The 63484-nt window shown below is 25.9% G+C and overlaps 3 protein-coding genes and 1 long non-coding RNA gene across 6 annotated transcripts; 2 read left to right on the forward strand and 2 right to left on the reverse strand.

Moving 5' to 3' along the window:
• The first annotated feature begins 11021 nt into the window (after positions 1–11021).
• LOC132918088 (carboxypeptidase D) lies at positions 11022–38326 on the forward strand. Of its 2 annotated transcripts, none has more exons than XM_060979177.1 (21): positions 11022–11809; positions 11893–12116; positions 17592–17752; positions 19131–19292; positions 19375–19522; positions 20928–21025; positions 29370–29597; positions 31332–31523; positions 31709–31800; positions 32804–33007; positions 33159–33568; positions 34217–34505; positions 34592–34959; positions 35063–35144; positions 35230–35316; positions 35816–36067; positions 36129–36261; positions 36344–36460; positions 36534–36686; positions 36758–36928; positions 37698–38326. In XM_060979177.1, exons 1-21 carry the CDS (start codon positions 11360–11362, stop codon positions 37781–37783), a joined length of 4107 nt encoding a protein of 1368 aa, XP_060835160.1. In that variant the 5' UTR covers positions 11022–11359; the 3' UTR covers positions 37784–38326. The 2 variants fall into 2 exon arrangements, with proteins under 2 accessions (XP_060835160.1, XP_060835168.1); XM_060979185.1 differs by lacking the exon at positions 11022–11809 and adding an exon at positions 16196–16221 and having other exon boundaries at positions 11976–12116.
• Positions 36953–40802, reverse strand: LOC132918101 (zinc finger protein 286A-like). Its single transcript, XM_060979197.1, has 6 exons — positions 40571–40802; positions 40220–40512; positions 39217–40151; positions 38928–39159; positions 38618–38866; positions 36953–38552 (listed from the first exon to the last, which is right to left on the reverse strand). The coding sequence occupies exons 1-6, from the start codon at positions 40800–40802 to the stop codon at positions 38316–38318; spliced, it is 2178 nt and encodes a 725-aa protein (XP_060835180.1). The 3' UTR covers positions 36953–38315.
• Positions 40803–41215: 413 nt separating this feature from the next.
• LOC132918109 (uncharacterized) lies at positions 41216–48174 on the forward strand. The gene is made up of 3 exons (XR_009660379.1): positions 41216–41352; positions 41430–41688; positions 47821–48174. It is a non-coding gene; the product is annotated as an uncharacterized LOC132918109 (long non-coding RNA).
• On the reverse strand, positions 44513–59140 carry LOC132918076 (brefeldin A-inhibited guanine nucleotide-exchange protein 3). 2 transcript variants are annotated; one of them, XM_060979166.1, is made up of 27 exons: positions 58736–59140; positions 58475–58608; positions 58274–58408; positions 58046–58211; positions 57629–57746; positions 57286–57558; positions 57040–57172; positions 55205–55302; positions 54769–55132; positions 53938–54045; positions 53446–53593; positions 52867–53018; positions 52246–52408; positions 50994–51101; positions 50642–50857; positions 50331–50532; positions 50104–50262; positions 49676–49840; positions 49370–49613; positions 49108–49287; positions 48821–49037; positions 48621–48753; positions 47809–48071; positions 47226–47743; positions 46112–46344; positions 45249–46041; positions 44513–45167 (listed from the first exon to the last, which is right to left on the reverse strand). In XM_060979166.1, the coding sequence occupies exons 1-27, from the start codon at positions 58818–58820 to the stop codon at positions 44955–44957; spliced, it is 5721 nt and encodes a 1906-aa protein (XP_060835149.1). In that variant the 5' UTR covers positions 58821–59140; the 3' UTR covers positions 44513–44954. The 2 variants fall into 2 exon arrangements, with proteins under 2 accessions (XP_060835149.1, XP_060835140.1); XM_060979157.1 differs by having other exon boundaries at positions 58037–58211.
• Between the last annotated feature and the right edge of the window lie 4344 nt (positions 59141–63484).

Genomic DNA, 63484 nt, shown 5'->3' on the forward strand with positions numbered 1-63484 from the left:
TTTACTTGTTCCATATTAAAAACTTGCAGCATTAGGCATCAAAATGAAAAAAAATGTGTTCCTTTTGTTATGGATTATATCAGCCAGTTGCGGATCTAAAATTTTTTTGGGTGGGGGAAGGCTAAATTGTTCATATTATTATATATCATATCATATAATTTTGTAAGGACAATATATTTTAGAATTTGATGCTAGGCCTTACAAATATAATATAACTGTTATGAAGAGTGTCAGGTCCCTTGCCCCTCTCCCTCTTGAATCAGCCATATAGAAATATAATATACTATAATAGTATAATAGACTAGTCAGGATTAAGGAAGGGTGATCCCAGGAGAGGCACAAGACTTTATGGACATCAGATTTTACACAATACATTTATAGTATTTTAATAATTATTATTTATTAGAAAGATACCTAAAATACATTTTTTTGCCTAATCCTTTATAAAAAAAAAATTCATTTTGAAAATAAAATACTTTACATACTTCTTAATTTCTTTCTTGAAATTTAATATTATTATCAGGGTTATGAAAAATGTATACAACATTATACATGCCTATACATAAAATCTAGAAAAAATTTTTGAATTGAATACTTGCATATATTATTAGTTATTATATATTTAAAAATACAATTGTAGACAAAAAAATTTTATTTCATATTATTGAGACCTCGACAATTTTAATCTGGGCTTGATAATAAATACTTATAATATTTATGATATTTCAAATACGTGAAAAATGTGTTACGTAAAATTTTTATAATCTATATTTTTTAATATTATTATATAGCTGTAGAGTTTGTATGTCTAAATTCGCTGATCTCGGGAACTATCTTCGTCCGATTTAAAAATATTCTTTTTGCGTTTGATTGCTAACGAAAATCGAACAATTTTTTTCTTTGGAAGTGGTTGTCATTGGTTTCTGAAAATAAAATAGTTATTATGATTAGACATATTTATTTTTCTTGAAAACTTAATATTCTATATGGCGTGGGTTCATTTGGAAAAATTTTGATTTTTTCATGGTTAATTGTTTATTTGTTTGTCAAATGTTTTTCTAAGCAAGTTTATACCAGGGGGCTCTAGATACCGCCCCCCCTCAAGCACGTATTTCTAAAAAAATTTATTGTTAAAAAAAATTACAATCAAAAACCATATACCTACTATGGATTATCACAGACACGTACAACCGTACAAGTATGTAGATTGTAGATAGTGATAAAATGGCATGTATCTGATATCTATATTCTATATACCTATATTATTTATTATATGAAGAAACTATAAATAAATTAATATACCATAATAATATATATATTATTATAAAATATACTATACACTATGGTATTTTTTTTAATAGTATGGTATATGATATTATTTTATTATGTTTAAAAGATTAATTGCGTAGCACACATTTCTATGTGGATTATGAAAATAGTAAATACCAAAAATTAAAACTAGTCCCTCCCTGGTTTGTACTTAGTACGTACATTTTAGTAACAACGAGACAAAAAAACAAAACTTTGGAACATTGTTTATTTAGCAATAATTATTAACAATCTTATTAGTATTCAAATTTTTTACGTTGCGAATACTGAATTTTAAACATATATTAAGTATACCCTGTATACCTAATTGTGGCTAATACAGAATTAACCACTCAGATACATTTGGCTGTTTGTAATGGAAAAGCTTCGAAACGGATGAACCTATCTTGATGGGATTTTTACAGGTGCTAAGTTATCGTGTTATATATTTATATAGATAATGAAATATGGAAAAACGGATAGACAGATTAAGTATAAGATTTTCCATCCCAGCCGGAATAGTCCACATAAAGTGTTAAGTGAGTTACACCACTTACACCAACGCCTGCAGTAGTGTAGTGTGCCCGTAAAAGGCATGAACTGAGATAGATGGGTACTCTATTGAACACTGCAGTCTGCAGGTAGATTATATATCGTATTTTGTAATTGATCCACTTTTCCTAACCCCACCCCCTTCCCCAGGTATAGTCGGATTATATTTGAACAGCTAGTAATCAGTACAATATTATATTAATTATAAAAAAATATTTGGAAATTACAGATAGATTTCAGATTCTTAACTGATTATTCTCTATATTTCTGTAATATCGCACTTTATCGCTTTTCACTCATAATTATCATAGTAATGAATCGCGTTTTATACAGCCACACATACTTAAAGTACAGTACATCACGATTTTTGATTTAAATTGTTTTAGTTCGAGCGCAACACGACATAACACGCTTACGGCTTTTTACTATTTTACGGCAATTAATTCATGTTTATAATCGATAAATAATTCCCAACTTTTATAACTGACATAAACATTTTTTTCTAGTACTAAATGTTCAAAAAATGAATGCATGAAAAAAATTAAAATAAAACGACTAACTAAATACGTAAACTCAGAGCTTGTGCTAAAGAGATATTAGAGCTGCACATCTGTTTATTTTACAGAAATTAAAAAATTTGATGCTCGCTTCGATTGAATATGATAAATAACACATACTATCATTAATTCATAAATATAAAGTATTATATAATATATTATACATCAAAAATATTGACAGTTTAAATAACAAAATTCTTTCAAATTATATTATATTATATTTTTTTTCTTTTTTATGACAACTTTTTTGTCAATATCACTATTTTCCATTTGGTGATGGTTCAAAAAAAAAAAATGTTAATGTAAAAAATATAAATCGTTAAATTATAGTTGTTAAATGTATAATTTATAATATGTACAAATAATACATAATATATTTTTGGAGAGTAATAAAAGCCGCCTCTTCGTGGTACCATTGATTATAAATATGTTGTATTTATAATCAATGGTGATTGGTGGTACTCTCTGGCCTCTGGGTAATGTTAAATGCATTGACATAATATTATGTCAATGGTTAAATGGCTTTGTAAAACTAATCTACACAAATAAATAATAAAGTGATTCCCATAGTGTATATTATAAAAATGTTTGTCAAAAAGTGCTATAATATTCTTGGGCGAAAAGGGAAAGTAGTTTTAAAATATTTGTGCGAAATGCGAAGGGTCATTTTTGAGCAAAAAAGTCCCGCCGTCAAATAAAACCTATTTTATATGCTCATAGACTTATAAAATTGATTATTAAAAATTCAAAACATATTATTTTTTATGAACTGCACATATTATGGACAACTGCATGTTAGTACAAGTTCTGCATAAATTAATACCTAACTATTTGTAATTTTATTTTTATATTAAAAAAATATGAAAACTACTTTTTATTAAAATATATTTTTCCTTCGACTATTTTTAATTGGGTTTTTTATTACCATAAAAACTTACATATTTATTTATTATTGACTATTATATACAGTATCAAACGTGATGTATCAGAAAAAAATTAGTAGGTACCCAAACGTGTTATAGCTTATTTATTATTATAAATCATTGAATTTAAATTTAACACATCCATTACAATATGACTTATTATAGTTAATATTATCTTGAATCGTATGCTACATTGTTACACTGATTTAACCATAGAATATAGATAGGCATAAAATAATATAATATAATTACATATCATTTCATGTAAATAATATAAATGATTGTGCATTTGTTAGGGTACGTATACCTTACTCAAACTCAATAAATAATTTTAATATATTTTTTTAATTTCTATAGTATAGCTTGTTATACAGTTCTCATCACTTATTTCGAGCATTGTAAAATCAAAAAAAAAAAAATAGAAACGTCGATACCACGACTCTTCTGTACATTATAGGTGTCGAGTGGGTCATTATATTATGGATGTGTTAAATTTTAATTCAATGATGTATCAATATCACTGTATACGAAAAACGATTCTGAGCGGAGACGATTTTTCAGCCTATAAATCATATTAAATTTGCCTAACCTATTTCGTGATATATTTTTTAAAATAATTTTTATTAGTCATTTATTTTACTATTGATATTACAGTAATAGGTTGATATAATTTTTTTGTATTATATTGCAGTTATTATGCAGTTATATTAATCATATATATAATAATATTTATACCATATTATATCAATTTACATAACTCTAAATATAATAACATCTTTCTGTAAATACCGTAAAATAGATTCATAATATAAATAGATAATATATCTCAAAAGAAATTAAAAAGGTCTGCAAGTACAGTATCCCACGAATAAAGTTTTTAAATTATAACAATAATTAATATCGTTATTTATCATTTAAATAAGTAATTTCGTCCAAATTTAAACTTAAAATGTCTATATTTATTAGTTTCTATAGTAGTGCAGACAGTGCAGTTGTGCACATTTGTACAGTACTACAGTGTAAAAATTAAAGCTAGTCGAAACACGCAACCCGCGTTATAATGAAATTGGTGTACACATAACCAATACCTATTGGCTATTAAATTGTTTTCAGCGAATTATTTTCGACGTCGCCGCGTCGTTGTGCGTTGGCATCGGCATTATATTATTATATTATTTTTACTCTCATTCGTTTATTATATTCTGATTATCAGCTGATAATATTAGCTAGTCGATCATCAAGGTTAATATAAATATCATATAATAAATATAATAATATAATATATTTATATTAACCTTGGTCGATCATTATCAGAAATTCAAAACATTAATCGTGTTTCTGTTTTTTATCGACGACCTACATTAACGTATATTAATATATTATTATTCGTGTATTTGTTTTCAACTTTTAAAATGAATTCAGTTCAGCAAATACTGCAATGCAATTTTTCGACAATCTCGTTGGAAAAAAAGATGGAAATAAAAAATAAAAAGGTAGGCCTACTCCAGACTTAAATATTAAACAAATTACTAAATGTAAAACGAGAGATTATGTAAGAGAATTTAGAAATGATATATACAAAACCCATGACTGGATTTGTAGTGGTAGTTCAGAAACTAATCGTTTGTACTGTTTTCCCTGTCTACTTTTTGGTCAAAAATCTAATGATGCCGCTTGGGTAAAGAATGGAATAAACGATTTAATTCATTTAACTTCTAAAATCAAAACACACGAAAAATCAATGACACACATAAATTCTCAATTAAATTTTAAACTATTATAGGAAAACAAGACATAAGATAACAACTTTCTAGTGCGTATCGATTGAAATGGTTGAATATCAAACAATACAATGAAAATATAAGTCATAATCGTTCTATATTGAATAAAATAATAAATTGTATTACATTTTGTGGAGCATTTGAGCTTGCACTCCGAGGTCACGATGAAAAATCAAATTCAGAAAATCCCGGCGTATTTCGAGGTCTTATAAACTTTAGTTCAGAGTTAGATTCGGTACTAAAATGTCATATTGAGAACTCTTCGGTATTTAAAGATTTGTCCAAATCAATCCAAAATGATTTACTAGAATGTTGTTTTGCTGTTTGTCAACAAAGAATAAAAATGAAATAAAACAAGCAGAATATATTTTTGTAATTGCTGACGAAATAACTGACGTATCTGCTCAGTTTCCATTGTCAATAATATTTAGATATTTGTTATTGGATGGAACACCAGTAGAAAGGTTTTGGGGATTTTTCAATCCTACTGGACACGATGCGAAATCGTTGTCTGAATGCATAATATTCAACTTGTCCAAAAAGTCCTAGAATCGCCAGATATGTTGATTTGTTAGAGTTACGACGGTGCAACCGTGATGAATGGACGTCTCAATGGTGTACAAAACATAGTAAACAATAGCTATAAAAATGCTATGCATTGCTATGCTCATCAGCTTAATTTAATTTTAACTCAAGCAACTTCACAAAATCGTGAGATAAGGATTTTTTTTCAAACCTAACTGATATAACAAATATTTTTTCCAACAGTCCACAGCGGGTTACGGTTTTAGATAAAATTGTTAAACACAGAATCCCTCGATCATCTAATACTAGATGGAATTTTAAAAGTCGAATAGTAAATACTGTGTATGAGAATCTTGAGCCGTTAATTGAATGTATCAAAGTAATTGAATCAACATTTAATCAAACCATAGCAATTAATCAAGCCGGAGCACATGTACCTGAAATATAATAATATTTGTACCTACTTTGTCATAGTATTTTTACTTGAAAATGTATTATTATTATTATTATTATTATGTATTTATTATTATTACTTGTAAAAATATAAACAGAAGAAAAGGTAATTGGTAAATAACTAAAATTTGTAAACAATTATTTAATACAATTTATAATATATATATATGTATATTATATTGGTTAATATATTTTTTTTTTGGATGTGCACAACTTCATTAAAAACCCACTCGAGATTTATTTATTTATTTATTATTCACTGGCACTCTTAGTATGAAATACTTGTGAAGAATCTTAACAATCTTGTATTACATTTTTAAATACTTTTGATATAAAAAGAAAAGTGTACCTATATATACTAGCTGTATATCTACAGCTAGGTATATACATGATGCACCGTGCACTTTATCCTTTACCATACAAAATAGGTACATCCATGTTAAATTTGGTTGCATAAGCATAATAATGCTAAATACTAATATTTAGCATAGGTACCTAACGAGTGTGGATAAATAATATTTTTGTTTTTCTGATTTTGTGTATAGATGATATTTCCAAAATATTGGAAAAAATAAAGAACTATATATATCTAACACTATTTGAATCATCGGTAGGTATAATTGGGTAGGGTGGAGCCTATACATTATGTATATATGTATATAATATATAAACACATAAATTACTATAGGTAGTGTTATATAAATTACGAAAATATGAAGAAAAAAAGCTATGGTTGGGGCAATTGCCTGTCTTCCTCATTTGCCCCTCCCTGAGGACACCCCTGTTCTATAATATGAATCGCGGACGAAAAGTCCGTTTTAAAAAAAGTTGGACAAAAAGTCTGAAAATATAAAATATTTTATAGAATTAATATTTATTTTAAAAATTTAAAAATGTTTGTACGCATATTATATTATTATATTTTCGTATAAGTATAACTAACAAAAATATAATGAAAATCCACTATAGTTAGGTACTTATATAATATATATATATTATATAATATGTTATATGTATAAAGAATAAACAATAATACTTGATAGTTAAAATTAAATTAGTAAGTATTATAAATTTAGACAATTTAGTTACAAATAAATTTTGATAAAGTTGTTCTTAAGAATTTAAGATATTGTGTGATTGTATGTTAATATTTGTAAATACGTGTATCTATGTACTACGTAACTATTGGCTATTAAAATTAATAATAAATTATATAATTATAAATGAAAATAAGAAAATATTTGATCCTGATTTTTAATATTTTTTCTAGTTTTGAGAAAGACTGTGAATTACACTGAAAGCGTTCGGCGGCTGTACGAACATGCAAGCCACATGTTTGATACTAACTATCGTATTAAATAATTCGTAGTTTATTTCGAAATTAGAAAAAATATTAAAAATCAGGAGATTAATAAAATTAAAATGTTGACACGTCAATATTTTCAAAAAAAATAACTACAAGTTGCTATCTTCATTTTTTTTAGAAATAATTAAATAAAAAATATATTTTTTAACTATTTTACCAAAACATTAAAATAAATTAAAACATCAAATATTTTTAGTTCTTGTCCCTGTGAAACTTATTAAAAAATCAAAATTATGATATCTCCATTATTTCAGGAGATATTGCAATGAGTAAATCCTCACGGGACACTCTGTCTAAAATGTTTATATTATCATTTTCTATACACGATAGTCGCAAATCGCAATAAGTACAGAGTACAGTTTTGACTCTTTTTGAGCTATTTATAGGAATGAGCAGTTTTTGATATTTTTTTTTTAGTTTTTCTTTTATGTCGATAAAAAAATGTTGTCGTCAATACTCAATTGCTTGAAACTTTAATAAATATATCCCACATATTATATTGTTTTTTTTTTGTATAAAAATATTAAAACATTAAAATATGTACAATTTTCTTACAATAATTTGAATTTCTAATTTTTCCAAAATTAGATACCTACGAGTAACAAGTAAATTATATAATATTTTAACGAATAATAACATAACAATGCAAGTTATTTTGTTGCCATTCTAAATCATTATTCGCGAGGACTTATTGGACTTAAATTGTTTTATATACTTATTATATATTTATTACTATATGAAATAACATTTTTAAAATATTTAGATTTATTTTAATCTATTATTGCCTTATTCATATCATGAATCTATTCAGTATTAAATCCATTTTACGGTGTTGTAAGCAGAAATTAATGTTTATTAGGTACAACAATTATAAGATAGTTAAATTAATCCTAATCTTCAAAAAATTATTCAGTCATATTTAATCTATTTTATCTATACTATGGTTGTATACACTATACTGGTATATCGCCTATGCACAAGAATAATGACACAACTCAAAAATTATGTATTTCTAGTTAGCATCAAAAATCAACTCTATGGAATGTATACTTTCATACAGAATAAAGAGGCAAGTCAAATAATTTATAGTTTTGTCAGAACGCAGTAGTGTCACTTTTCCACTATTAATTAATTAGTACACTGTTTTGTAGAACAATGACATCTTATGAGTAATATGAGTTATGACTTATGAGTGTTATGACCCTGTTGTTATTGATATCACAAATCGTTTATGAAGAAAAGTGACGTTTTTTGAGTTGCTACATACAACATACGCCATTGCTAATATTTTTTTATTTTGTGTATTTTTAAATATAAAAATTATGAATAAAAGAGAAACAAAACAAAATTGTAATTATATGTACAACATTAAAATATAAATAATCTATTTTGCTTATGGCCATAACAATAAATGCAAATTAAGTAAACCTTTTCTAAATTATAAATAATAAAAATAAATCTCTCAGCCAAAGTGATGCCTATGTCTTGATAATAGTCAGAAATTATAATGTTTATATGATAAAACCTCCGATTTTAGATATAACGGTTATGTAATATTATTATGGGAGTCAGTTCTAAACTTGAAGTGGAGTATTTTACTGGAGAGGGAGGGTGCTGGGGATTTTAGGAACTAGCACCTAATATTAGGTATCAAGAAACCTTTACCACATGAAACGTATTGTGATTGATAATTTGGATTTTTATAACCTAATGAGATGTATCTAGTATCTACCTTACGTAGTATTTTTTTTTTTACTTACAGTAGCCAATAGATATTTAAATACGATGGACTTAGTGGTAATATAGCCAACAACTAACTTAAATCTAATATCGTTATATATTTATTTATGTTATTAATAATATAAATATGTACCTAAGTAATAAATACCTATCCTAATACTATAAAGTAAATACTATTTTATTTTTATTTTATTTATATGTGTTCGTGGAGTACAATTTGAGAACTTCTGTGTTAGAAAATCGATTGCTTGAATATTTAATAGATAATTATGTTTGTAGTTCTCTTAAATTAAAATGTTATAGGATAATGTGCATATAATTACCACACTAAAAGGAGAAAATTCAAATTCAAAAAATGATCACTATGACATGTCATTAAAAATATCTCAAAACATCAAAACGTTATTGTTTGTGTAAGAAAAGCGTCGAAAGCGTTAATAAAAAATATGCAAAATATAAAAAGCATCTATTACATCCTATATGAGATACAAAAGTAGCCACTATGGGTACAGGTTGATGTAATATTATATAACTGAGTTAAAAATAATAAAACTATTATTTTTTTCGTAAAAAATAAAGTCAGTATGTAGTAAAATTACGTGTAAAATTTGGCATGTAAATATGTAATAGGTATATGAATTTTAATATACCTACTAACAATACTATACTAATAGTATTATAATAACTTTTAGTATTGTACTCGCTGTGTTATGGTAACACGACCTACATGTTATCTTCTATTATTAAAATTTGTACTAATAAATGTTATTTTTTATTAATTACTCAAGTTATTAAGTTAAGTGTAGATACTTGTACCCGTTTATTATTGTGTAATTTCATTTTTAATATAATTAACAATTGTTATATGCTTGCATGTTTTTGTTTATCTCGCATCTTGGTTTTAATTATGGTAATGAATCCACAACTTACTATAAAAATTATTCAATGTGTATTGCCATTGGTATAATTTCATGAAAAGTGGCATAAGTCAAAATATTTTTTTATTTTGTTTATTTTTAAATATAAAAATTATGAATAAAAGAGAAACAAAACAAAATTGTTATTATATTATGTACAACATAACAACAATTTCTTAAAAATCCATACATTATTTTCTAAAAATAAGACGAATAAATTAAAACAAAGTTTTTTCAAATTTTCAATCGGCTCTACTGAAAAATGCATGATTTTGAGTTGTGTTACTATTCTTGTGCATAGGCGAATTATACTGTTTAAGTGTTAAATTATATTTTAATGTGTGATTGTTGCACCTAATTACATACCTACAATTCAGATTTATGAATTCAAAAAACAATAATAATAACATGTTTTAAATAATAAAAATAAAACTAATTTTATATCTCCCTGACAAAGGTCAAAAATATTTTTGATTTTTTTTTTTATGAAATAGATTCAAATAAACCCCAATATTGCAATATATTCAAACATATTATTTTGCACAAAATATTCTTTAACCTTGAAGGCTTGAAATATGTTATTTGCTAAAAATTGTGTATATATCAGTTGATAGGAAAATAAATCGTTGAAAAAGTCTATCTAATTTTAGCTGCATATTTTCAGTAATAAAAATATATAAAAACTAAAAAAACATCAAAATCTGTTTCGATTTATGACTATTATTATAATTATAATAATATTATATTATATATTTCAGTCTTTGTCCTTAGTCAATGTAGAAAGTAGATACCATGGTTGGAAATAAAAATATGGGTTGGTAACAAAGTACAAATAATTGTTGTGAATTGTGATAACTGATATTACTTATCACGTGGATACGTAGCAACTATAGCAAGAAAACAACGTCTCGGTAATAGTAGTTGGTGCGGTTTTATATTATGTTCCGCTCCAACGTTACTCCTACCATACTCCTACTCACTATATTACTCATTAGTCCTTATATATAGTGTCGTTACTCGTTAGGAGTTGCTATTATATAGTATTACAGTGTAGTTACTGGCTAATATTTTAATAACGAATAACTAATTGATCGTTGAGCCATACACATTACACACTACGTATTATTTTGATATAAGTAACTTTAAACCTCTCATTATAATGAATCTCGTGCAGCTTTAATATTATTTTTATTTGACGAATCTCATCTAGTTTCTAGTTTTTAATATTAAAATTAAAATGTATTCATTTGTATTAAAATTGAGTGTGATTACTTGCATATTCATCACTGTCTGTGCAAAGTCTATTCGTGAAGTTGGTTTGCATGAAGAATTTCTCGATGAACGATACTACAATACTACTGAAATAGCTGATCTACTCTATAAAATTGAAAAACAAAATCCAACAATAGCTAGAGTACATGAAATTGGTGTATCATCATTAGGCCAGAGTATTTTAGCTATTGAAATAACTTCTAATGTTGGACAAAATAGAAGAATCCTGAAGCCAATGTTTAAGTACATAGCAAACATGCACGGAGATGAAACTGTTGGCTTGCAACTGTTATTGTATTTAGCTCAATATTTGACATCGCTTTATGGTACAGATCATCGTATATCTAGAATTGTGGATTCGACTGATATATTCCTGATGCCTACACTTAACCCAGATGGTTATTCTGCTTCACAGGTAAGATAATATTACTTTTATTCATGTGGCTAAACTAATCATTTATAAAGTTAGTATAACTAGGTTGTATATTTCTATCTTAGGAAGGTGATTGCAATTCTCAAAAAGGCTATGCAGGTCGAAATAATGCAAAGGGTGTAGATCTGAACAGAAATTTTCCGCAAATAGATAAAAAGTCTTTTAACATGCAACAACCAGAAACTAGAGCAGTTATAGACTGGATTCTTAATAATCCATTTGTGTTGTCAGCAAATTTTCATGGTGGTGCTGTTGTAGCCAGCTATCCTTTTGACAAGTATTATTATAGGTATGTTTAAATTTAATTAGTAACTATCTACAGACTTTATTAAATTAAATAATTTATCAATACATATTATAATAGAGGTAGTATGTAAAAAAGTTGAAAAATACTAGATAATTTGGATAAAAATTATCCTAAGACAAATTTTGTAGCTTATCATCTTAAAGTTTTAATCTTTATTTTATAATTACCTTTTGATTTGTTAATTATTTATCTAACTTTAATACTCAATACTCATTATAAATTAATAACTAAGTATATACTTTTTTATTTAAAAAAAAAAAAATACAAAAATAATGATAGTATTATAATGTTTGTTTATTAAACAATATCTGTTTAATATTTAAATAAATTATATTTGAATGATGCATGATAACAACTATTTAGTATTATTATTTCAGCGTGAGTTATACTATTAATTTCTATATTTTATTAGCTTCTAGCATATTATACTATTTTAGCTTTACAATTATGTTATTAATAAAAGATTATAACCTGAAGGTTGAAAGATAACATATAATATTAGAAAAAAAATGTTTAATTATTATGAATGTGTACAATACATATATTATTTTGTATAAATATTCATATTAATTAACTTAATGGTGCCAAAACTATATTTAAAGTATCTTTGTAATTTCTTAACCAAAAGCTTCATTTTATCATAAGTAAAGAAGATAATGGTGATTAGAAATCACTGTAAATCAATATATTATATAAGTCTATATTTTCTTCAGTTATTTAGAAAAAATCTATTAAATGGGCTCCATTTAAAAATCATTTATATAATCAATTCTATTTTTAAACTAAATATCAATTCTTTAATTTTTTTTTTTTTAAAAAGAAACTAATTAAAAATTGTGTAACTTAAAGCAGATTAAATTTTTAATATTAGTGAAAATATTATTTTTGTTAACAAAAATACTATTTTATTACTTTGAGGATTTAGAAAATTAATCATGTAAAAAGAGAATACCAGTTTTCATATAATAAACTAATTTTAAAATGTATTAAAAGAAGAGAGGGATTATCTTACTATATTTTCAGAATATAATATTTTCTCGGAATTATTATTTATTTGGAAAAAATTGTTTATTGAAATGTATATTCTCGGAATGTTATTTCTCTGATCCATATTTATAAAGTATTTTTTAGAACTGCATGTACAATGTACTTGAAAAAAATGTTTTCTTGAAAAGCATTCTGTATGATAAAATTTAGTTTAAGTATTTAAAATATTTTTCTAGAAAAGGTTGTTAGCATTAGTGGTGGGCATATTCGGATTTCGAGTATTATCCGAATAATTCGGATTATTTAACTCAATTTTGCTGATCAATGACTCTTTTGATATTCTAATAAATTTAATTTTATAATATATTTTCGAACATAGGGGTTCCATATTTATTTATTTTACCATACATTATAAATAATTGTTGTATAAAAAGCAAATCCATAAGACACATTTAAGACACATTATCCATTTAGACACATTTCAACTGTTTATCTTTTACTAACATGACTATTTTTCTCACGTTTATTTAACTTTGTAATTTTTAATTATTTGAATATATTTTAAATTGATTAAATAAAAATGGTTATTTCATAAAATTCAAAATATAGATTTCTGTTGTAAGTATAAAATTTAAATATGCCTATCAATTTTTCATGGAATTAATTGTTAAATAAATAAAGTTAAATAATTCTTATACCTACCTATATTTTATAAAATTTATAGAAAAAAAATATTTTTGACCTCACATTCAGAAAAGTTTAAAATACTTACATAACTAGCTAAAGCAACATATAAAAACATAAAAATTAACAGACATTAACCAGTTAATGATCTGTGAAAAGTAATTATCATTTTTGGTTGTAATAAACAAATAATTACATTATACTTGTTTTAGATTTAGTTCATTTTTAATGAAGTACCTACCTATAATTAAACAGAAACTTATGTTTATTTATTTTAGTACATTTTTCTAATATAGCTCAATAAGAATAATGCAATGATTTTTTAAAAATGTATTTACAATTAGATACTTCAGGCTAATTATAAATATATTGTATAATCATTTTATTTATAATTATTAATGCTCATTATGCATTTTAATTGCTATTTGATAACAAATAATAATAATGTTGTAATAATAATTATGTTTAAAATATATCTAATCAGTGTTAATTTATAATGTTTATTTTATTTAGTACAAGATAACCTAGATAACTGACTTGACTACTTACATATTTTTTATGAGTATTTAATATAAGTGGATTAATCATAAAGTATTATTAAATATTATTATTGTTAAGCTTCTGTACTTAAAAATGTATGGAATAGTAAAAGCTATATTCTACATTTAAATTGTATTTTGAAAGGTATAGATATTAGAAGAACAAGTCGTCTAGACAATATTGAGGACTTTTTTATGACAAAAAGCAATGATAATATTAATAATATTAATATTTGTTCAAACAAATTTATTAAGAAAATATACAATCTGTAAAAAAAAGGTTTATAATAAGCATAAAATAGAGAATAAAAAAAAAATGGTAAATAGTAAAAATAAGTAATTTAATAGTGCATTTTTTATAAAAAAATAATTAAAAAAAATAAATATGAAAATAATTGTTGCAACAGATAATTTATTTTTGTCATTAATTGACTTGGACAAAAGTGGTAAATTACTAAATTTTAATTATTATGGTATTTTTAACGATAACATTTGTAATTTCAAAATCATAATAAAAAACCAATATTACTAACTTTTATAAATTGGATATAAATTGAATTTTAATTATTTCTAAGACTCGAATTTTACATTTATATTTAAAAAAACTAAATATATAACTACAATTGTATAATATGTAAGTAATATATAAACTAATGATTATTTGTAAATATTTCATAGTCATCAAAAAAATACAATATAATATACTATTATGTTATTATAGGTAATATTTAATTAATACTTTAATCTTTTTTTTTAATTGCATTAAGCTACTTTATTCTTTGTCATGATTGCAATGTTTTATAACATATTATTACAAACTCTTATTATGATATCTTCATTTTTATCTAAATTAATTATTTGTGTTTTTAGTTGCTTTTTTGTATTCTCTCAAAATCCATGGTTACTAGAAAAATGAATGTTTTTTTTAAATTTTTGTTTTATAGTTCGTTAGATTTTTGAATCAAATTGCTAAATATCTAGGATCAACTTTGTAGTATTGACAAAATCCCTTTTAAAATACCTTATAAAAGTGTTCACAGTAATATTTCAATACACTTGAATATATCCCTTATCTGGTAATTATTAGTTGGTTTCAGTGTCGGATCTAGGTTTTTTTGGGGACGGGGAGAATTTTCATATCATATCATTTTGTAAACACAGTATTTAGGATTTGATTTTAGGTCTTACATATTATATAATATAACTGTCAAGAGGAGCCACGCCCCTCGGGTCCCTATTGAATCCGCCACGGGTTGGTTTAATTGTTTTAATTTTTTAATGCAATTGCATGGTAGCTGACATTTTCTTATTAAAATAATATTGTTCTTATAGTTTCTTTAATGTGATGAAGTGCATTGCAAGGCATAATATCAAGTGTATTATTTTTAAATTAAATACATCAATGTCTTTAATACAAATTTCACCATTTAGTATTTAGAGATGAATACATATAATATGAGAATATATTAATTTAATTTAAAATTATTGGTGAAAATAACAAAAGATGTGTTCATCACAAATTATTTTTAAGAATATGATTAAAAATATATATATATATTATATATGTATATTGTACTCATAATAATAAACCCCTAGAACTAGTAATATGAAACTTAATGATTATAAAGTGGTTTATTTAAACTAGCTTAATTAGTCAATTCAATTTAATATCATTAATATAGGCCATAGTTATTAAACTGCTATTTTGTCTGACTATGTTTTGGTACTTGAAATAATGACACATAACATATACGATTATTATTCAAAAATAATGTGAATAAAACCTATCTTTTATTATTATACCTTACATAGCTTAAAAAAATAATTTTTGTTTTATATTTTTATCTATAGCATTCAGGAGATTGGTGTATTTTTTTGTAAGTACCAATGGGAATAAACATAAATTTATTTGAAGGTTTTTACAAAACTATTGTATTTATTTTTTTGCTATAAATACTATTTGGAATGCTATTTTGGAATGTTTTGATTTTAAATATTAATGATTTATATGTAGCAATAAAAATAACTATCATTCACTCTAAAATATTGTAAATCTGTATGTTTTAATGTGCATTGTTGTGTTGACTAACTGTAACTCACAAAAATAAAAGTACCTTCAATTGAAATGTATGAATATAATTTGTTAACTAAAGTTTAAATTTGAGTAAATAAGAAATTGAAATAAGAGCATTATTTTATTTGAAAATTGATGATCTTAACAGTCATCTGACTACAATTAAAAAAAAATATTATTATAATTTGAATTAATTGGTTTTTTTTTATATCATACATTTATTCATACATTTAAAATCATTCTCATACTATATTATTTTTTTACCAGTACAAAACCAAATAAATTTAATTAATATTATTTTTGCATTCAAATAATTGTTTTGTGGTTAATAGTTATTATTAAACCTCTATTTATTAAAATAGTTACCTATTAGAATATAGTTTTATAATATACAACAATAATTAGGCAACTCTTAAACAAATATAATTTCAAATAACAATCTTCTTTCCAAAAAATTCTTTAAATGTTGTATTCTTGTTATAATGTACTATAAAATAGTTATTAATATTTTCTTATTTTATCTTTTCGTATTTTTAACACCAAATGTCCAATACACTAAAAATATAATTCTATAAAACAACAAATGATGACCAAAATATCAATAATGTGTTTAAAATATAGTTATGTAAAATTTAAAAGTGCAGCCAATTATACAAACAATTCATATTATTCATAATAAAATTTTTGTATTTTAGTTTGTTAAGTAATGTATATAATTCAGTATTTTAACTTTTCAAAATATAGATATAATTTATAATAAATCATGCTAATGCGTGAAATAGTGATTAACATTTTTGTAACCATGCTATTAAAATATTTTTAAATAATATTCAGTAACATGAGAATACAATATTTTATTTGGTTTTGGATCAACAATAAATAAATATCTTAAGAAAAATGATTTTATTTTTAATTGATTTTAGCATATAAAATATTTTTTTGCTATTAGATTTTATCACACTAACTGAATAATAATATTTATATAATTATATGATTAACATATTTTAAGGTATTCTATTTCAGTATTATATTAAAAGTAGTGTGTTTCAATTATATATGTACATCATTTTTATTTGTTATTAGTACTAACCATAATCTTAAGTATTATAATAATATAATAACCTTGTAACTTGATAATATTGTTTATTAATTTTTTTAAACGTTTTATATTAGAAACATTTCTCAGGGAGGCAAAACACCAGATGATGCTTTGTTTAGATATTTATCAATAAAATATGCCTCAAAAAATCCTAAAATGGCTAATGGATCAGCTTGTCAAGAAGAACATTTTAAAAATGGTATTACTAATGGTGCTGAATGGTATGAACTTGAAGGTTAGTAAATATTTAATTCTAAGTATATTTTATTTATTTCTAAATCTTGTTTACTTATTTTAACATTTATTGTGGATTGTTTGTGTTTTGGACATAAGAATTAGAGAAATCAATCCTTAGGGCTAAAATTAAATGAGCGTGCTACAGTTTTATTTCAGTTTTAATTAAATTAAAATATAATGTATAGCAGTTATACATCTAATAACAAAATTAAAATTAAGCATGCTTTGATTTGAATAATAAATAAAATTGCAATAATTTATTTTATATTAGTCGATTGGTTCTAAGCAATCAATTGAAAAGTATTTAGTCTGGTAGCACTAACACTTGAAACAATTAATAGCTCATTAAAATTGAATGAAACAAATCAACCATGAGTTATTTAGCGTTTAAAGAGACTATTAAATGTTTAAAAATGTGTTAGACTGTCAGAGCCTAATGGATTTTTATTTAGTGTATCATTACGATAATTAGAATATCTATCATTTAAAATGTTAATATGAAATATTAGAATTGTTTAAATACTAGGGTTTAAAAGTCAAAATAATTGTATTCAATAATGTTTTTAATAACATAATAAAAAAACTATTTTAATCCGGGGTTGAATAATAGATTTCTTTGTCTATCAAAATATAAAAAATATAAAGCTGGGCAAGTTAACGATTTTTTAACTTTTTAAGTTAAGTTATTTTAAAATAATAAAGTTAATATTCATATTTTTTTGTTAACTAGTTAAAAATTTTACTGAACTTAGTTTAAAGTTAAAATTTTCTAATTTGCAAAAATAAAAAACTCCAGACACATAATATTGTTTATTAAATAGTTTTTCTTTACACTCAATAATATTACTGAGGAAATTTTAAATGATAATCAAAGTACCAACTAGCTTTCAAAAAATCTATTTTTCTATAATAAATTATAAAATTTTGAATTATTCTTGTTTTATTCTTTGGACGAAAATTAACCTAATTTAGATACTTTTGAATGAAATAAATTTAAAGTTAACACATTAATCTTTAAAAAAAAAAGTAACTTTTATAGCTAAAAATTAATTTTAAAAAAAATGACGAGTTAATTAATTTAATTTTAACTTTTAATTTGTTAATGCCCAGTGTTGAAAAAATATTTATTATAATTTCTATTTAAATTTAAACAACTTTTAATTCAGCATATGATTGAGGGAACAGTAAAAGTAATAAGCATAAAAAAATGTTTGTTTCAAAATGAGTATTTAGAAACCTATTCTACTGATAAAATATGTTTTAAAATTATTTATTTAAAATATTCTGTTATCATATTTAAGTTTTAGATTCTTAGAGCTTAACTCGGACAATAAATTGTATCTGTTTATTATTAATTATCATAAATCAATATTTAGGTGGAATGCAAGATTTTAACTACATTTATTCTAACTGTTTTGAAATTACAATCGAACTTACCTGCTGTAAATTCCCATCTTCATCGGTGTTGACTAAAGAATGGGAATATAACCGTGAATCTTTGTTGACTTATATGGAGAGTGTTCATATGGGAATTAAAGGTAAAATTATAGTAAATTTATATTGGTAATATACCATATATTATAAATCATAACTTTCTATAATTTGTATATGCTTTTACAGGGTTGGTCCAAGATGAAAATAATAATCCAATTCCAGGGGCTAATATACATATTTTAGGCATAAATCATACTGTAAAAACTACAAATAGAGGAGAATATTGGAGATTATTACTCCCTGGTACATATACTATTTCAGCCAATGCTCCTGGGTAAGATAAATTATTTAATATTATCATTATGAATTATTTTATTGTTGTTAAAAGTTATACTATAATAATTTACATATTATAGTATTCTATAATAAATTAATTTACATATTTGATTTATTGATATATAATAAGCAAAAACTTACATTTTGTAATTAAACTTTAATTTGAATAATACTTTTTTAACATTGTATTTTAGATTCTGAGCGGAGCAATGGATTTATTGATTTTATAATGATATATATAATTTGTTTGATTAATAGTTGAAAAAATGCTTCGAATTTCTTCTTGAAGGTGGTTTCTTATATTATTTTCATTATTATTGGGAATAAACTAAGAAAAACTGTAATTTTTACACAAAACCAGTTTTTGATAAAATAGATAGTTTATTTTTAGTATAACTAAAAACAAAATACAAATAAACTTAATATATGTATAATCTCTTCACAAATCTCTTCACCAAATGTATAGTAGCTTTTTTAAACATTAATTATTTTTATTACATTATACAATTGAAATTCAAATTTACAAAATTATATATTTTGAAGAAATAATGATAAATTAAAATGTTAGTTATTTTGTTATAATTTAAAAACATAATTTGTGGTGACTTAAAAACTTTTACATATATTATGAATTTTACAATATGCAATGACATATGGAAAATATTACATATTATAAGCTAGATATTACTTATTTATTCTATAAACTTATTCACAATTGTTACAAGGTAAAGTGGTATTAACTCAAAAGTTAATAACGATAATGTAGTATGGAATAAATATGTATAATAAACTATTATAATAATTAAATATTTATAATATAATAAATTAATAAATGCAATATTTTTCACAAAAATTAAATCTAACTACCATAATACCAATAGTAAAATAAATAATTTTAATAAAAATATCATATAAAATACTTAGTAATATAGATTGATTGACTGTCTCCGCTCAGAATTGTTTTTTGTATGTATGTAATGACTAATGATATACCATTGAATTTAAATTTAACGCATCCATTAAAGAGACCTACTGTATACAGTAGAGCGGTACTCACTTGCCCCCTCCTTTTTTTTTACGTTCTTTTAACAAATTCAATTAGCTTTATTTTATTATTTATGATTTATGATTTTAGCCAAATAATATTTTTAACATTGTATAGTATCTAATACAATAACAGAATCTTTTAGCAAATTGTATGACTAATCTGATATATATATTTTCTATAATACACTTTTATAAATCAAATAATATTATAGATGCAGATGTGTTATTATTCTTAGACTAATTCTTAATAAAATATTGTTTTCATAAGTTATAATATAATATTATCTATTGTGACATAAATATTTATGTTATGTGAGTTTATTTTTACCTAAGATATTTTTTTTATTTTGTATTAGTTATAATGCATCAGTATATCGAAATATTATAGTGAAGAACGATACTCTACGTTCTACAACTGTCAACTTTACACTCCATACATTAAAACAATCGTCAGGTAATTTAATGGATAATATATATTTTCCTTCATAAATAAGTTCTATTCAACAAACTATTTCTTTCAATTTTCCCTTTTTATAATTTAAATTTTTTCATATATATAAACTGGTGATTTATATGTTTATAAAGTTTGCATGGGATTACTAATAGGTGGTGGTGTATATCTGTTATAATAATTAAATAGTAGACTATGTTAACAAAAATAATTATGAAAATCAGCGGCGAATGAAAAATTAGGAAAATTTTTACTAGTGGATTTATTATGATGTTCTGGTTTTAATACAAATTATTACTTAATTTTATCAGAACGAGCATTATCCAAATGGTAAATTCTTAGGCAACATGTTTATCTAATTCGCCTCTGATTCAAATGAACACTTTACATAAGCTTATATTGTGTATATTTTCTAGCTGACAGATACAAAATATCAATGGTCTTCTGCATGCTGATATTGGTATTGCATGTGTCATTAATAAATTGTGACTTAATAACATTCTTAACATAATATTACCAATGAACTTAGTCACAATGATTTTAGTCCAAAATAGTTTAAGAACAAATTAATTAATTTTGTGATATAGGTATAATACAGTAGAATCTCTATAACTCAAATTTTAACTAGTCAAAAATAAATTAATTCTTTTACAATTTATATAGTGTTAAATAAAATTAATATCTTCTATTAGAGTTTGTAGTCTTTTAGAGCTCATGTATACCATCACATTCCATCACTTATTTTTATCTTTGCTATTTTCCAATTTCGTTTCTCTGTATACCAATATGATCCATTTCCATCCTTTTTAACTATCTTTACATTGGATGACCTCTAGATATTTATTTTTATTTCCAACTATCAATTGTTGTATTATGTTTTACCGTCTACAGCCTTTTCAATAATCTTATTTCTTAGATAAATAATTTTTTGAATTATATTTCATTTTTTCATTTATTATTCTCCTATAATCTTCATATTTATGCAACACGATCAAGTATTCAGCATAGTATTTATTCATCTTTTATCAGTGTATTTGTATTTTTTTAGTTACTGACCAAGTTTCTTGCCTAGTTGCTTTGATTTAGTATAGAAAACTTGAAAATTAAAATTCTTTCCTGGTTATAAGTTTTGACTTGTAAAATTTTGCAATAACTCTGCTGGCCAAAATCCTTAATTTAATTTTATGATGCATATTGTTATAGCTGTTTATATTAATTTTTATTTATTCAAAATTTGGTAATTGCTGTAAGTAATTTCAATCCATTTTTAAAACATCTTCTTTAGATAATGTCTTGTTTTTACTTAGTTGACTTTTAGTCCAATAGGCTTAACTTGTCTAAAACAAATTAACTTCCTATTAAATAATAACTTTCCTTAAGCTTGAGTTATGGAGTAAGTACTGTGTATAAATAATATAACACTACTACAATGAGTATTATTTAATTTAGATATATTAATTATATTAACATTTATACTTAATTATATATTTTGTATGTGTGTATTTTTATATGCTGTGGAAATCACTTTTAATTATCTTATTATTATTAAACTTTTCAAATGATTATCATAATAATGCACATTTAAAACAAGAGAACAAAAATAATAAATATTTAATTTTCATATTGATATGATAAATTTATATAAATTACATATTGCTTGATATATAAATTGTTTTATAGGGGTTTACACACTTTGAACAACAAAATTAAAACCCATCTAAATTTAAAATTTAATTTTAACATAAGGTTGTTAAGTGTTTTCCACATGTAGTTAATGTCATAGTATTGAAAATTGTATTTGATAATAATATTTAAGATATCTTCAGGGATATTCTAATGATAATTATTTTAGTAAATTTGCTCACAATAATTATAACCATTGCATTATTAAAACTATTTTTTTTTTATTATTTTTATATTTTATTATTTTTTTTTTTTTACTATTTATGTATTTCATTAATTTTTAATATTATACCAATGGTCCTTTTTATCCACTTTTTAAGGTAATTTTTTTTTACAAATATACAATTAACTCTATTGTTTATACTGACCTTTAGAACAAATTATACTACAACTAGATAAATTTGACTTAGTTACTAAGGAGTCATCAGGGATTGTATGTACTTATTATTTCATTTCTAGAAAAGACTGTTAAATCACAAATAAAAATAAATAAATTTAATAACATTATGTTTTAAGACTTCATTTTAAAGGTTATAATCAGTAGTATAATTAGGGAGGAAGCTGCTAGAGGTGTTGTAAGTCCCTACAGTATTTTTGTTACAACTTAAGGTACTTGTTTGTTATCGCTCCGCCAGTATGCCGCATAAAATTTATCGCCCCGCCATATAGTGTGCCGTTATTATACCTACAATTATCGTATTTAGCTCGTGATGGATGATCTATTTTGGGAAATGGAAAAACTATTGTATATTGTATATTAAACCATATTAGTACGCTGCTGGCTTCGTTATTTTATTAAACTTTGACATCGTTTGAAACCAATACGAAAAATTAATTTTTAATTTTTTTTACACAAAATATCGAGAGGTTGTGGGGTTCTGCTAAATGGGGAAATAGAAAGCGTCGTGGAACAAACAGAAATTTTTTGGAATCATATTTAGCAGAATTTATGTGGAGAACACGTCTCGGAAAACAAGACGCATTTAAAACCATTTTAAAAGATATCCGAGTTCTGGCCTCCACTATAATTATAATTATATTATTTATTTACTAATGCATTTATACATATTTTTTTAAATTTATAAACATATATTTATTCATTTATTTTTAAATTTTTTATTATTAATAATACATACATATTTTATATTTATTCATTATTTTGTTTATTTTATTTAATTGGCGGGGCGATAAATTTTATGCGGCATACTGGCGGAGCGATAACAAACAAGTACCCAACTTAACAACAAATTAAAAATGTATTTAAAAAAATGCAGTTTTATTCATTATAATTCTAAATTTTAAATTCTAATTATGTTTAAATATAGCCATAAATATTATATAAATAGAGATAAGGTTGTCAAATTGAATTGATAACAGGAACAGATCATGACTTATACATCAAATTATAATTAAATGTATACTCATTTTAGTAGGTAATTTCTTTTAAAAACTTTATAAACTATTGGGATTTTATATATATTATACTTTGTAAATTATTTTCATCAATATTTTGTTGTTATATTAACTTTAAACAAACAATGCTAAAAATAAATATGCTATTTCTATGAAAAGAAAGATTGTTATGTAAATTTACTGTACCTATTGATTTAAACTAAAGACTGATAAATATTTTGATAACAATAATAAAAACGATTCTATTACATACATTTTTGAATTAAAATTAATTTTTCATATTTTTTATTCATTTAATATTTTAATAACGGATATCTAAATAATATAAAATCTATTTATTTTTGTATTGTCAAAAAACTACACAAGCCAACTATTTACAATAAAAAAATTTTTTTATACATTTCATTATTAATTTCATTCAAAATTTGTTATTCTGAAAACATTCAATTTTATTCTAAATTAAATCAATTCAATACATAAATTTAATTTTCTTAACTTTTTAAGAGTTCTCTTAAAAAGTATATGATTTTGAGAATTCATAAAAGAAATAATTTTTTCCATAACCAAACTATTATTTTATTCTTAAGTAATTTTATGCATGTTATCCATTTTTTATAAATAAAATATGTTGTTTAAAATTGTATTTTATAAATGTTCGGTTTATTTATATTTACTAATATTAAAATATCTAACAAAAATTAATTAATGTTTTTAAAACATGTACAGATGTTGAAGTACTTTAATTTATAGTGCATACAATAGAAAAAAAGTGACTTAAAATATTTTGATGCAATTTTATTTAATTTTTGGTTGTAAATATTTAAGTGTGTCCTTGTCTTCTCAGTATGCAATTTAACACATTTTAAATTTTCATTAGTTTGTTAATTATTTATACAATACTTCTTTAGAGCTCATAGATCATACATCAAACGTGGTAATTGATTTATCTCACTGGAATATTAATGTTGATTTTGGATTGGCTAAAAGTAATGGGACTGTTGCTGTGATTCATAAGGCAACCCAGGGAATTAGATATATCGACTCTCGCTATAAAACCAGACGAATTGCAGCTGAAAAAGAAGGACTACTTTGGGGAGCATATCATTTTGGTACTAAAAGAAATGGTGTCACCCAGGCTAATCACTTTTTAAATCAAGTTGAAAATACATCGACAACTTTACTCGTTCTCAATATTGAGCCTTATAAAAATAAAATAATGACACAAAATCAAGTTGAAGATTTTATAAAAACTGTTCAAAATATAACTAGAAATTTTGTTGTGATATATGCTAGTTATAACACCTTAAAAAGCTACTCTACCCCATTTTTATTAAAAAATCCACTATGGATAGCTCTTTATAACACATCACTTAAATTGCCGCCTGGTTGGGATCAATGGGTCTTATGGCAATACACAGATGGAAATAAGGGTTTATGGCCACATGGAGTAAACGGAGTTGGCTTATGTGATAGAAATAAATTTAATGGTTCAGTTGATAAACTGAGAGCATTTTGGCCGAATGGAAGTTTGCCTCTTTTAGGAGTTTAAAAATATTTGTATATTTTTTATCACAATTTGGAGTTTGACTTAATTTGTTATTGTTTACTCAATTACAATTTCTAACTTATCATTTTAATAATAAATATATAAATAATCAATATTAAAGGGAGATTAAGGATTTTACAACTAACAGGAAATGAGATAAAGTGTTATCTATGAACAAGTATATATATTATGTTTATTGAATATTAATTATAACTGTTATACATATTCTGGTAGCTAAAATTTAGTAAAATCCTCAACATTAATATTCAATTTTTCAATATAATATTTGGGAAATAATAAAATTGGTATAATTTACAACAAAATTTACTCATTAAATATAAGTATAAATAAATTTATTTTAGAAAATATGATAATTAATTAAATTAAATGTATGTTTCACTTATTATAAAATGTATTAAATCCCTAAAGGAAAAAATCATAAGGTTTAATACTACATATAATTTTTTGTTTCCATAAATACTAAAACTATAAAAAGTCAACTAAGCTCTATCAATAATTAGTAGGTTTCTTTTTATTCTATTGCTTAATTTCCTTATTCTTCAATTTTTATGGTGTACTTACAAATGTTTTCTTTAGTAATCTTAGTCGGATTTTTATTTTAAATATAACATACTGGTCAATAATAATAAACCTATTACTTTAACAAAATATCAAAAGAAAGCTACCTTTGTCCAAATTGATTTTATAAGTGTTGATTATCCATCTCATTTTTATAGGCATTTTGTAAATCTTGATAGTCTAGCTAGTTAGTAATTACCTACAAACATTCTATTCACTTCAAACAAGAAAATTAATTTAAACTACCGCTTAAACATACCTACTTTTTTTAAATTTTTATTTTGTAATTATTGACACCTACTTAACCTACCTCACACTAAGTAAAATACAAATATACATTTGACCAAACCATATAAATGCATGAGTTTATTTAGTTGTTTTTAACCTTACAGTACCTATGTCATATGTAAATGAGATATTATAATTTTTATGTAGTATGTTTAACAGATTTTAGCTATTTGTAAACTTATTAACAACAATAAATTAAAATTAAGTTTATCTTTTAATGGCAATCAGTACACTGCACATTTATTTTTAAGTAAGACCTGAAAAAAGTGGTGGAGGGGCTTAGGCCAACTTTAACAATTTATAAATGTATATAACATCTTACTGGTATCTACGATCTACTTACGTATATTATATGTTAATCATCAACATTTTATTTGTTATAAATCTCTATTGATTATATTATATTATAAATTATCTATTAAATAACTTTTAAGTCTTCAGATAATTTGTAGTAATAATATAATTATAAAATTGTCACATATACATACGTGTATATGTGTATTATATAATATATATTATGTGATGTAGACATTTATTATTATTATTATTATTATTATTAAATGTATTATTATTATATACTTTTTAATGAAATTCAAAATTTTTAAAGAAAATGTTATTATTTTACTTATTGCGTGTTATATAATATATAACTACTCGTAACGGTTGTAAGATTTATATATATATTATATACATATATATGATTAATAAACGAGTAATTATTGTTGTAGCAAATAGTTGTTTTTTTTTTCTTTAAGGTAATTTGGTCGTTTCCACACTTGTATATATACATATTGTTAAGCCGCACGTAACTGCTTTAAAATAACTGTTAACTTGGACGAAGTGAAATATTTGGCGATTTGGCCGCAATACAACGAGGTGTGTTGGACGATCACACGACGATACGTAATACAAGTCTTATACTTTTATGCGAAATAGAAATTTGCTTGTACTATATACCTGTCTTATCAGCAAATAACCTTATTTATAATTTTTTTTTCGATAGATTATAATATTAGTGATCGCAAAAAATAACACTAGCCCGAAGTTATATGCTTTGTGTAGGTACCTATAATCTACTAGATAATTAGTAGGTAATCTAATATACATTGATACCACCTGTTTATCAAACCATAATAATATGGTACCTACGGCTGCAGTAAATAATGTATGGCGGTGGTTTAAATTGCTGACAATTTTGAGATTAGTAACTATCAAGCTCTCCAATAAATGTATATTTAAATACTGTAGTAAGTTCCTTTTTCATCACACGTGTAATATTTTTTAGATGTTTTCCGAATTTAAATTACAATATATGTTATCTGTACAGCAGTTAGTAGAGGTCTGTTATGGTTTATTTGGATACGGTCATCGTCGTTAGTGAAACTTTAATACCAAAGTATCATAAAAAACTTGAATTAGTGGCGAAGTGGATTCAGGTTAAATTTAAAAATTTTAAGCATACCTAGTTACAAATCCAAAGTTAAAAAGTAATTTGTTATTTTAAGGTGGTCTATGAAAATTTAAATTTGCTTATTGATGAGAACGAGTTATGTTAATGTTGTCTAATTGCCTTTATTGTTTATAATTTACACATAAATTCGTTTATGTTGCTTGCTACTTGTACAAGTGATTTCCATTCATTATTGAACCAACTTTGTTACTTTATAATACTACTTTTCGTTTGAAAAAAGTAAAGTTTATTAATTCTTTAAACGTATTTTATTATTTAAGATGAACAAAAATTAACTATACTCATCGTGTCAATCGTGAGAATATGCGGTAGTCTGATAAAAATTAGTTCTTTTGTGACACCTTCCCGGCTCCCATAGTGCCATAGTGGATTTGGTTTGGATGGTGATGCGTAAAATTAGCTTGTTATCTGGTTGGATATACCTTGTACTTATTTAAACAAATAATAGCTTTATTTTGTGTATTACATTATGCTTTCTACAACTAAAAAAAATCATTTATAATATTCTAATAGAATTCAATATTTATAAAATTTAAATTAATTTTTTAAATACTTAAACATTAATACTCGTATTACAAAATAAGTTTATTTTAAGATCTTTAAGCTTTTGAAACAATTTAATAACCTATATAAATATAAATACTCAAGTATTTTTATTTGAATTATATGCATCATACACTCCCCTTAAAAAAGATGTGGACTTGTGGGGAAATCGACCCATATGCTGAAATAAATTTCTATACATGCCAACACCACTGAGTCTACATTGTATATATTAAAACCGTAAATATAATTTTGTATAGAAGAAAGCTGTTCACAACAACTATGTCTCGGGGAATAACAAAAATACTAAAGCAAAACCGTAATATAATTTTTAAGGCGTTTACAAATAAATAATAATAACATATACTTATATCGATTAAAATTATAATTCAATAATGAGGTAAATTCTTATCTTTAAACGATGAGATAAGGCAGGGATATTGACACTAAACAAATTACCGTTGGTTTGCAGACGCGTTAACTGTGCTATATGACGCGTATTATTATGCAATTAAGGCACGCACTAAAATAATAAAAAAAAATTCAATAGTACCTCAACGAACAGTTCTTATAAGAAAAATGTATTGTTTAGTTAATATATATTTTACGTACAGATGGACTTCGGGTAAACCAATTTATTTGGTAGTTCGAAAATCGGTAGAACACGCATACACACCAATGAGCTTCAGCTTCCCTCCTAATAATTGTATTTTTATGTTAAAAATATCATGCGAGACTAGAGTCCGTCTAAAAGTCAAATCATACGTCCTCCTAAATAACTATATAAGTTACATAATATATACAGGTAACACTTTTTTTTTCAGCTGTCAATTTGAGTACAATAGAGGTGAATTCCGGAAAGAGAGACAATGATGGTTTCCCGATTCCTGTGACGTTCGAGCACCACAATTACGATCGTCTGGTGTCCAAATTGAACTTAATTAATGTCAACTATCCAAACATCACCAGACTGTACACTGTGGGCAAAAGTGTGCAAGGGAGAGACTTATACGTGCTCGAAATATCCACGAGTCCCGGACGACACGAACCTGGTAATTTTCACTTAAACGCTGGGAGGGTAGTGTATTAGCTTCTCCTCTATATCAAAAAAAAATTTCTGCAGAATATTATTGTATATTATTTGGATTTTAGTTATTAGCCATGAATATTATATTTGGATAGTTTCCAATTTTTTTCTTTCCTCTTCAAACCAGAATATTTTTTGGCAGACTTTTTATTAATATACATATTCCTTGGAATTTTAATCAATATTTTGTTAGTAACAAGTATCAAAACTATTGGAAAAAATATTTAAAGTATAATATTTAAAATTACTTATTTTTATCTAATTGTAATAATACATTAATACTTAACAGAGGAAAATTTACGATTTTGGCACCCTTTCCCCCTAAGAAAACTTAAACACTAACAATTTAATTTCTAACGTGACGAGACTTACAATTTTGTGCCCGGAGTATTGCCTCTCTTCGCACCCCTCCCCACTAAATATGCCTTTGAGACTGAATATTAAGTATAAACCTGCTTAATGTTCCAAATATAATAGACAATATCTGTTCATATAATTTGAATATACTATTTAAAGTGTGTTTCAAATTGTTTCAGAAAAATATTAAGAATAATTAATCTTTTATATCAGATATGTAAGTTACAATATCTAACTTAATTAATTTTAAACTTATTTCAATTATAAATCTCCGAAAACACAATTCTAAAATCCGTATTTTTATATATAAAAATTAATAATGATAAATCCTTAATTTTTTTTTAGAGTACAACATTTATATAGTACTATATATTTTATAATTAAAATATGGTTAAAATCGAGTATAGGAATTATAATTTTTAACTTAAGTAATATTACAAGTATACCGTTCTAATTTCCAAATTTTATTATTTTTTTAAAACTTCTTTAAAAATTTTAATATTTTGAAGTATAATATTTTCTTTGAATATATACCTATTTATATTTAATAAATTTAACTTAGAATTTAAATAAACACGAACTTGTAATATATAATTTGAAAAATGACTATTTTTAAAGAAAAACGTATGAGTAAAATAACATAACATTTTCAAGATTATTGACCCAAAACCAAAAATATTATTTTTAAATAAGTAAAATAAAAAAATTAATTTCATAAGTCATCTAAAAGTTGTCTAAGAAACAAAATATTTTAAAAACGATATCATGTCCAGATAGTATACTTACGAATATGTATAAATATTTTATCACTATATTTCTATTCTGTGCAGTTATTTGTTTTTAAGTTACAATTAATAAAATATTGTTGAAAACTTGTGTTTTTTCTAAATATTTAAATAAAGTATAAATTTCTACTTTTTATTCTTTAAAATACAGACTATATGATTTTTTTTACAAGAGACCCCCTTCAAATTGTCTTTTAACTTCCCACACATAGTTTAACAAAAAAATATAATAATTAACATTTATGTGTTTTAAACATATTTAGGGTAACTAAAATAACTGACGTATTATAGAAGTGTGGTGTATAACAGCGAAAAAGTCTGTGAAACCAATATTTTAAATATGTTTTGTATAAATAAAAAATAAAATGTTTAAACTTTATAATTTTTATTAAAATTATCATAAATACTAATATACAATAAGGGTCCGGAATAATTTACAGTACCGTAGTTGAAAAATTCATACGGGAGGCTGCTTTGTAGACTGTAGTAATACAATATATGTATCTGATATGTATAAATATTAGTAATATTACTAAGACTTAAGCATTATGGTTTAGGCAAACCGGAGTTCAAGTACGTGGCTAACATGCATGGGAACGAAGCAATCGGTCGGGAAATGTTGCTGTTGCTTGCCCAATACTTGTGCCAGAACTACGGTATCGAACAACGCGTCACTCGGTTGATGGACGGCGTGCGGATACACCTGATGCCGACGATGAATCCAGACGGATACGAAATATCCAGACAAGGTATTAAAATGCTGTCGTAATTTTAACGAGTTGCACCTGTAGAGTGCAGTTTGGGTCGCTCTACTTAAAAAATGCGTTTTTCGTACTAATAATAAGTTATTCGATACTTGTTAGGTAGATTAATAAATTAGTATTTTTATTAAAGTATAATATTATATTCGAATATACGATAATGTTTATCGCAGGAATCGAAGACGTGAACGACTTGGTAGGCCGCGACAACGCGAACAGAGTGGACTTGAATCGCAATTTTCCGGATAATCGACATTCCTTGCACGTGAGTATTTACATACAGGTTATAATTATGAATAAATAAAAATCACACACTCATTCATGTATCTGAATCTGGACTTTTAAAAACTATATATTTTTTGTAGGTATGAGTATGGCCAGTATGGGTATTGGTGCTAACCATTGATTATGTATTTATAATAAATACTAATACTTACACTCAATATAGTATAGCTAAGAGAAAATAAGCGTGAATCTCGCTGAATTTTTTATTTTGGGCGGGATTGTGGGAGAGCCATTAATATATTTTACTTTTTGTAGTTATTGTTTATAATTTTATAAATATGTATATATAACAGTTTTTTTTCCTAAAATTCAAATATTGGTGTTTCTTAATCGTTTTGTTATGTATTACTTGAATTACAAATAGTTAAATGACAACAAACCATCAGTAAAGACTAAAGGCATACATTTGGTCAACCCGTTTGGTAATTTACAATAAATTATCTTCCATTTTTGAAAGAATTTTGAAATGCACTCCACTCTGTAGTCCAGCGGTGGCCAAACTTTTTTTACTTCGGGCCATAATAAAAAAAAAACTTTTTTACCGCGGGCCTTTTTTTTACGTAAATATAAAATATTATAATTCTTTCGCGGACCAGATATTAAATGATGGTGGGCTGGAGTTGGCCCGCGGACCGTAGTTTGGCCACCACAATACAGTGTTGGTTAATTTTTCGTATTTTAATATTACTAGTGTTCAGCAAAGAGAAGAAAATTGACTTACACATTTGTTGAAAAATTTTCCAAATATAACAAAAACAAATTATTTTATAATGAATTTTAATATTTAATAATTTATCGTTGTATGCATTTATTTTGTTTTAAAAATGTTTAATGTTAAATCCATTTCACTGAAAGTTAACGACGTTAACGTTAACATTTGCTAAATCTTAAACTTGGGAAGTTTGAATATATATATTGTGTCATATACTCATATTATACGTGTCTGTTTCTCGTTAACTTTTAAATCTCCTCGTAATTTATAGGTACAGAAACAAGAACCGGAAACCAAAGCAATCATCGAATGGATTAAAAGCATTCCGTTCGTTTTAAGCGCCAATCTACATGGCGGAGCCCTCGTAGCCAACTATCCCTTCGACAGCAGCGCGATTGACGGTAATCCCAATCCGCAGGCTTCGTATACCCCCGACAACGACGTATTCGTGCTATTGGCAAAAACATATTCCATGGTTAGTATACAACGTTCACGATTTTGGTGAAAAAATAACCGAAACAGTAGTCGGTGGTATATTTTTTAAAATTATAATATTGTGTTTAATTGTGTCATTTAAGGGTTGAAAAAAAATATGAAACATAAATAAACTTATCGTTTGTTCGCAGAATCATCCAAAAATGCATTTGGATAGCAACAAGTGTGCAAACGACACGACGTCGTTCAAGGACGGGATAGTTAACGGTGCCTCGTGGTATAGCGTGGTTGGCGGCATGCAAGACTTTAACTACTTGAATACGAATTGCTTCGAACTGACGTTTGAACTGGGCTGCACTAAGTTTCCGTTTCAGAAGGAATTAGAAGGTTACTGGTTGGACAATCGCGAGTCCCTGCTCACGTTCATGGAACAAGTCAACAGAGGCGTGAAGGGATTCGTGTTGGATGACAAGGGACACGGTGTGCGTAACGCGGATATTTCGGTCGTGGGCATTGAACACCCCGTGAAATCGGCGAACGATGGCGATTACTGGCGGATATTGGTGCCAGGAGATTACGAAATATCGGTGACGGCATATGGGTAAGACAAAACAATATAGTTTTGCTAGAAACTTAATATATTTTAATTATTTAATACACTTTTGTATTGTTTAAATCGTCTTAAATTCAAACGATTCTTTAGTTACAATTAATCATTATCATTTATTCTGATGATGTTTCGAAGTAACTAAATACGTAACGGTTGTTACCTATATATTGACTAATTTGGTTTATACATATTTGTACATGACTGTTTGCAGTAGCGGATCTATGATTTTTTTTTTTTGGGGGGGGGGGCAAAATTTTTCATATGTACATGATATTTATAATTTTGTTAACACAATATTTAGGATTTGATGTTAGGCTTTACAAATGTAATATAACTGTCAAAGGCAAGCCTGTGCCCCTCACCCTACTCCTTGAATACGCCACTGACTTTGACATCTCGCTTACATTTTTACAGCCATAAATTCGGTATATATAATCATATTTTTATAACATTATTAGTTTTGGAAGCATGGATCTAACAATTTCTTAGCGTGATCAAGATTATTTATTACTACATTTTGGACTAGTACAATAATTATTTTTTAATGCATCTTTGGATTCAATTCTGCCGAACAATATCAATTTCGAGCCTTTGGTTTAATGTCTACAAATTAAAGAATGCGCTTCGTTGTGTTTATAGGTACAAAAAGAAGACTCAGTCCGTCCACGTTTACAACTCTACGACACCCAGTTGGTTGAACTTCACTTTAATCAAGGAAAACCTCGACGAATGGTCTCAAGTCAACGATTTTGGTTTGAGATCGAACATGATTAAAATGAACGATTACAATACGAAAGCAATGTTTCTGAGCAACCTCAAGGAATTGGAAAATAGTTTGTCAAATGTAGCAGAATTAGTTACAACGCCCAATTCCTTAGACTACCATTCAGCGGAAAGTTCAATAATTCAATTTAAAGTCACTGAGAATGTAAGGATGACATTTATGTATTTAATAATAAGTAATAATAATATGATATATAATATAATACGTTTATTCTTTTTATCTCGGTATAGGTGGGATCACCTGACGAATTCAAGTTCAAAATTGCCATTTTAGGTGGATTGTACGTGAATGAACCTGCTACTCGTGAGATATTATTATTTTTGGCTAGACATTACGTCGAGGGTTACAGAAAAAAAGACAAGGATATAGTTTCATTTTTATCAAAAGTTGTGCTACATTTTATACCCTACTTCGAACAAAATGAGAATTCTTACGAAAAAACGTGTTCGACCGACGATCAAGCAGTAGTTACCTCACCACTGTTAATAGCCACTAACCAACAAGATGAGCAGAAGACCACTAATAACTTGTGGAAAATGTTACAACGTGAACAGTTTGATATGATGTTCATTCTGGAAGGTGGATCTATTTCAATAAAGTTAGTATATTATTCATTATTATAAATCATATTATGAAATTTATTATTAATTATAGTGCCTACATTTAGTAACAGCATTTAACATTTTATAATTATTTTGTAGAGGTCCAACAATTCATCCAAGAAACACAATTTCAATAATACTACAGGATTATGAAGAGTTATTTTATAGTAACTTAAAAAACGTGAGTAATCTTATAATATACTAAAGTTATAAAAATGTAATATTTTTATTTATTATTATCATTGTTCTTTGTATTATATTTTTAGACTTGTGGTGAACCATTAGATCGTAAAATCAATGATGTTAAACAAAACGTCTTGGATACATTCAACAATGTTTTAAAAATCAAAACTGTACGTAGAAAAATATATAATTTCATAAAAGTTAAAACTCAATCGGAAACCTAACTTGGGTTCTGTCTAATTACGTACAACACAGTAAATCTGTATTCAGAAGAATACATTTTATGTTGTTCGTTTTACTATAATAGTAAATTAAACCTATTATCACATTTAAGGTAAAAATATTATCTAGGGCATCATCTCATAGGCTTTTATTGATTTTAAAATCATAATATTTTTCCATATAGTTATAAACTTATAACTCACATTAATATTTTGATATAAATAATGTCCTATGCAATGCTCTAGAGTCTAGATATTATTCTTGGAATATTCTTACCTTTAAATTTGATAATAGGTCAATTCACTTTAATATTAAATCAGATAACAGCACTAAATTAGTTTTGTTGAATGCAGATTTTTCATGTTAAAATGTTTGTAAGACAAAATATTGTATAGTTTTTGAGTGCCATTTCATTAAAGAAAAAACTAAGAGTTCAATTATTTACAGATGGCATTGCGTTTAACCTGCTGTAACTACATTAATCCGTTGGAAACAGTGTACGTTTGGATGAAAAGTTACCACATGCTCAAAGTCGTCATAGAAAACATTCAAGGTATTCAAGGATCAGTTGTGGACAAATTAGGCAAACCTATTCGTAACGCAATTGTATCAATAAATATGTTTGCTGACATTTATACAGTCACTCCTAATTCTGCTGTTTTCAAAGCACACTTACCGATAGGTTTATATAATATTCATGTAAGTTAAGTTATTTTAGACAATGAAAAATATGATAAATAGTTCAAATGTGTTCATTTAGGTCAAGGCAACTGGATATTTGATGAAAAGTATTTCAATAAGCGTACACCGTGGAACTGTTACCATTTTCAAAGTTATTATGTCACCTGTAGGCCATGGTTCCGCAATTCTAGAATTAAGCACATTAGTTAAGGGTAAGTAATGTTTTTTGATATTTAACTAATTCTGTCTTAAAAAAGTTAAAACCCTTTATTGTTTTGAACTTTATTTAATTAGGTTCTGTTATGGATATTGAAAATAGACCAATAGAGGGTGCAATCATAACTGACGATTCATCTTCATCGGTTTCATCTAGTTATCATAATGGAACTTATAAATTATATGTTGGAGAAGGTGAATTTATTGTTATTTATATATAAATGTTATTATTTGCTTGTACCTATTTATATTAAATGTTATTTTAAAGGTGTCAGAACTATACGAGTTAGTGCTCATGGATATTACACATCCGTAAAATCGATAAATATTCTAGATAACAGACCTCAGACAGTGATTTTTAAATTAATTAAAGATGAGAGAGTTTTTAATATGCCAAGGTTGATGTTTATAGTCCTTACAGGTAGTTAAAAACAAAAAAATTAAATTTTTCAAATAAAAATTCTATCCTTATTTCTTATGTTTTTTATTTAGTTTTTATAATCTCTATTATTGGAGTAAGTTGGTATCATTTCTACCTTCGATGGAAAACAGGAAGACCGTCATCATTTGCCTATAAAAATGGTTTTGCATTGCTACCACAAAAACCTTATCTTTTTGATGATGATGATGAAGTTGAACTATTTCGCAACCCAGTCATTAAAGGTAAGTTGTAAATAAACATTTAAATATAGTCTGCAAGATAAAAATTTATTTTATTTTAGTTTCTTGAAACATATATCCAGTATTTAATTTATTACATATTGTGCACTATTTATATTTATTATTTTGAAATACCAGGGGTGGCCAACTTTAATAGACTTGCGATTGACCTTTCCAGTTTTTCTAGGTTGTTGCAATTGACCAAAAAAAAAAATATATATATATATAAATATATTTTATTTGTGGGATATACAAAGATGCACAAATTTACAAAAAAAATTTTTTATTTGTTTTTTGAAAAAAATTCAAAAATTCAAGAAAATGCAAAAGGGTGTCGCAATTGGCTTAAATTCATCTTGTGATTGACCGGTTGGCCACCTCTGAACTATACCATGCAATAAAATAGTATATGTATTTATTTTATAGCTTTTAGCTTTACATTATTTTATAAATAAATAGAATACAATTTTTAAAGCATTTAGATTTACATAGATTTTAAACTGGATAGAATTGCCTTTATTTTTCAATGAAATATAAATTTTAAATATACAATTCTGAGATTAGTGCTTCAAGAGTTTACAGCTAATATGTTTTAATTATTTTGATGTAAATTTAATAACTATTTACTAACAATTCTCTTAACTTTAAACTATGAATTTACTAATAGTTATTATTAATTTTATGGTATCTATGTATTTTTATGATATCTCAATTTATTGTATCTATGCAAAATATAATAATTTAATAACGAAAATTGTAAATTAATTTGCAGATTCTGCGACTAGGCCATATCACGATGATTCAGACATAAGTTTCACTGATAGTTCAGATGAGTCAGTATCTTGCTATGTTCGGTAATCATTTTAATCCCACTATAGTTTATTATATATTTAAGAACAATCCTAATGTGCTATACTTCAAGGGGGCCAATTTAAAATTTTTAATTTCCATTATGTACTAGTCAATGAAAGCATGCACTTGATTTATGTTTTAACAGGGAAATCTATATTTTGTTAAGTAACATCTAGTGCAATCCTTAATTGTTTAGTATTTACGGTTTATATTTTTTATTATTATACTGACCTTTTAGTTAACGACATTTTTTATTTTATATCTTATTATTAAAAATATATTTGAAATCTCATCTATCTAATTATACTAAAAAGTGTTGCATTTAAGTAATTTAAGATAAACTATAACTTGCACTACATTTATTATTACTTGTTAATTAGTTAAAACAAATTTATAATTGTACAAATCTTGTAATAATTATTTCATTTTAGTTAATAAATTATTTATATTTTTATACTTGCAAAACTAGCTTGTTGAACAAATTATATTTAGTTATTTTCACTAGAATTTTATAATATTTTTTATATAAAATTAAAAATTATTCAATTATGTTTTCTTCTTTATTTGATTTCATTTCATGTTCCTTACTTAGATGATTATCTAAAAACAGTTGTCTTCCAAATGCCTGACGGCATAGCATACAACTGAATTTGAGCCGTCCCTCTGCATGCATTTTCAAATGTTTCTTATAGTTACAAAATGACACAAAAGAACGATCACAAATGTCACATTTGTGCTGAACCATATGCTCTTGGACATGATTACTTCTTGACACCTTCACATTAAAAAATGTAAAATTAAAAAAGTAAAAATATAAATTATGATTTAAATATGACTTACCCAATTTTTAAAATATCTAGGACAATAAAAACATTTAAACTGCTTGATACCGGAATGGCCTTGTTCATGATTAACTCTACTGCTTGATGCACTGAATGTTTTATCACAACCTTCATGACGGCATTTGTAAGGGCGTTCTTTGGTATGTACACGCATATGTTTTTGTACGAGATCCTTGAGTCTGAAACAACGGCCACATACCGGACAGGCAAAAGGTTTCTCGCCAGTGTGCACTCTTTCATGGTTTACCTAAAATAAGGTGTTATATTGTATAATTCTTAATCCAATTAATGGAAACATGATAAATTACTTTTTCAATAGGTTTAACAAAAGTTTTTCCACAGAAACGACATTCGTGTAATCGGCGTAAACGTTCAGGAGGTTCAATATGTGTGATGGCATGATGTTTCAAAGAGTTTTTATCAATAAAAGTAGCATCGCAAACATCACAAATTAATATTTCACGTGGTTTACGTCGCATTTCATGTGCTCTTTGATGACACCGGAGACGAAATTCCGAATCATAACATTTATTACATGTACTAAAATAATTAAAGATTAATCATTTAATATAAAGCCATAATAAGATTAAATCATACTTGCATAAAAATTTTAGATTAGAAAATTCAGGATTTTGATGAGCAATTAAATGTGTGTCCATCATTTCAGGTGCTACTGGTTGATCACAAAATGGACATTTATTTGAATCATTCACATGTACCATAAGATGTGTTCTTAAATAACCTTCTGAATCAAATTCTCCACCACAATGTGGACAAATATGTTTTGATCGAACATTAGGAACTGTGCGACTATTATTACGAATAGCTGGATTTTTGCTATCAACATTTTTTTTAGATTTAGGTGTTGTTGCATCATCTTCTATGCAGTTATGTTTGTTTAACTTGGACCAATGGTCAGATTTAACATTACATGCTATACACTTCCAAGTTAACAATAAACAATTCTCCAAATTTTCTAATTGAGAGTAATCATTACATTCAGATGATTTTTCTAAAATTGGAATAATGTTGCAATTAGTTGGTTTATTTTGAAATAATATTTGCTCAATATCAAATTGATTAATATCAGATTTTAATCGTATAACACGGATTCGCTTCTTGAAACTTAATTTACGGGCTTCGACTTGGAAATAATCATTAACTTTATCAGCTACAGCTACTTGATGAAGTAAATAAATGGGAATATCAAAATACCGATCACCATATGAATCCGTGATACAATGATTTGAATAAATATTAGAAGAAAACATGCTAGTATGATTTTGATACGCTTCGCTTTTAATTTTTGTATTTTCATCTTTTATTACATCAACAAAATCTTCTGAAATAGTTTTCATAGTTGTTGTTTCTTCTGATTTAATATTAACCAAATGCTTCATTGCCACATCTTTATGGTTTGTAAAAAAGTAGCCATTTCCCCATTTGATCCAAGTTCCCCTCTCAGGATTTTGTTCACAAATGGTACCAGGAATATCTTTTAATGTATTATTAGGGTTATCATTTTCATTTACCTAAAAATGATAATTTTATCACATTATATGTATAATATAATAAACAAATTATTTTTGAAAATACTAACCTGAAATACAACTTCTTGACCTTTGTGACAATTATTTATATGTTCTTCAATTGATGGGAAATTTATATTGCATTCAGAACAGTGATAAAGATTTGATTCTTCGAGAATTTCTGTTTCTACTGTTTCTGATGGACGCAATGTTTTAGCCGGATCATCAATTGTAAATTCTTCAATAAATTTCTTAACTCCAGTTTCTGCATCAGTTTCAGTTTGCCGCTCATCATTCTGATAATCTTCTTCTCCCACAAGGTTATCGTATTCTCCAACTTCGTTATCTGGTTCCGGTTCATCGTCTAATTAAAAAAATAATAATATACTCTCAGTTGCACAATAATAGAACACTTGACTTGCCATCTGGATACACTACGATCATTTCATCATTGTCTTGCATTGATTTCTCAGCTTCATCTTCCTTGTCGGTGCAAATTTTATCCAAATGTGCGACCAATGAGTTGATGTCATCGCACTGTTTTCCACAGAAAGGACACTGAATATTTGTGGTCAAACTTAATAAATGATATTTTAATAGGTCTTGGTTGGAAAACCTGTCCTCGCAGCAAAGTGGGCACGCGACGCTCTCCATGAAAATGCTGAAACAGATTTCATTCAAGTCAAATTTTGAACTAAAACAAATCTAAAAACGTAAATTTCCAAAACTATTGACAAACGCCAACGAACATCATCTTATATTGATTGATACAAACTTACTGTGCGGATAACCTTCGTCGTGTTTAAGAAGTTCGAGAGTATAACTTGCCAACGACCTGGAACTGACGCTAACAAATCAATTCATTTTGTGAGTAAAAACTAAAAAACCAACGTCAATACAATTCGATCCATAGTAAAATAGCGAATGTACCTGAATTTTTAAAATGTACCGCCTAAACGCGTTAGTAACTTCAGAAATGTTATTGAATCTCTGACCGCTACGACGCGGGTAGTAGTAGGACGACAGTCGTGTTGTGTTACGTTAACGACGTCAGACGAATGTACGTACCGCCATGATTGTTTGCCGATTAAAACGTTGTTTCTAACCATTTTGGTTACGTAAGGATAACCGGAGTACGGTATTGTCGGAGCAGGTCGTGTCGTGGTTACTCGCAAAGAACATTATATAGAATTCAATGCATAGAGTAAGTTGTACCACAAAATATATATACATATATGGTGCAATCAAATGATAATATAGTTTATGGTGATATCATATCAGATATCCGATATCATTTCGATTTCCTTAAAATTGGTCATTCGTGGGCGTATTGCATATTTGCATTGCGCAGGCTACAATTTTGTAAAACAGACAACATTACAACAGTCAATGTTCAACAGAGCAAGTTAACGATCGCAGCCTCACAAGATCTAAAGAATTACAGCGGCAGCCTGCAGCTGATGACAACGTATGCGCACATTGTACAGTGCGACCACTGAACAACATTAAATGCTATCGGCTCTTAAGTGTCAGGATATAGGTAAAAAATATAAATAAGTTTATTTACGATTTACTGGTAGGTAGTCAACAGTAAATATACAAACGATTCTAAATAATGATATAATATAATATTTTCTAATAAAAAATAATTTATAAATTTTTTTTTATGTATACACAATAAGTAGAAGTTTATAAATCGTTCGATCCTCAACTAAGAGGGTGCCTTTTGATAGTTAGTTTGATAGAAGTTAAATTTGGATTTTTAAAATGTCAAGAATAAATATTCCCACTATTTTTCAAAATAATCAAGAACAAATATAAAATAAAGGAAAATCCGAAATTTTACATAAATCCAAAAAAAAATTACAGTACTACAGTAGTTACCGTCTTAAAATTTTTACCAAAAGCTTTTTATTTTTAGCATATCCCACATTTAGTATAATTTCCAAAATATTTTGACTAAGCTATTTATAGGCGTCTAGATACTAAAGTGTTCGTAATATGTTTAAATGATAATTTTCTACGCATAAAAACATTTTCTAATTATTTTGACTATTTTTGAACTATATATAGTTAAAATAAAAGTATCAGTCAAAAAATTTCAAAATTGAGTATATATCTCGTATAAATTAATCTATAAAAGCACAATTTATTTTTATAAGTATTTGATGTTTAAATTTTGACAATACCATGAAAATTGATTAAACATGCAATTTTTATAATATCTAAGATTTAACAATGTAATATTAAGTTCCTTTAATTCATACTAAAACCAAAGTCTAAAAAATATAAAAGCATAATTTTTTAATACACATAAAAAATTGAATTTGGTTGAAACTAAACATGAAGATATTTGTTATTTTGTTATAATATTCCACCATTCAACCATGAACTAAGATATTGTGGTTTAACCAACTGTATTACTAATAGTAAAATAAATTACTTAAATAGCATTATCGAAAAAACATAAAATGAAATATACTTATTGATATAGGCTAGGGGTGGCAAACCCTACAGCATGCGTGTAAAAAGCAGCACGTTGATCAAATTTCAATGGCTCGTAAAAAAATTGAAATTATTAAAAATTATGCTATTTATTAAGTTTTGGTTAAAACTATTATAAGAAATTCAAAGAAACAAATTAAATACATTTAAAAAAATAAAATTATAAAATAAAAGGTGCGTCTACTTAATAAAATAATATATAATAAATCTGTAAATTTATTTTTATCCTTAGAAAATATAATTTCTTTTGGGCACGTGAACAATTTTCAAAACCTTGATTGGGAAATTTTGGCACTTGACCCTAGACAGGTTTGCTTATTAACTTGTGTAGTCTTTCAAAATAAAAGATAATAATAAAATATATAAATTTGGTTCTTATTTTTGTGGTTTTTTTCTGTATCCTTTTCCTTAGTTATCCCACATAACTGTAAGTCTGTACATGTAAGTTTGTAACAAATTATTATTTGAATGTAATTTGTTTTATAATTAAATATCAGATTATTGATTTCATTACTTACTTACAAGTTACATTTCAATAACTACTTAATTACTGGCAAATAACAAAAGTTAAAACTACTTAAGTCTTAAGTATAGACCTTACATCATGGTCTTGAACTCTTGAGACACCAAACAGATAAATAATAATAATAGGATATTAATAGTGGTTTAATCATAGAAAAAAATAGCATGGTTATGAGTACAACATGATATGTATATTAAATGTAAGATAATATTTTTATTCCATAATATAAAACATTATTTTAAACATTGTTGTACAATACAATATCATATACTCTAAATAATTTTAAAAAATGTATTATTTATGAGTGAAGGAAGAAAGATTTATTGGTACAATCAATATATACATATTGATCTTTGATAATCATATCACAGAATAAATGAGATTTCATTTATTCTATATTATGTAGATACTTTTAAATGTACTACAATATTATATATTACCATTGATAATTGAATATACTATAATGTGTTATGTAATTAATCTTATAGACTTGTGATTCATATCGTAAGTTATAAATTATTTATTTTGATTTGTTAGCTTAATATAAATATAAATAAATCATTATTTGGAAGAAAATTAGATTTTTTTTAAAATATAATTAAAAACACAAATACAAATATGAAGATATATTTATATAAGTAAAAAAAAAAAATCAATAAATGTTAATTATATTTATAAATCTTGGTATAAAGACATATAAGTATTATTTAATAATTTTTATTAAATTGAACCAAGCATTTTAGTACTTGTTTGTTACAGCCTAATACCAATCAGTATACAATTAATTAATTTATGGTAAAATGATTAATATTTCTTATAATTTTGATATTGTATATAATATAATAATGTTGGCATATTATCGACTAAATATGGTGAATATTGTGTAAGGTATTCGGAAAAAAAACCAAAATGATAATCAACATTCAAATGAACAGCTTTAATTATTATCTTAGCAACTACTTGCCATGGTTATGATATAAATACTTATAAGGTGTTGTAACCAAATTTAAAGTTATTCCCTACCATGTTAAATACTGACATTTAATAGAATTTAATAAGAACAGCTGACAGCTGTTAAACTTAAAACAAAAAACTATGAAATTTAGGGATATTTAAGATTAGAGAAATAGTTTTATTTTTATTTATGTCTAATTATGAAATATTAATTATTATCTATTATGTTACTATTAACTGTAAACAATATAATATTACCTATTATTTTAATAAAGAATTTTGTTATTATAAATATAAAATATCCAAGTACAACAGACGGTCACCGGGAGGTAGTGCGATAAATTTTATACAGAGTGGTAACAGGGTGAATACAAACAAGTACTAAAAAGTTTAAATTTAAATTTATTGTAAAATAATATGTAATAAATATTACATAATATATAATAATATTTTAAGATTTCATAAAGTTAAGTAGTTTTAAGGTTTTTATTTATTTATTAGGCAAGTTATTTATAATATCAGTATCATTTCTCAAAATAATATACAATACACAATATAAATAATTCATATTAATAGAATAAACAAACTCTTAAAGAAATGATAGTTCATATTATATAAATATTTAAATATTTTTCAGATATAATTTTTAATATAATAAATTTGTTTTATAAATGTATTTTTTTTTTTTGCTTATAAGTTAAAATATATATCACTCAATAAATGAAAATAAATGTTCAGTCTCTGATCCTACAAGACTCCCAATAAAAATCAGCAGTTCTTAGACTTACCAAAGCACACCAACAGCTTGACAAATCAATGATAATCTATGAACCAAATCCATAAATAAAAGCTACCCTTTGGTAAAATTCTCCAAGAATGCGTTTCAATAAAGGTCTAGTAGCAGATTCTGTCAAAACTCTCACTCCATTGAATAAGACTGGTAACAATAACTTAAATGAGTCATCATCTAATTGTGCCAATAAATCGAAAACTGAGGTTAACATTTCAGACCAAACTGACTCATGTACTTCACTGTCCTAGAAATTAATTTATATTAATTTATATCATTGGTATATAATTTAACATCAAAGATTTTGTTAAAATATTTATTATGATACCTTATTCATACTGGTCTGTCTCTGTTCTTCGATTTCTGCTGGTAAATTGTCTTCATTTTTTTCAATAGAATCGGGTTGCCCTGGCATAGAATTAGCATGTTTTCTTTTTTTATATTCTTCAATTAAATTATCTAAATTTTTGCAACTTGCTATTGCATATACAGCATCATCGTCATCATCACTTCCACTATCTTCACTTTTTGATGTTAATGGTGCATTTGGATATATTTTTTTAAAATCTTCAAACTTAAAAGCGGTAGGTTTTTCAGTTGTTTCAAAAATATCATCGTTTTGTGCAACAAAAAAGAACACTGGTTTATCTCCTGCCCTATCAATAGCGCAATGTGTACCACTTTTATCCATAACTATTTCAACATATTTTTGGCAGGCATCATCAAATATACGTTTAAGTTCAAGTATAAAACTTTCAGTATCATTAGAAGGGGATTTTTTTTCAACAATATGTTTAATCTGATCAGAACTCAACTCTGATGTGCGATTGATACATATTTCAAAAAGTGCAACTAATGAGAGTGTCCAAGCTCCTCCAGCCTGTTTATATAAATTAGCTGCTTTTTCTAAACCAGCAACTTTTTGAATAAGAAATTTTAAACCGGGCCTTGAATCAAATTCCCATGATATGCCGTATGTCATATTTAAACATGAGATAAATGTATGAATCTGAGATTCGGTGAGTGAGGACAAATATCCAGGCATATGTTGTTTGTGTGGTTTAAACGATTGTTCATCCATTGGTGTCATCAAAGAAGACTGAAGAAGAATATTGGCTAAACTAAAGAAAATAAAAAATGTTTATTAATAACAAAAAACATTATTATTTACATGCTTTTATAAATTAATACCTTGGAATAGCTTTGTTGGTACCCTTTACTAACACATTTCCAATCATTTGTAATAACATTTCATTAACAAATAACCCAAGGACTATATTCTTGTAAGGAACACGTTCTGGTGATTTCTGCCATTGGTTGTCAATTTCTAAATTACACCAGTGATGACATAATAAAAATATGAAACTTCTCTCGTCATCAACAATTGTATCACTTTTAACTCTTTGATGATCTAACAAAAATACCTGAAAAATGGTTTACATTTGAGTAAAATGAAATAAATATATGATTTCTGAAGAACCAGTAATACTATAAAAATTTGTTTATTTAATACAGTGGTTTCCAATCTAGGGCGAGTGAAAACTTCCTCCCCCAGAAGGGAGGCACAATCAGTCATTATGGTGGTAATTAATATTTTTATTTATTAGATTATTTACATAAATAAAATAAAAATTAAAAATAAAATAATGACTGGTTATTATGTATTTCTAAAGTTTAGTGATTAAATACTCAAATATCCACTAGGGTAATTAATCAAAACAATACTTAGATTAGTTTCATTAAATAATGAAAAAGTATTATTATTAATAAAATAAGAAAAAATAGTCATTACATATTTCAATTAATGGAAGGAGAGGGAAATTTTTAAAACTCAACAAGGGGGTACATACTACATAGAATAAAAAAATGTTTTCAACCACGGATTTAAAATTAACATTTGAAAATTTGTTGTTACTAGCCTAGTAACAAACTATTTACTTTAATATCAAATATAGTATTAAAATTACTTAATTAAACAATTCTTTACTATTCAATTGTACTAAATATTGAAGTTTAAAAATGCATTTAAACATTTTTATGACATGTATTGATATTTTTATGTTATTAAAAGTTGCTAAATAATAAGTAATCACTAATTAAACTATTTGTTTAATACCAGAATGCATATATAATATTGCATTCAAATAAAAAGATTAAGTGAAGCCCAATACTGTTGAATACGTACTTATATGTTTTAGAATTTGATTTAATTATTATGTTAAATAATTTTTTTTTAATCAAAATAATAGGATTTACATTAAGAATTTTTTATAAATAAATTTTTAACTTAAAAAAAGCAGATTACCTGTTGCGACAGTTGTTTTAAATGCAAATTGTCATCTACCGTACTATCTCTTCTTGCAGCAACTTTAATACCAGCTGCTAAATCACCATAGAAACTATCTGAAAATGGACTGTACGTCATTGATACTCTGGTCAATGGATATAGAGAAATAGCACAAGCTCTGTGTAAACTAAAGCTGACTAGATCCCATTGATTTGTAGTGAAGATATCACCAGCACCCAAAACAAAATGTCTTAAACATGCACATCCTAAGCGTACAATGTTCTCTAAAGGTTGAACACAGAATTCGTTTAATACAAATAATAGTTGTTTCATCATAAGTGTTATTTCTTTTTCAAATTTCAATTCATAATTCTTATTCATTTTTAGGTAATTGACAATAAGATCAGTTGAATTTCCACATAATTGTTTAAAATTTTGTAAGTCACTAAGATCATGTGTTGATACAATTTTTCTTGCCCATGTTTGTATGGTAGGAAGAAGTAGCCGATTTATACAAAAACAACCAAATATATATCCTGTAATTTATTATTAATATTCTTTATTATTTAAATATTCGTTGCGCATTAAAAATAATTTTAACCTGGTGTTTCAGGAAATTCCTGTAATATGTCTAAGAGCAATTCAAGACTTTGCCTTTGGTATATAGCTGTTGTACCAGTAATTGCAGTACAAAGTCCTTCTACAATGCAGTACCATACTCTCAATATACCACAGGGTTGATCAATTTCTTCTAAAAGTACAACTTCATTTTTTGAATCTTCAATAGATAATTGATTATAATTTTCATTTTGAATATTTTGTAATTCGGGCACATCGTTATCAACCAAAGTAAAGACGTGGTTTCTAAATAAAATTTATGTGAATATTAAAAAGACATTACATTAAGGTTTGTTATATCATCTCTACTTAGTGTACTAAGTATTTAATATACCTATATAATTCTTTATTTATTTTTTTATCTAAAATTCTAACGTATATATCTGTTATTACGTACTCATTAATTTACAAAAGAGCTTATCCCAAATATTCATAATCAAAAAGAAAATTAACAATATTTCTGAAGATGTTGTGAATATGTATTAAATTCTTAACACCTATATAACAATATTAATAATAATATTTTTATATACTTTTTAATATCCTAGAATAGGCACAAATTGTTTAATCATAAAAGTTTTAACAAAAATTTACTAGATACTTTTAAAAATATTGTTTAAATGAATTTAATATATATATATATATAAAATAATTAGGAATTTAATTCTAAGGTCAGTTAAAAATATTTATTTATGACATTTTTATTTATTTATGCTTTCTATGCATTAATGAGGTAATAATGTGAAGTAATTTTTCATACACAAGATATTTAGACAAGTAATAATAATAACTTACCGTTTAGGTAAATGAAATTTTGGACAAGCTGGCATAACATACATTGACCTTAATATTAAACTGCAATGTTGTAAATGTTTAAGAGCAGCTTTGCACAGTTCTAGTCTAATTTTAGTATCCGAGTCATCAAAATCTAATAGAATAAAAAACAAACTTTGTTGCAAGTTTTATTTTATATAATATTAAAAAAAAATACTTACTAGTTCCCCGTACATGCTTAATGAGACATGCTATACAATCAACAGCTGCATTTGAGAAAGCTAATGTGTCATCAGTATTCAAAAAGACTCTGAATACCTCTAACAGAGATGATAAATGACTGCTATTGACAACTTTTAGAGCACCAAATAAAGGTCTCCAACCTGATCTGATATCTGAACGGTTAGCTTCAACAAATTCACATAAGCAACTGACAATCTTTTAAAAAAAAATTATTAATCAAATAGTTTATTATAAATGTGTAATATCTATGTAAAAATTAAATTACTTGGTCTTGAATTTCTATATCACATAGTTCTAAACATAATAGATTTTCAAACGGTTTGAATAATGATTCGTTGATATGGAAATGAGAAAGTTCTGGTTGATCATTAAGAAAAGCTAAAACTGTATCATGAATTGAAGCTATAGCTTGTTTAGATAACGCCAAATCTTTATGACAAGATACCTGATATAAAATTTAGAAAAATATAGTTTCTGAATGTCATAAAATAGATTATAGTATAATATTTAACATTAAATGTTCTTACTTCCATTAGACACGGTAAAACAATTGACCATATTTTTATCATGTGAAACAATGGGCGCCCACTTTTGATGCATCGTAACATAAGTCGAGATAATCGCGTTAAAAGAGTGGCATTGTTAGTACTATTGTTAGATTTCTTCTGATCTGGTGGTTTAAACAACTCATGTCGAATAGTTTCACATAAGCTACGTACAAATTCAGTAAGTGCTCTCAGATTCAATTTTAATGCAGCGTCTTCGAACAATCTAAAATATGATTGTGTAAAGTATTAATAAAAAACAATTTAAACTAACATTTAAATACATACCGATCAACATATTGAGACAGAATACAGACTATTTGTGCGGCATACTCTTGGTTCAATACACCATTGTTTTCAATATCTGCTCTACTTTTGTTTACTAAAGTTGATATGGTTTCTGTCAAATTATTGGGAGAAGTCGGCGAAGACAAAAAACTGTAGACATCCATGCTAAAAATAAAAAACAAATTATACATTTTCAAGCATTTTTTCTCTAAGATATCCTTATTTGAAAGTAATATTGTATACATCATAATATTTTTAAAAAAAATAGAAAATAATCAACTCAAAAAATGAAAATAAATACTTAATATTTATACATATAAAAAAAAATTAAATTTAAAGATATTTGGACTAAACAATATATCAAATAAAAAAGCAAAAATAATTTTTTTATTTATATTTTAGCGTTTAAAATAAAATACATGTCTTACCAAACTTCTTCATCACTATCTACAGATGTACCAAAACTTTTGTTTAAAGTTTCAGTATTACTACTTAATAACTTAGGTTTAACCATCTTTAAAGCAGCAACTGATGAACACGTTTGTCGAAAAAATACTTGTTCAAGGTATCCAACATATAGTGCACAGCTATAAAATTAACATTATAGGTAATATATTCATACATTTCAATCTTAAGTTATATTAATGAAATATACTTGAAAATATGTGGCCAGCATTCTTGTCCGTGACATCCAAATTCTAAGCCACGTGAGAGCATCACATCCATACTCAAAACATGTGATGTAATTAACTTTGGTTGCTTTTTAATTATGCCAGAAAACCAGTTTACGTTTCCATTCTGAGCACAAGAAGCTTTTACGAGCAGAGCGAATATACCTTCACAACGATTATGCATACCTAATGGCAATAAATATAACATTTATATAAATAGAAATTAATAATTTGAATTAAGTATGAATTTTAAAAGCAATTACAAAATATATGAATATTATAAATCATTACATACCTAAAATATTTGCAAGAGTAGCAGCTCTTTGTAAGGCATCTAGACTATGTTGTACCGACATCTGACGAATAGAATCTTTGTTTAGTTCATTTCGTAACATTTTTTTAACCTGAGTATTTTTTGAATCATTAGACGAATTGAATTCAAGAGGAACGGCCAGAACATTCATCATAGTATCCCAACAACATGTAACAATCCGTCTACTTAATTTTGTACCTAATAAAAATAAATTGTTTGATCTTAATATTATCAAGACACATGTTTTACATTTTAATTAATTATATTCTACAATTTATATTTCAGGTATGTAAATGTAAGCCAATGAATTAATGTATGTTTATCAAAATCATACCCGCATCAGCATCAGGACTTGTTTCTGATCTACAAACTGTTCTTTCTAGGCGAAGACAATCTGATAGTAACCAATTCACTTTATTCTCAGAACTGTAGCCATCAATATCTAAATAATTATAAACAACAATTTAAATAAAATTATTATTATACAATATTTGTATGTGAGATTTCAATTTAGAAGTAACAGGTTTTTCAATTAATGCAGGTCGATGTTATCTGCGCTGTATGGCCTAATTGTTTTGTTTACGTCTTTATATTTTATTGTAAATTATTCAGTCATACGTGCCAAATCATCATGGCGAGTTACACTATTGAGCAGCACGTCCAAATGATAAAACTTTTCTATCAAAATCAAAGTTCGATAACTCAAACATTGCGCTCGTTACGTCCTTTTTACGGCAGACGTGGTGGCCCATCAAAGTGATCGTGTGATTTGACTTACGTTAGATTTTTTCTTGTGGGGTTTCTTGAAGTCGCAGGTCTATGCTAATAAGCCACAATCGATAGATGACCTTGAATTAAACATAACCCAGGCCATCGCTCAAATTCAATCAGATCTATGCGGCAGGGTCATTGAAAATTGGACCACTCGGATTCGTGCCACTGTGAGAAGCCGTGGTGGACATTTGAATGATATTATATTTAAAACGTAATTGGCATACTTTAAACTTTAAAATAAAAAATTAATTTCGTTAATACCTCACACACAGCTTGTTTTATTTCATTTCAACATCGGCCCGCTCTTATTGAAAAACCTATTATATAACACTGTGATTTAAGTTCAAATACATCATTTTATATTATATTTTTTAAAGCTTGTTTTTAAAAACAGAAAAATAAGTGTATTTAAAAATTTAAAAGTTCAGTTTACTTGATACACATTATTTTCAACTAATTTTTTACACGGTAATTTCTCATAAGTTTTAAATAACTTTAAAATTGATTAAAAAGTGAGTTTTATACCATATAAAATCTAAACCATAATAAATGAATATTTTTTTACTAATAAAGATGATGTGATAACTTATACTTAGAAGCAGATTTCTTGCGCTAACTGGACAAATAAAAACAGTTTATAACATTGCTATATTCAAAAATTACAAATGCAAAATGAAATGAAATAAAATAATTTGTTAAAAATGATAATTCAAAACAAAACAAAAGAAAGCATTGCAAACAAAACCAAGCCAAAATTATAAATGTATATTAAAATATATTAAATCAAGCACGAAGTTAGACCCTATATGAACCTGTTAATATATCTATTAGCGCCAAATGACCAGCTGCTTGACTCTTGTAACCGGACAATACCAAAATATTAGTAACGAGTACATGTTGATAGAGCTCAGCTAACCAACTTCTAGACACATACATCAGCATGCCACTGCTGAAAATTTCTTCAACAAATTGATCCTGCAGAACAACCCACCCCAATTGTTATATTGCATCTTGAATAATGAAGTATTCAATAAAGTTTTGCGATTTAAAACACTAATTTTTTGATACAATTATATAAATAAAACCCATGCTTAAAGTATTCTAACCAGTAACAATGTACAGTTAATTATTAGTAATCATAATAATACATAATTAATAAATTTTAATATAAATATTAATTTTGTTATTACTTATTAATGTCTATTATTTGTTAGGTTTATTATTTAATTTTGAATTTTCTAACTTTAAAGTTTTACATTAGGATTTGGTGCAAAACAACGATAAGTCAAAACGTTTAAATATAAGAAATATTGAATACTTGTTTAATATTTAAAAAATACGAATACTGGTATTGTTAATGTCAATGTTTTGAATGATGGCAATTCAACTACCATATTTCTTAATATTGTAGTATATGTTTGTTTTAAACTTACTTCAGACATGATGGGCAGTATAGAAGGATCATCATAATAATTTTGATTTATCAACTTTAAATTAACATATAGTGACATAATTGTTGCTACATAAACACCATCAGCATTTATTATTATTGAACCATTTTTTTTATAATCTTGTCGTATAATTTCTAAAATAAATAAAAAACAACAAGAAATATTATAAATATGTAATCAAATGAATACATTTTCTTCAAAATTTTTGGCATTACTTAAGATTGAAATAATGTATTCATTAAATATTTTAGATATTTTTCTTAAAAATATTTAGGTATTATAAGTGTTTTAACAATAATTAAATATAGATAATAAAGTAACAGTGAATTTATATCTGTATAAGCAGTGGCGCAACTAGAAAACTTTTTTGGAGGGGTTACATCATTACAATATATATATACTTAAGATAAGTATGTAGGTTATTATACTAGGCCTCAGAGAAATTTCGGGAGGGGTTATAACCCCTTAACCACCCCCCCCCCGGTGGAGCCACTGTGTAAAAGAATAATTGTTATAAACACAATTTTAATATTTTATGGTAATATAGTAATAATGTATAACCTTCGCAAAAACTGGAAGAAAACCTTTGGATCTCTTCATCTACTTGCAATGTACTTCGAAGTGGTAACAATGTAGGTAAAAAACTAACCAAAGTCTGAACAAAACTACCAGCATTTTTTCTTTCCAAATCCAACATTTCTACAGACTCCTAATAATATATAGTACATATTATTAATAATTGAATTATTATATAAACAACAATAAAGTAAATCTAAACATTTAATTGAAACAAACATAAGTGATAATAGAAAATTAATTTTAATTTAAAATATTTTCATGCTTGAAATAAATTTGAGTAGCAAATGTTTGCACGTGGTACTGAGTATCAGAAAAATGATACAGCCCAGATTAATTTTTTTTTTTTTTTGTATTAGCACAAAATATTTTTAAATGTTGACTGAAAAATTAGAACTTATAGTTGATGGATGATGATTAGGAATACTTTGTACTACTTTATATAAAAAACAAATATAAATGGAAGATAAAACTTACTGGAGTAACTTGAAAAACATTACAAGTATTTAACTTTTTTGTTACTAGTTCTAAACGATATGCTTCTTCTTTTAAGTTTTTCTCAACTACTGCTTCCATTTCGTCAATCTGAATTACAAATTATATAATAACAATTAATTTTGTATTATCAAATTAAAAGAAATATTATTTTCTATTTATGACTTATTAGTTCAAAAATAAATTGAATCATGCGCGTCCAGTGCTCAAATTGGAAAAAAAATTGAGAACAGATGCTGATCATAATTCAGAAAACACCGTTCCATAGCAGATAAATTATAAAGTAACCCGTTGTGGACTTCGTCCCCCACACCCCTTGCACATAATATAGTTAAGGACTATAAAGCTAGTATTTTTCCTCGCTTAATTATATAAAGGGAGACATTGAAATCTATGAAAAAATGAGAGCGTACTCTGGCCGCCTGCGTCCCCCCCCCAATTCGAGCACTCTACGCGTCGACAATCTAGGTGCTGTGGTGCTCTGCACTACATAAAATAAATAAAATTTATTAATATTATATAATATGTAGAAATAATAATTTTTAATTAATATTAAATGTATGTAATTTAATATATGTTTTGGGTTTTATTTTGTTATTTTGGTTGCGCCATCATCAAAAATTAATAAATCTGAAGAGCTAGGTTTATTGAGGGGGGTTAGAAAACTTATAAAGTCAACAACGACTTAATGATGTAGCATTATAAAATATACATAAATAAGTAGAAATACATATTGAAGATAATTCTAACAAATTTATAAAAACAACCAAAATGAATGGAATGTTGATAACTGATGTTTTTTACATGTGTTACCTGTGGATCATTTTGATATCCTCCTTCAGGACCTTCTGTATTACCACTACTTGGAACTCCACTACTACTGCTTGTACTGTTAATACGACTTCGGTTTCCAATAGATGACTCAGAAGAAGAGGATAATTGTTCTCTATAGATATTAGGTAATCTCTTCATTGATTCATAAGCTAAAGGCCCCGTGTAATCACAACTAGCTAAAGATTGGAATTTTTCATTTATTTTTTCAGTATAAACATCATTAATTCCTTTTCCAGTAGACAATTCAAGAAGGGTTGAAAGTAGAGAAAGTATACATGAAACACTTATAAAAACAATTTCCCAATCTGTACATTTAGAACATTCTTCAATAGAATCCATAACTCTAAAGCATAAAAAAAAAATTATAACAATACATTTATATTTAACATAAAAATAAATTTTATTAAATACTAACAAACGAGTTAATGCCATATCACTCTGTTGACACATTTTATCATCTTCTACAAGTATTGGTCCAGCAAAATCCACTATTCTATTTGGACTGCTTAATAGCTGAAATAAAATGAATTTTATAATACAACTATAAATGGTATAATATATTTTATGAATACGACTAATATTAATTATTAATAACTTTTTTAAATTTTAAGAGACTGAACAATTTTAACATTCAACTATTGATGGCGCAAGCTTATATTTTTATGATTATTGTAAACTTAAAAATGTTTTAAACCATGACTACATTAACCATACTAACTAATTTTTTTTAATGAATTAAGAATAATTTAATTAAAAAGCTTTTTTTAAGAATAACCATTAATGTGCTCGAGTAATGAATTTAAGTAAAATATAGAAAGGTTTTCTAGAAATTTATGTTAGCGTTTAATAATTTAAATTAGATGACAATTTTGACAAGGTATATAAAAAAGTTACACGGTAAGAAATTAAAAAAAAAGTGAGATTTACCACATCTATTGAAACATAAAGAAGGGAAAGAAATAAAGTTGAATTGGTATCGGGGTATAGAAAGAAAAGAGTAAACATTTTTAAAGTATTATGGATAAGGAAATAAAGCAGGATTAAGTAGGATGCTCTATCTTAAGAACAAAGGAGGTATAAGACTCCTTTTGTACACACTCTAATTTTAATTTTTCCTACACAAGATATGGGCAATATGGTTGCCAAGCTACTCTACTATACTATATAATCCAACTTAGACAAAATAGTGAGTGCTAAGGTATCTATAAAATGTTTAGTATTTTGCTTGGTGAAACTCAATACTTTTTATTGGTAAAGGCTATTAGTTAGTTTTTAAATCTAGGATAAAAATAGGGAAGAATGGAAATGGACAAATAGTTATTAATATTTAAAGAATCAACTGATTTAATAATAGGCATAACAGAACAATGACCTAATCCTTGGAGCGCTTAAACATAAATGAAAGGATTTGTTATTGATTAGTATTAGTTCTACAGTAAGGATGCAGGAATATTATCTGGGCCAAAGGAATTATTGTTTCTAAATTTGAAAAATTAAGAATGTCATCGGAAAAGAAGTCAATATTAGATAAAGGTTGTATGGAGAATAAATATTAAATAATATAACAAAATGTTTAAATTTTACTCATTAACCATATAAATAAATTAATATTAATTTGATTTAGAAAATATGGGAAACTGTACTACAGATTTTACTACTAAACAATATTTTGATATATGAACTATTTTCCATACAACTAATAAAAAAAAGAAACATGTAAGTATAATATATAATATAATACTGATATAATATTAATTTATGTAAAAACGTTTTTTTGTATAAGTTAAAAGTTTTTGATATAAAACTTTAATAAAATTGCTTAATTTAATATATTAAATGTTAAACAAATAATATTAAATAGTATGTATTTAATAATTTACTAAATTACTTAGAAAAAGTTAAAAACTAAGAAAAATTATTTTAATCAATGTTTGATAGATAACAATATTCCTTAACTAAAAAAATAATTATCACTAGTCAATTAATAGTATTTCATGGAATTTTACATTTTTTATTTATTATTAGATACAAATTATTTGAATAGATTTAAATTTTAAAAAAAATCAATGTTTATTGTATAATAGTTTAAAGTAGATTATTTTAGTGTTTGTAAATTTAATTTAAAATTTTCCTATTCAATTTGTATTTCAGTATTAAAAAATGTAAAATATTTAAGACTTTTCTGGTCATGATTCCATTAAATAATAACTTATACATAATTCTTTTTCCTGAATAAATCTAAATACCTACCTCTTTTAAAGCTTTTAAAGCATCTATTCTATAGAGAGGCGGTGGATACAAAAGCATTCTATGAAAGACAGACTCCAAAACAGGTCTAAGAGAACTCACACATCCAACCAATCTCACTAGTTGACTTCCAATACTAAAATTAAAATGCATGCTTTATATTAGTAGTGTTAATAATTAGTAATTTTATTGTCTAAGTATGTGAGTTATATTATTAAAAATAAAATAAAATACATTAATCTTTATTACCTATATATTATTTTAGATTGATTGCTATTGAAGCTAGGAGCGCTTCCCAAGACACCAGATCCTCTACCAAATTTGGTAACATTGTCATCGTCTCGTGATACAATTTTTTTATCTACTCGAGGTGATCCTAAAAAGGCTATAATAGCTGGGCATAGCCGTTGCCATAGGAACATAGTAAAGTGACGATTGTCATGTACCTTTTGAGGTAAACTTGCAACAAGAGTGTGAAGACATTCAAGATAAAATACAACAGCTTGACTACAACGATCACCACTATTAACACAACAAATATAAATTAAACTCAAATTTTAAACATCAATAAAAATTTGAGCAGTATATTTACTTTTGAGTCTCGTCTATTTTACTAACAATAAATTGTAAAATTGGTAATGCTTCGTTAAAACACAATACGCCACCAGCCCCATTGTCTTTCATTTTATTCATTTCTTCGCATTCTTCATCTGGAAATAAAACAAATGATTAAAATAACTTTTAATAAATAATTAAATACTATATAATTAAGATTGGTGAAAATACTAATACCTACATAGAATAAAGATTTTGTATTAAGTAAATAATAAAAAATGAAATGATAAATGGTGATGATATGATAGATGAGGTTCATTGACACTATTTCAGTTAAAGTTAACCGAATAAAAAGGTCTTAAATATTTTTTAAAGGGATCTTTAACAATTTCTCTTATTAGTTACTACCCCAAGTCTTTTACTTTTTTTTGGAGAAAAAAGGTACCTATTTTACCGAGAAAGTTGCAAAAATATCGTAGTGTCTGACTGACAGCAGCTTGTGCAGCAGATCGAATTCCTTGGTTTCCATTTTCATATACTTCGCAGGATACTGTAAGTATCTGAATTATAATACGCCCATTCATTGTCCAGTATGAAGAACACGCAACATTCAAAAACACCTATAAATAAATTTTAAATAATTATTCTCATTTACACATCACACATGAGTAAGTAGAATAACCTTTAACATATCTATTTGCGTGTCATCAGATTGTGTTAAAATAGAACTAATTGTATGCAAAATTTGTGAAGGCAGCCATAATGAATCATCTTCTGGCTCAAAATTTGATTGAAAACGATCATCTCTTAATATTTTCTAGACATATTTTAATATTTATAAGAATTTAGTAATAATCAGTAACTAATAAAATAAGCATTTTACATTTAATCCACATAAAGCTTGTGCCACTAATTTGCTTTTTTTGGTTTCAAACGCTAGTTTAAAAACATTTAAACACTTTGCTCTAAGTTCATGAGCAGGATCGCGCAATGTTCCCTGTTGCTTCTCCAAAAACACTGAAATAGGAAAATAAATTCTATTTTAAATATTATTTCATCTACACCTACAATAGTAACATATTAATATGTCTATCAAAGTAGCACAAAATCGACCGAACTAAATGATTTAGAATATTAACGCTACCATATGCTTCAGTTGCTGACTGACTCAAGCTGTTCAATTTTGCATTTGCTGCGTCCTTTGATATTTGAATCAGTAAATCTTCCATGTCGATCGTATGTGTTTGGATTATAATGCCAGTACAAACATATTGTATTCCTGTGCGATGTTTCAAAAACGAATTTTCCGACTACAGTTAGGTATATGACAAACGCAGCTTGTGGAATACACCTGCACCTGAGTCAACAACGACTGTCAAAAGATTGGAAACTGGTAGATACAAATCATTTAAAACACACAGTGACAGAAACCGGCGTCATCAAAAAAAAAATGGCTCAAGTGAGGACTAAGGAGACAAAATTTCGGAGACTAGAGGGTTTAAGAGTTTGTGGCGTTTGTGCAGACTTTCTTTGAATGTTGTGATAAATTAAACTGTTTTTATCACTTCTGTTATCATTTACATTGCGTTCGCCGCGCGCGTATTAACCGCGTACTGTGAATCTACGAAAAATGTTACCTATACATTCGTATAGGTACATAATTGGACAATTGGTAATACTTATGAAGTTATAAACTTTCACAGTCAACTATGAACAATAGAATCATAGATTAATAATAATATTTAGTACCTAAAAATTCTATAGGTAGTAGAATCGTGTAATATTTTTATTTTTTGTATAAGTAAAATATTATAGTTAGGTATTTATAGAATATAGATACAGTATAGGAACCTACTAAAACTAAAATGATTAGAAAAAATTCTTAGTTAATTTCTTCAAGTCTGTCATGATTTAAGAACCAGTTTTGTTATTTCTTGAGTACCTAAGTCGTCCGTTTTATATTGTAATCAGTCTAATAAATCATTCAAATAAAATCTATATAGGTATTTATACAAATTCTTTTGTAATTTGTAGGCATATTGCTTAAAATGGCTACAAAAAAAGAATGTGTGACTTACGTATAATTTTGAATATCATAGGTATATTATACGTGTATCACTTATTATGTACTCTTTTTGAACTGTTTATCGGCACATACAAATTATGATATGTATATTTTTTAGATTCTAAACGGAACAATTTACAATAATATGTGTTAGTGTATGTACACGAAAGTAGTAAAAAAAAAATGCTTCAACTATCCCTAGTAACACTTGGATTCTAGGGAGTGTAATGGGAGCCTCCCATTAGACACCAGCATTGGATTCCAGCTAAGGAATCCGTGTAACCTCTTAGGAACTTCTTTGGTGAGTAGATATTCATTAAATACAACTTGGCGTTGGCGCATCCTATTATATGAGGGTAATTTATTTTAATAAACGGGATTTAGTTTAAACTTTAAAGAAGTCAAAACGCTTTCTATTTAAAAAGACAAAGACATTTGAAATTAATGTATTTTTAAAGTATGTATTGATAAAAACTCGTGCTTGGTCAAAAAGTTTGAAAATTAATGCAGGATCATTTGACATTAAAAAGTTATTTAACTTTTAAATCATGATGGCAATATCAATATTTATATATTTTTGATATTAAATATTTTCTAACCAGTACAAACCACTCGGCACTCATATAACATATCTTAATCTTCGTTTTCAATTTTTTTATTACGAAAAATTATCGTTTACATGTACCTATCAGGTAGTTGATACATAGGTACTACTTATATAGTTATATAATATAGTGGTTGATTGCTATTTTGTAGTGTTAATAAATCATTAATTTAATTTACTTATTAATTATTATAAATTTATATATTATTATATAGCCATACAGGTACATATATTTATGTCAGTCATTTGTTTTACTAATTGTGTTAACAAATATAGATAGTAAATTTTCCAATGACAAAAATAATAAAAAATATATCATAGTTATAAACCATATTCGTTGGCTTGGAACCAAATATTCTAAACTTATAAATTAAATATAAACTTTGTGTATGGCATGCTATCAGATATTCAAATGACTAGATAAGTGATGATGAGTGGCCGCCGCGACTCGAATGGTTTCTTATTTGTGCGTTACAAATTTCGGGAGTAACATATTATACTATAAAATCACATGCCTCGTCACTCGTCATATCATAAGTCATGTTACTTTGATGAGCGTTGCCCCTAAAAGTCGAGAATGATGGTGAGTCGATGACGGATGAATGGACACATTGACCGAATACAAGGACGCCCACGGTCATTAATATAATTGATCATTTGACATCACAATGAGGTGAAATTAATTAAACCAGACGTATTTTTTAAGTTCTTAATTTTGTCAATCCTATTAGGTAACTATGTCTTAAGCTTTACATACATTCATTTTTAATATAATTTTCGTGAATACACAACATTTAATCCTTATATTACATTCAGTTATTAAGTTATACCTTTACAGCATTTGATAAAATAACAATCTGCTTCGACCCATACATCAAATCTAAACAATTAATTCATACAAAATCTACGCTGTACAAGTCTCTATTGAAACTTATTTACGGTATACGGTATGCAAATCTAGGATGCTCCAAATTTTTTCAAACCCACACCATTCAAATCATCTAGTCTATCACTCTATATATACTTTTCAATTAATTTTCTCGCCCCTCGGTACATAACAAATGAAACTTTTCACAGATATTTAAAAATAGCAACATTTGACCAACTATCTAAAATATATTATAATAAGTTTCACTTCAAGGCGTAACACTATTATAACTCTTTAATCTCCCAACTATCTTTACATACTTACTTACACTTTCTGATAACTCACCGCATCACCTCAAGAGGCGCTGGTGCCGCGACCTATTAAAATAAACTTAACTAATTAATTATCGGAGGATTCTATTGCTGAATGACTTCTCAGTTCCCTCATCTTATGCTTCATGATTTCATATATTGTTTTATATTATTAGTATATGTTTATATCAGTCATCTTTTTTACTTAATTTGTGTAAACAAATACAAATTATAAATTTTCCGAATAAATAAAAAAATAAATATCATTATAATCATATATATTTTTTTTCTGTTATATCAACTTATAAAACTCAAAATGTAATAACACCTTTCTGCAAATACCGTAAAAAAATAAAAATAGGTTTATAAATATATAATATCATAAAAATATAAAATAAATCAAAAGCATCATATTATATTGTAGTTATTATACGTGTATGAAAAATATGAAAACGCCAATAATATAATAATAAGTAGTGAAAATAGCAAGTATTTACGGTTATTTATTCTTGAGTTACATAAAAAAAAAATTGATTTTCTTAACAATTAGATTTACGTAAACATTTTAAAATTCCTGTTTTTCTGAATTTTTTTCCCGATTATAAAAAAATAACTGGGAATGTTTTATTTTAACTTCATTAAAGTACCAACTAGATCAAATTTTCTAATTATTTCTATTTAAAATCACCCTCAAAATTTAAAATCTTATTTTATAGACTATAATACATTAAAATAAAATGCAAATACACATCATTCAAGATGCTCAGAATCTAAATATATCATAAAAATAATTGTAAATTGTTTTTTGTATGTAATTACTTATTATTGAATTCAAATTTAGTACATATACGTCATATACTTTACAGTTAAGTTGTCAATGGTACTCTCGATACCCATACAGGCTACGGCCACGGCATATAGTAGAGCAGTTGCTTATTTCTCCCTTCTTTTAATTAAATATTGATAACTAACTATTACTAACTGTTGTCAAACAAACAACTATATTTGCCTACATTTTACAATACAATTTATTAGACGTTAATAAAATTACCTCAAAACGTTTAGTGTGTACTCAATTTATTTTACTTATATATTTAAATAAGGTTGACCATCTTCATTTTTGTTATTTTTATGGGAGAACGAAAAAATTCTGCATTTGTCTTTGAAAAGACCTTGTTATATAATGTACATGCATATTATTATAATCTGTTAATAAGCAAGTTTTCTTTGTTCGTGTTTGAGACAACTGAGAAGTGAGAGATTAAAATATTAAAATATCATCATCCTGCAGTATTTATATTATTGTTATAATGATCGTCCAACTTGATGTGTATTCTACGCGGGTAGAATTTTAGTGATAATAGATTATTTTAATAGTGAAACAAATACGCGGTATATTGACATAATGTGTATAAAACTATAAAATAAAAAAACACCAATGATAATCGATCAACGTTAATTAAATCATGTACGCTTAATATGTATATTGTTAAATATCTAAAAATCTACAAAAATAACACCCCTCACCCCTGTTACTAATTTTCAATTAATAAGAGTAAACTATTAACTGTTTTTAAATACTTATATTATGTGTGCGTCATACATAATTTTCTTTCTAAATTATAGTTATAGATACAATTATAATTATTATTTGAATAATATAATTCCTATAATTCACATATGGACTACGATATAATAAGTAGGCTTATGCAATGTATAATGTATATATTACAAAAATGTCGAATTTAATTAATTCAAACCATTATTTATATTTGGAAATTCTGTATCGGATATTTATTCAACCTGGGAGGTGATAGAGCGTATATATTTACAAAATGGTCTTGGCAATCATATATTTTAATTGTTAATAACTAAAAATTAAAATATTTAAACTACTATTAAAAATATTAAAAATAAAAATATATTATTATATTATTGGCGTTTTCATATTGTTCATACACGTATAATAACTACAATATAATATGATGCTTTTTGTAATGTGTTGTATATTTTTTATCCTAATAATGATATAATTATTAAATATT

Source organism: Rhopalosiphum padi, chromosome 1, assembly GCF_020882245.1.
Source record: "Rhopalosiphum padi isolate XX-2018 chromosome 1, ASM2088224v1, whole genome shotgun sequence".
Taxonomy (NCBI): domain Eukaryota; kingdom Metazoa; phylum Arthropoda; class Insecta; order Hemiptera; family Aphididae; genus Rhopalosiphum; species Rhopalosiphum padi.

Coding starts and splice junctions, on each gene's coding strand:
- LOC132918088 (XM_060979177.1), top strand. CDS start 11,360: ATGTATTCATTTGTATTAAAATTGAGTGTGATTACTTGCATATTCATC. Junction 17,753..19,130: donor TGAATGGTATGAACTTGAAG/GTTAGTAAATAT, acceptor ATCAATATTTAG/GTGGAATGCAAGATTTTAAC. Junction 36,068..36,128: donor TAGGTTTATATAATATTCAT/GTAAGTTAAGTT, acceptor GTGTTCATTTAG/GTCAAGGCAACTGGATATTT.
- LOC132918101 (XM_060979197.1), bottom strand. CDS start 40,802: ATGGAGAGCGTCGCGTGCCCACTTTGCTGCGAGGACAGGTTTTCCAAC. Junction 40,152..40,219: donor GTCAAGAAGTTGTATTTCAG/GTTAGTATTTTC, acceptor TATCATTTTTAG/GTAAATGAAAATGATAACCC. Junction 38,553..38,617: donor CTAGATATTTTAAAAATTGG/GTAAGTCATATT, acceptor TTTAATGTGAAG/GTGTCAAGAAGTAATCATGT.
- LOC132918076 (XM_060979157.1), bottom strand. CDS start 58,820: ATGGAAGATTTACTGATTCAAATATCAAAGGACGCAGCAAATGCAAAA. Junction 51,102..52,245: donor GCTAATAGATATATTAACAG/GTTCATATAGGG, acceptor ATAATTATTTAG/ATATTGATGGCTACAGTTCT. Junction 49,288..49,369: donor TTTTACCGTGTCTAATGGAA/GTAAGAACATTT, acceptor ATTTTATATCAG/GTATCTTGTCATAAAGATTT.